Below are 72,089 nucleotides of genomic sequence, written 5' to 3' on the forward strand. Positions count from 1 at the left end.
GTTGTTGTTATAAGTGTAACTTGAAACAACAGTATATTATATGAAAAGAAATAAAGATAAAGTTGCTTCAGGTATATTGGTTATTATTTGTAAAACTGAGAATTGTCAACTTGAAGTAAATTTAAGACACAATCAAAATTTTCAGAATATTTCAAGCCATACTGAGAAAAAAAAATAATGTCGAAAAACTGTCAATAAATTCCAAGACAGAATTTAAATGTCAAGAATTTGTCAAGAAGTTTTAAGACCATATTCAGAATGTCAAGAACACCGACCGTTGGTTTTTCCGTTTGAATGGTTTTACACTAGTTATTTTGGGGCCCTTGATAGCCTGTTGTTCGGTGTGAGCGAAGGCTCCGTGTTGAAGGCCGTACATTGACCTATAATAGTTTACTTTTATAAATTTTTATTTTGAGGGAGAATGTTTCATTGGCACTCACGTCACATCTTCCTATATCTAATTATTATCTATATCAAGTTTCAATGTGTACTATACGATCTGTAAAAGTATCGTTATAGGTTTAAAAAAAAAGTCGGTGAATTCTAAGCTAGGTAAACTTCTCACTTGTATGACAGTTATTTGAAATGTTATATTGACAATATTTGGAAGAGCAACCTAAACAGACACTATAGGTTGATTTGCAAATATATAATTATCATTCATTCATCAACTAAACCTCATTAAACATACATCACAGATATATATCACAATTGCCCACAAAATCAATTTATGAATCGATTGAGAGAAAAAAACAATTCCGGGTCACAAACAAAAACTGAGGGAAACACATCAAATGTTAGACTGAGGTGAACTTACACAACATTAAAATGTTACACACACAGAAACGTACTATAATATAACAATGGCTATTTCCTAACTTGGTACACTTCGTTCTAAGAAAAAAATGGTCTGTTGAACCTGGTTTTGTGGCATGACAAACCTCCCGCTTTTATGGAAATGATAAATATAACATTAACAACATCACATGACAGGACTAAAATACACATAAATAGGAGAACATTTAGGATAGAGAAACACACGAATAATAGCTAACAAAAGGTGGCAGGTTTAAAATTTAATACGCCAGACGCGCGTATCGTCCACACCAGACTTACCAATGACGCTCAGATGAAAACATTTCGAAAGCCAAATCAAGTACAAAGTTAAAGAGCATTGAGGTCCAAAAGTTCAAAGAGTTGTGCCTAATACGGCTAGGGTTTTCTGCCTGGGATAAGAACATTCTAATTATTTAGAATAATTCATACATTTTCAAACAGTAAATGTTATAAAATGACTATATAATAGATAAACATGATAAAACCGAAGTGGTTTACAGATTAAACATACAGATACATTTCATGTGTTTAAAAAAAACCAGTTTTTTTATCAATTTGATGTACACAAAATTGGGAACAGGACAGCATATAAAAAAGAAGGTATATTTGAAACTGGTTTCAATGTTCCATTAAATAACAAAAAAAAAAGTCACAAAGTTTCAACTTCCGTGTTATATTTCCTGTCAAACAATGGCTTAGAGGCCGTTAGGAAAGTGTGTTAATGAATCACGTTTCAGCATTTGCTTTTTTGGAAATCATATGTATATTGACAGGAAATTTATCTGTTCATTACCATGATTTAACTATCCAGTTTATGTATTGTTTCACGGTTCAAGGACACGTCATTACTCACTTTCAAGTTGTATTTCAAATAACAACTGATGTATTTGCGAATCCTTAAATCTGTGATATTCTGAAGTTCAACTTGAAATTGTCAATAGTACAGATACCATTAAAATGCATTCAATTTTCATTCAACCTATGTATCTTCAAACAAAACTGGGGTTTGTGTTTATGTTTTGTTCTTTCACTTAGATCTTCATCATTTTTTGTAAACTCATCTATCTCACTGTACCTGCGGACAACATATATGTTTGAGAGTTGATATTGCTTTTTTAATTAATGAAGAAAAAATCCTGATAGACCAGGGAACTTACACAGTGTACTCTTCCTACATTACAAAGTAGGTGGCTTCAATGACGAATGTTTAATGTTGTTGTTTTTTTTGATTTAGTGAATTACAAAAAAAAAAAAACATTTACTGTCATGCACTTACATCTGGTGATCTGGTCATATAACCCTTAAGCATCAATTCGAAGCATAATGTTAAAACAGTTTTAGATTCTATTGAGGACAATGCCAGACCATTAGCAAAATGAAGAATTTTAACTTGTCAGAATAGGTTAAAACAATCAGGTCTCTGATTAAACGTATTTAAAAGAAAGTTCAATTGTGTGAACCAATGCATTATTTATTATTTATTGGTTCATTGCTCACCTGACCCAATGAACCAAGTGATCTATTGTCATCACTTTGCGTCCGTTGTCCGTCGTCCGTGAACTTTTTCAAAAAAATTCTCCTCTAAATTTAATTAGCCAAATGTAATGAACCTTAGCCACAATCATTACAAGGGTATGTAGTTTTAAAAAACTGTGTCTGATGTCCCCGTTAACTAACCAAAATGGTCGCCTTGGCTATAAATAGAAAATAGGGGTAAAATGTTTTTTGTTTGGTTTATATCTCTGAAACAAAAGCATAATGGGAAATTCTGACGGAAAAAAAAAATTTATCAGGTCAAGATAAATATGTCATGAAATTTTCAGAGGAATCTGAGAAGCTATTGTTTGGTTACTGCCCCTGAATTAATAATTTTAAGGAAATTTTGAAGTTTTCGGTTATTATCTTGAATATTATTATAGATAGAGATAAACTGTAAAAAGAGCAATAATATTTAGCAAAATAAGATATAAAAGTAAGTCATGATGACCAAAATGATCAATAAAGAGTTAATGCTCTTTAAAATCAAATTGAACAATTTGTCGTGAATGTTGCGCTATTTTACAAAAGTGCTGTCTTGAAACAGCTGAGACTAATTTAACCAAACTTTGCCACAATCATCAGAGTATTTAGTTTATAAATTGTGTTCGATTACCCTGTATGTAAATCAACATGGCGATATGGCTAAACATAGAACATAGGAGAAAATGCAGTTTTTGACTTATATTCCTGAAACTTAAGCAAAAGAATAACGATGCATTATTTCATGCATCAATTGTAATTTTAAACAAAACGGCGAGATATAAGGGCTCCTTGGAGTCTTTAGTAAGTGTTTCAACGTCATTTCGAGGCATAGATTGCCTTGGCTGTGTTTGGCAAAAGTTTTGGGAATTTTGGTCCTCAATGCTCTTCAACTTGGTACTTTGCTTGGCCTTTTTAACTTGTTTGGATTCGAGCGTCACTGATGAGTCTTTTGTAGACGTGCCGCGCGTCTGGCGTATATGTTAAAGTTAATCCTAGTATCTATGGTGAGTTTATTTACAACCACTGGGTCGATGCCCTGCTGGTGGAGATTTATTTACCCGAGGGTATCACAAACCCATTAGTCAACACTATTTGTGCTGACATGAATTGTCATTGATATGGTTATGTTTATAAATTTACTGTTCACAAAATATTGATTTTTTTTTTTAAATACTAAGGCTTTAATACCTTAGGCATAGATTGCATTGGCTTTGTTTGGCAAAACTTTTTGGAATGTTGGTACTCAATGCTCTTCAACTTCGTACTTTGTTTGGCCTTTTTCACTTTTTTGGATTCGACCGTCAATGATGAGTCTTTTGTAGACGAGGCACGCGTCTGGCGTATATGTTAAATTTAGTCCTGGTATCTATGGTGAGTTTATTTGAAACTACGCTTTTTGACTATTTTTTAGTGGTAAGTTTTTATTGGTGGAGGAAGGTGCATTGCCCAAAGAAAACCACCGACTTTTTTTCGATAGAACAAACTGACAATTCTCTTCAATTTAGATTGAAGCCGAGTGCACTCGCTCGAGCGGGGTTCAAACTCACAACCTCAGTATTGACTGTCTACTGATTATAGTAGTACCTAATTAGAGCACTCGTCCAACCGAGGCCCCTTGAAACAATGAATACTCAAGCCAATACGAGTATACGTTTGAAACAAACTGACAATGCCACGGCAAAATAATAACAAAAAATGAAAGTCACAACAGCATCAACACAACACAAAATAAAAGAAATGAGGACGGAGCAACACGGAAACCAATTATAGGGGATATCAAAATATTCTAAAGGGTAAACACAGTTTCATATATAAGATTTTTTACATTGAATTTTAGATGCACCTGAAATAACTATTCGACACACCAATGATACAATTGTATGTGATTACAATGGAGTTCCAGCAGTTTATCTGAAACGTATAAATCATAAATCACAGTACGGGACACTGTTACGTTCAATGCATATGAATAATGAAGCATTAAATTTACAAACGGAAATTCCCTATCAGGAAAATGGCAAATATGAGTGTGTTGTCAGTCATGGAATACGAGATAATAGCGGAAATTTAATGCAAACTGTGTCAACAAATGTAAAATATGAAGGTATATTAACATAGAAAGTAATGTATATACTTCTACAAATGCGCATACTAATGTGTATTTGCTATTTTGGGTTCTATGAATATAGCTAAACGCCATGAACATGTATCATATATATTTGTGACATCTATAAAACCTAATATATTTGTTACATCTATAAAACCTAATGAATTAATGTACACCTATTGGTGTTTTGCTACTAGCAATCAGACTTGCTTATCTCTTTTTATTAACTCATAGGAGTTACCATGTTAATAATTTGGTACTATTTCGTCTTCATCTGAACTAGTCATTTGACCTGGAATTGAGACATTCTTAACATGTTTTCTTAATACCTTGTAATTGTAATGACTGTTATATTGGATTTTGTAAGTTTGTATGTTGTGTAACATCGTATTGATACAACTTATAGCTATAATTTAAGTAAAAAAACGTAGTTTCTTCTCATTAAAAGTTCTGTTTTGCAGGTCCGCCTGTTTTTTCACCTGAAAACAGAAATGTACAAACTGGAGAAGTCGGAAAGTTTATGAAACTCTCGTTTCATATCTACAGCTACCCTCCTATAGAAGAAATATTCATGCAACAAATAGGACGGAAACAATCAAAAAGGAACAAAATAATTAACGTCAACATTTTGACATCAATATTAGCATACACAGAGTTTGCTAACACCGAAGGAATTGAAGGTTATGAAATTTCAGTTGAATATAGAATAATCGACAAAGATGATTTTCAATCGTATTGTATTACAGCAACGAATCGCCTGGGTGAAACCAATCATTACTTTGTTATAATAGATGCTGGTAAGCAGAAAAGCATATGGGAAAAAAACGAATATGTTACTGAGGTTTCGTGTAATTGCTTGTACTGAAGTTGCTTGTTAATACGTTGAAAGCTTCAATGCTGCTTCAATTTTTGCGACTGTTTCCATATATATCTTTTTAAAAACAACCCTCTTTAAATGTAATGCGTACACATCGCTGTTCTGGAAAAACCTTCACCAGGAACGCTTAAAGCCGAATATTTAAAATCCAATAATATCCAAAACAGAAAACGACTTATATAACATTAGCAAAAAATAATAGCTAAATATAGTTAATGTCAAGTTTGCCTGGTAAGCTGAAACATTAGTTGATGCAAATCAGTGCATATTATAAAATGTGGTGGTTACTTTTGTAACACAGATTATGTTAAGGAAAGATTTTAAGCAGCCAAATTATTTTCACTTCCATAATAAAAGATGCACACCTCAAAAACAGAAAAACAACTATACGTTCTTTTATTTTTTTCAATAGTTCTATAAAAAAATACAAATATACCGAAACAAAATATTTAGTTGTTTTTCTCCCAGACTTTGTTGTAGATGGTGTTTCCAAAAAAAATTTCTAACCTGTAATATTCAAAAGTTGTGAAAGGCAATCTATGCAAATTATATGTATATTTAATGATACTGTTATGTTACCTTAATAGTTTGTACAAACCATTTTCAGAGAGTCTTCCCTTAAGCAAAAGAAACAAGACGTATTTTGTGATACTTTGCAGTGTAGCTTCTTTCACATATGTTTCTGTGTAAAACATGACAAAACCATTGCTCAAGGACATAATCATATTTTGGAAGACCACAGTGATCAAATTGATGACGAACTAAGTTCTATCTCATTCCGTGCTAACAACAACGTAAATTTGTCAAACACCAATACAGATTATGACCAGAATTCCACACAAACCCGTCCATCTAATATATCAGTCGGTGTTAATCACCAATCTACCGATGAAAGTGAGAGCTTTGTAACATCTGAATTGCCATCAAACTTTCAAAGAACTAACGCACAAGAGCAAAGAGTGTCCAGCCCTTCGAGTTTATCGAAGGTTTTCAATACGGACGATTCGGGCATTCTCAGTATAGTAAATGCTGAAAATGGCAATAAGATCAATGCAATTATTATCAACAACGCACTAAGTAATAAAAACAGTGAAACAAGTATGGAATCAGATAGTGAATCATCTGATAATGTTATGGTAGGCAGTGATGGAGATGGGTATGAAAACCCCTACGAAACCATATCACAAGACCGTGAAGAGAGTCATCAATATATAATGATGTCAAAAGAAAGACATAACAGTTTCTCCTCTATCGAATATCACTGTAAAGACGATAGACCTGAACCTACTAATGCAAAGGAAGCGACTTACATTAATCTTCAATTTTGAGTATCATTGAAATGGAATTTCAACGCAGGTTCAGAAAGCATGGATAGTTGAAAATGTATATACATGTACATTCATTCGAAATTCTTAATACTTTTGGTTTGTCCAATAATCTCTTATACATGAATAGTAAAATAAATTATTATTTGCTTTGAACCTGAGCAAATTTGTTGTTTAATTTAACATTTTTAACAAAGTTGTATTTTTCAAAATAAAACATTATTTTTGTGTTATGATTTTTACAGATGACGACGAGTATATTCAAATTCCTTGAAAATAACGTACAAAATTACACATATCAACGTGCTTTACATACATGAGCAAGATGATGGGGTGTCACATGTACGACAGCATGTACTTATTTTCTAAGTACTCGATGTCGTGTTTGGGTTCTTGCTGCGGTGATTTTAGCATATTTTTTTGTCATTATGTTTGTTTTTCAGACATTCTTCTTTGTCATTGTCACGGTATTTTATTGTATTACCTTTACATATTCCTTTGCAATCTTTCTCCTTTTATTTACATGCATTTTTTTAAGGACTTTTTTCTCTCCACTGAATGATTATTTTGATAATGAAAAGATGTAAAGATAAATATATATAAAAACGAAACGAAATTTTGTTTATATTGGAAAAAACGTTTTTTTGGAAAATGTGCAGTATATAAAAGCAATCTGAACTGCAATTGAACATTAATTTCGTAAAATTTCTTGTGAAAAAATTAGGCTATATGTTTGAATTGTGAATATGGTTATCAGTTAAAGATAATAATTTGATTATATCATAACTCATTTAAGTATTCAAGCATCGATAGAAAACAACATTCTCACTCAAACTTGTGAGTAACCTTAGGACCCACATCGTCTTTTAGTTGGAGTATAGTTTTACTTTAATTTTATAATGTTGTTTCCTTTGTTGTGTATACACGTATGACACAAACAAAATATACAAACGACTTGTGCGTACATGCATACAAAATGTACTTCGGTCATGCTTTTAACCCCTAATGAATTTACAAAAATAAGCATTCAATTCTTAAATAAATATCAAATTTCTTTATAAAGATGTTTCTTATTTATATTTAAGGTCACTATTTGTTTGATTAACACGTGCTCTTTATCAGAAACACGATCATCAGTATGATATGTATGGGAAATACTAAAATTAAAAGATAGTAAAAATCCAAAATGAGTTCTTTATAACTGGACATAGTATTACAACATAATATAAAGATAGTTGACTCAAGTGTGAAATATTACAACTATCGCCTTACTTTTTTGTTTTAATATTTAATTTTGTATGTGTTAATAGACACAAGCAATACTCATTAAAATAGAACTACAAAGTGCATTTAATTTTCATTTTTAACTAACTAATTGAAATTTAAAATCTAAACCGCAGTTTCCGTTTCCTTAATGTATTGACCCCAAACTATTTAACAGAGGAAGTTTACAATCGAAATGTTTATTGTTTGTTATTTAAAATATAATTATGTCCGCAAGAACGATAGAATATTAGGTTTTGTTACAATTGTGAATGGGTCATTGTGTTTGAACAATTGTGAATGAGTGTTGGATCAATTGTTTATTTTCTAAATGATAATTTTGGCGTTGATTCAACATTCGTGATAAGTTAAAATATTAACATTTCTCTTTTATTATCTGATATGTTGAAAATTGTTTAGTGTTTTGCCTTCTAACCAAATACACCCTTTTAAAGAATGCTCACAATTACTCGATGCATACCCAACACACTGACACATGATATTTAGTTGAAAACAGCTTGGCACTATACCATAGAACATAACGCTTTGCAACCTCCAAGAGAGTTGTGTCAATAGAAGTTCTAGTTTAAATAGAGTCATTGTATTTAATGTTCCCATTCCGAATACAGAGGCCTAGTTTTTACGCAAACTCAGCCTTTACGTTTAATATATCATGGAAATACCAATTATAAGAATTGTCAGAAAGACAAATTAAGTTGAAGGCCGTACGATGACCTATTGTAGTTATTTCTATGTCATTAAATATTTGGTTGAAAGTTATTGAATTATCATTTTAGCTATCTGTTTATTTATTGCATGTGCATAACAATAATTTAACAATATAGATATATGATCTTGTATGTTTACCTGTGAAACTGCTTCTAATGAGGTGGTTATATATTTTCTGACTGAGGATAGATATTTTAATTCTAAAAATAAAGGCATAAGTGGTATACCTAGCTTAAAATGTCATGAATCGATTAAGAGAATTACATCCAGGTCACTAACTGAAACCAAAGAAAACAGTGAAGTGCAAAACACCAATCCAACATACATAGAAACGAAAAATTTGATAACAAATGCCATATTCAAGAATAAGTACAGGAAATTTCAAGAATTTTTTTTATCCGAACCTGGTTTTGTGGTTAGCCGAATATCGCGCCTAATGGCAAAGGTAAAATAAAACGCTAACATGATATCATAATAAAAAAAAGGTTCATTTAAAACAAGGATAAATATATTGACATTTCAACAAACAACTGATTTATATCTTGTTATCTGTATTAGTTTTTATATCCTGCATCGTTTCTTCTAAAGTATGGTATTGACATGATTTTTTAATTTTCAGCGCTAATGTTCACGAAATATTAGCTTCTTGATAAAGGCAGTCTCAAAGTATTTGTTTTGTTAGAAATATAATGTTTAATCACAAAGTAAGAATTGTCATTTCTTTAAAAAAAACTCTATGTGTGCCTATGTTACTCTCCCTAAACCAAGTGCATGTATGAAGCTTCAAAAAGTCAGATTGACCAACGACATGAAAGGATAATCTTAGAGTGATTAAACTATTGGTTTATGTGCCTTTTCTGGTTATATAGTTTTTGAAATATTTCGTTTCTCATACAAATTTGGCTTTCAAGTACTCGGTTTTGAGCAATTCTGTTGAAGGTCGATCTAGAAAAGCGCTTCGACGCATTAGATTTATAATCTCATGTATTCCTTATAAGCAGTTAAAACTCTTCGTTTAGCTTTAAATTTTTTATTTGAAGAAAATGTAAGATCAATATATCAGAATTTTGGTAAAAATAAGCGCCCCTGTAACTTTGCCACTCCTTGTTTACTAAGTACATGTACAACATAATGTAAGTTTCGAAATGTTCAGCTTAGGTTTGTACCTTTTTGAAACTTCCTCTTAGCACAATTTTGTTATTCCTTCGACAATATGTAAATGGACTTAATTGAATCTAAAATTGGCAACGTCGTCTACATCTAAATTAAATAAATAACTGAAAACATTATAGTGGAGTGAGAAATCAAGAAAAAAAGGCTTATTTTTCGAAATTAATGAACCGCAGGCTGCAAATTATTTGTTTGCAAGCTGAAAAAAGCCGTGTATTGAACAACAGATTTGAATTAGTAAAAAGTTAATTCCCATCTAGATGTAACTGTGAAAGAGGAACACTTGATAATAATGTGAAAAGCTAAATCACGAAAATACTGAACTCCGAGGAAAATTCAATCGGAAAGTCTCTAATCAAATGGCACAATAAAATGAAAAAAACACATCTGACGAATGGACAACAACTGTCATATTCCTGACTTGGTACAGGCATTTTCAAATTTAGAAAATGTTGGATTCAACATAGTTTTATAGCGCTAAACATCTCACTTGTATGACAGAGGCATCGAATTCCGTTATATTTAAAACAATGGATGAAAAAAAAACAGACATAAAAAATAATTTAGTCAAATATGGGTACAGAAGTCCTCACTGTGTTATAATCTCAAACCAAACAATCATTTACAAAAATGCACATTAGCATCTATCAAATTAAAAAACACATTCATTGCTTCGCGTGTCTGACGTCAGAAAATGTAAACGTCACATAGAAAGACATTTTGTCGTTCAATGTTTATTCAAAACAATTTCACATGGGGAATGTTGGTATACAGGGTTGAAAAATCAAATGTTATGTTAGAATTATTTACAGAAAAAGACCGAGATTTAAAATTTACAAGAAAGTACTAGGTTGGCACAGTGTATTATCGATTCAATCATGTTCGACTTGTTAACTTGATGTTTTTGATATATAAACTTTAAGGAATCACAAATCATACACTAGTACATAAATGGACAAACTTAAAGAAAGTTTAACAAATAACAAAATCAAAAGCTCAATCAGTTTAGAGTAAATCATAATTTTTTGAAAATAATTTGTTGTTTGGTGATGTCTCACATGTATACAAGGGTGACATTTCAAACCTGATTTTTCTGTGTCTTAAACAATATCTTTATAAATCATGATATTTCCAAAAAATCTTACCAATTCTGTGAAGAAAGTACTCTTTTTAATCTATAAACGTGTATAACAGTAAGAAACAATAAACTTGAGAGATTCTACAAATTGTGGATTCAATCTACTCATTTTTTTTTCGATTACAATTAAAGTCCTATTATAATTCATATGTGGATGAGATAATGGAATGTTGACCTGTCAAATAAAATTTAAAAAAAATATCAAAACATTAGATTTTTTTTCTTTCTTAAGGTTATTGTGTTTCTTTCTTTTTTAAATTCACTTGTTTTTCCCTCAAAATTTCCATTCTTAAAAAAATCTTTAAAACGTTATAAATAATATAATCGCGAACATATTACAGCATACATGTTGATGTCGAGTATAAATTAACTATTCCTACTCGTATGAATATATGCATGTAGAAAATCAGAAAACAAATATAACGGAAATATGAAACTTTTTTTGTATAGTGTGTTGTTTGAATTAAAAACAAGGAAATGTGACTCAGTACATATAAAATAGATATTCAGAATGGTAAGTTTTGTAGATTTTCATCATAGCACTTTTTACACACTTCCGAATGTTGCTACATTTTTAAAAACTAAAATGCAAATACCCTTTCGTTTGATTGTCTGTGGTTAAAAACGTATATATGATTCACTTGTTTCATATGAAGTATTGTAAGGGTCTTTTTTACATGTTTTACGATAAGTTGACTCATAGTTTGAAATGTCTAAGTCATATGGTAAACCTACAATGTCACAGCATTTCGTAGGTTTGAAAGACTCAGATCGCCGATCGGTCTCTTATCTATGCATGCTCTTCTAATATGACGTCATATTAAAAATAAATATCCAAATAAATCGGTCATTTATATATCTAATCGACGTCTTTTTGTCTTTCAAGCGATGTCCATTTTGCTTATTTCTCTAATATAGACGTCCTGATTACGGACTTGCAACCATGACATCACAAAACAATGACATATTGGTTTGAAACAATAAGCCGAAACATCGTTGAAAATATTAAAGTATACAAAAATAAGTCCTACTTATTATGCTCTTCAACAATTTGCTGTAGTTTTTTTATTTTGTCTTTTTAGTTTGAGATTGAATATTGCCTCCCTTTATGTTAACTGTGTCGTTGGTTTGTTGTCTTTAAGTCGTTATCTGTTACGAATATGAACGAAATATGATAACGTAGTCCGAGAGGATGATCTTCTTTAACCAGAGTATTCATTTTTTCTATGTTCTTGTACTATGCCCTCGTTGATTGTTTTGTTGTCATATTGTCATTTTTGATGATGGTCTGTTGTTTGATAAAGATAGAAACTAACAAACAGTTTATTTTAGCAGGCTTCCACACAAACACAACGACAAATAATACAAACACAGAGATCATACTAATAAAGTTGATATAAACATATTGTACATTCTTTAGAGGACACTTTGATCAATAGGACGTACATATGTGGGACAACATAATTAACACTGATTCGAGAACGTGATGTTACAGTAAATGTCGATTTTAGGACTGAACGACAATTATAGACCGAACTTCAATTTGAGTCTCACATAATGTATTCAGAGTGCTATTGAAATTTCAATACTGCCTTCTTATACATGTACTGTGTGAACGACACGTCTGTCTTTACAACACAATCGGCATTCTGTTTTCTGTGCCGAGTTCATTTAATCCTTTAAATTATTATCCATTTTTAATAGATAGTTTATATCGAAAATTTATAATGTTTTAGATGTTCGAGAAGATTTGTCTTATTGGTCTATTTCTACAAGGTAAGATCAATATAATGACAAATGCTATCAAGTATTATACATATCGACGTAGTTATTATTCTCAAATACAAACCTTTATTTGGATACCAAGCACTTTTACTTTGGCATGAAATTGCGGGATATTTAAAAAAAAATCATTTAGTAGTATGTCGTGATAAGTGTTCAAATTTAATGAAAGTAGACAATTTGTTAAAGTTTTCCAATGACGAAGATTCGGTTCATTATTGATACTTTTTGCAACTTTGGCAATATCATTTAATATTACCCATAGAGAAAATGTACTTCTTCACGCCAAGTATCAAATATGAAATGCATATTCAAGAGAAACAAAAGCACACATGAATGCACTTTGATGACAATTGGCTCTGTCCTAGACCGACATATGTTTGCATTGTTTTTTAAACGCTCTCGAATAACAACGCAGTCTACAGAAGGCCACGTTTTACTTCAACAGTTTTGATTTTACCCCAGTTAGACCGTTCTTGCTATGATGAAATATTTTCAAAAAGATGTATTCATTCTGGCTTTGAATAAAACTCCAGAAAAGCCTTACACAAAGTTCACAAGGAGAGGACAACGTTACGCATGCACAGATGATGATATAAATATTGAAGGACTTGTAACAACAAATATAATGAAACTAAGAAATTATTTTCATTCTGAAATATGATAGATATGTTTTTTTTAATTATTTCAGAACAATCCATTCTAAGTGATTCAACAAGTTCAAGCCTTACATTATACGCTACGGAAGGGTCAACCATTAATCTGACATTTCGCAATGAAATGGATGAATTATATACTAGAAAAAAAGGTGAAAGAATCCATAGTAGTGTTAACGCAAGCAAATACGATATAAAAGTACATCCACCTGAATCAGAATTTCAGATAATTAATGTAACAGCAAGTGACAAAGGATTTTACTGGTACAGCTGGTATAAATATTATGAAATAGAGCTTAACATAACAAGTATGTTTATCGTTATTGTTTTTATTTTGTTCTAGAGGTGTTAATTTAATAATCCTCAGAAGAACATGCTACAAACTAATAATAGTTTAATTCTAAAGGCAATACAGTTCATAGGATACTAAAATATCTTCTTAAGAAAACAAATTAAACTAGAAGAAATATAGAAACCAATTATTATGAAAAGTAAAAATAAATGTTTTAAAATACTATGTTTTCCCGTGACAAATAAATGTTCAGTAACAGAATAAAAATAGACGCCCGCTTTATATAGCTCACATATCTTATTATTATAAATGACATTTATTTTTAATACATCTTACCAATTAATTTGCTTTTTGCTTCATGTCATCTCTGTAACATTGAGATGGTAAATGGACAGGCATTTCCGACATTTACTTCTGGATTAATATGTGAGTTTAGTTTCAAATTAAAATTAACCTTAGTACATGTTTATCTAGATACTCCACAGGGTTGTCGGTAAAAATAGCTCACAATTCTTTGGCAAAAAGTGTACTTCATTTGATATATTAGTCAGATTATGCGTATTTCAACTTTTCTGGTCATATAAAATAAACGTTACTAGGTGTTAGAGTTTTCCTTAAAATACCTCCCTACTTTCGGTCTCTCGTCAGATTAATCCTGACACACCTTGGTGCGTTGTATGAAAAACAAATTAAAAAAAGACCTGTTAGTGATCTTCTGCTGTTGTTTTTTCTATGGTCGGGTTGTTGTCTCTTTGACACATTCCCCATTTCCAATCTCAATTTTATTGTATCTATAAATGCGTTACATTTTTTGATAAAATCAATTCTTTTCTCTAAAATCTTATATCAAATAATTATATATATTGGGTATAAAAACAGTAATCAATGTTAAGAAGTTATCGACATGAATTAGTTTGAAATTAAACTGATGCAGTCACTGAACTAAATTATACAAATGCCTAACTGGTTAACTTAAAAACGTTAATGAATGTATTACACATAGTTTTTATAATCTATAGGCTTATGTAATATTTCGATATAAGAATGTTTATACACCAGTCCAGTAATCAGCACATCGATGTTGACATAAACATGATAAATATCAATTAAATGTTTTTTTTAATAAATTTTCTGTTACAAAACTTTGAATTTTTCGAAAAACTAAGGATTTTCTTCACCCAAAAATAGATTACCATAGCCGTATTTGGCACAATTCTTTCGAATTTTGGGGTTCTCAATGCTCTTCAACTTTTTATTTGTTTGACTTTATAACTTTTTTTATGTGAGTGTCACTGATGAGTTTTACGTATGGAACGCCATGACTGCCTTATATTGATGATCAGCATTATATGCAGTGCTCACAACATTATATGAAGTGCTCACAACATTATATGCAGTGCTCATACCATCATATGCAGTGATAACACCTTGATATGCAGTGCTCACAACATTATATGCAGTGCTCACAGCATTATATGCAGTGCTCACAGCATTATATGCAGTGCTAACAACATAATATGCAGTACTCACAACATTATATGAAGAGTTAAAAACATTATACGCAGTGGTCCCAATATTATTTGAGTTGTCGGGACATTATATGCAGTGGTCATAACATTATATGCAGTGGTCACAACAGTATACTTTTTTTGTTGATGAAGGCAATAATCAGTCATTGTAATGATGATGTTTAATGTATGTGATGGTGCTGATGATGTTTAATGTATTTAATGGTGCTGATGATGTTTAATGTATGTGATGGTTCAGATTCGGTAAAACAAATTGAAACAGTTATTAAAGTCTTACGACGAACAGAACTAGTTCTTAATATGTCTGTCCAATTGCAGACAATAGCAAGCGTTATTTTCGTTTCTGGTACAGTTTTCAATCGAATTGCCTTAATATCTTTACTTCAACAACTGTTTAAATTTGTTTGCGGGGCATTATCAATGATGACTGTATTTGGGAATTTCTGCTAAAAAAAATCCGAAGTTTACCAAAACAAAACACCGCCATCACATACATCAATCATCATCATCACCATCACTGATCATCACCTTCATTAACAAAAAACGTATAATGTTGTGACCACTTCATATAATGTTGTGACCACTTCATATAATGTTGTAACCACTGTCTATAATGTCCCGACAACTGCATATAATGTTTGGACCACTTTGTGTATTGTTGTGATCACTTCATATAATGTTGTGAGCACTGCATATAAAGTTGTGAGCACTGCATATAATGCTGTGAGCACAGCATATAATGTTGTAAGAACTGCATATAATGTTGTGAACACTGTTCATAATGTTGTGGACTGCATATAATGGTGTGACAACCGCATAAGATGGTGTGAGAACTGCATATAATGTTGTGACCACTGCATATAATGCTGGTCATCAAAATAAGGCAGTTTAAATTTAAATTATGCCATGCGTATTTCTCAGGACGAACAGAACTAGTTCTCAAATTCACCTCTTAGCTTCATCTTTTCCACAGAATGACCTTCCAATAAAGTTAAAAAAAAATATGTCTGTCCTATTACAGACAAAAGCAGGCGTTATTTTCGTTTCTGGTATAGTTTTCAATCGAATTGCCTTGATAACTTGACTTCAACAACTGTTGCAATTTGTTTGCGGGACACTATCAATTATGACTGTATTCGGGAATTTCCGCTAAAAAAATTCGTAAGTTTTCCAAAAAAAAACCGCTGCCATCACATACATCAATCATCATCATCACCATCACTGATCATCACCTTCATAAAAAAAACGTATAATGTTGTGACCACTTCATAGAATGTTGTAACCCCTGTGTATAATGTCCCGACAACTGCATATAATGTTTGGACCACTGCGTGTATTGTTGTGAGCACTTCATATAATGTTGTGAGCACTGCATATAATGCTGTGAGCACAGCATATAATGTTGTGAGAACTGCATATAATATTGTGAGCACTACATATAATGGTGTAACGACTGCATATTATTGTGTGAGAACCGCATATAATGTTGTGACCACTGCATATAATGCTGGTCATCAAAGTAAGGCAGTCATGACGTTCCATACATTTGCCTATATTCACTTGAATATGAGACGAAAGATGATTCTATGAGGACAAATACCACAAATGCACCTTTTTGTCGTCATTATAAGGCCCCTTGTGGTCAATTTATACATCTCATTTTCTCACAATTTCAACGTTATAGGACAATTTTTTTAACACATATTTGTGAAAAAATAAAAGTGATAATAATTGATTGACTGAAGCAATCAAGCTGCATGAACTATTCATGTACAAGTTTACTGACTCCCTGAAGGTTGAATGCGTCTTTACGTAACACTTAGATTTACACCGCGTCATAGAGAGGGACAGACATATTTTACTTATGTGACGTACTATCGACAAGTGGTATTACACCTAATCTATGTAAATTTCCGCACTCGCTCATTTTTTTATGGTTGGTCACTGCGACCAAGCATGAAAAAAAGATAGTGCGGAGATTTTAACTTTTAGTAGATTGTATACCCTAACCGATTGCTTATTAATTGATTATGCGATACTGACTAAAGAACCGGCTGTTTACTTTGGATGGAATAATTTTTAGCTGCAACAAAGCATGTAAAACTCAGCGAGTGCGGATATTTAGTTTTCATAAGATTGTATTGCACCCTAACCAGTTGCTTATTAATTGAATATACGATACGAAACCGGCTGTTTATTTAAAATGAATATTTTTCCGGCTACTCAGTTAAGTATAGAACAAAATTATGTACAATCGGTAATAATTGTATTCCTATTAATTTTAACTTTTGTGGTTTGTTGTCTAATTGGGATTTATACCACAATTCATTCTTTGTATGTGTACCTATGACATTTTATGAGACGGATAATTATGCAACGTTTGTATCGAACAACTCGAGGATGCGAAGTAGACTTGACGAAAGGTTGGACACATGAAACATATATTGATCTGAAAAAAGTCAAGTATGTTTTGTTTTTTAACATTAATCTTTAATCACCAACTGTATATCACGAGCTATAAACATATTTGCACAAAGACGAAAAATATAAAACAAAAGATGTGGTATGATTGCCAATGAAACAACTATTCACAAGGAACCAAATGATATAGAAATAAACAACTAGAGTTCACCATACGGTCTTCAACAATGAGCTGTATGTCTATTTTAATCCACATTCAGGTATTAGTATTGAGTATCAAGTAAAAAAATAAAAAAGAGTCAGTAAATTGAAAGTGTATTAAACATACTATTTGTTCTAAATGTTATAGTCAGCGTATAGAGGGATAGATATGGATTCCATAACGTACTTAAACATCAAAGTACTCAAATTCTAAATAAAGTATAAGCAATGTATCTTAAATAATTTCAATTTGTTAATAAATTTTCAAGACCATAGTAATTGGATCTTGGATAACAGTGTCCTGAATAAAGAATAAGATAAATAATAAATACACAAAATTGTAAGGTTTTTAAGAATAAAGAAATGAAAAAGCGCAGTACCAATCCCAAATTTTGAATTTATTTAGCAGTTTTACTTTACTAGATGATATCAGGATAATTAGCCGTTGATGTGTGCACAGCTTCTAACTTTGTGCTTTACAGGCACATATAATCTTGTTTCCTATTTTAGATATATCATGTCCACCGCCTTCAAATAAACGTATCTGTGCCATTGCGGGATCATCACCAAAGCTTAAGTTTCATATCGATTTGGATGTTTATCATAGCACATCTGACAGGAAAATTAAACTGCAAAGAGTCGGTAAGACAACGAGACATGCAGTAATTCAAATTTACAATGTAACCCATGAAGACGAAGGTGTTTATTTCTTAGCTTTGTTTGGTTCTAGTGAACTAACGAGACTGCAACTCGTGAGTAAGTATTGCCTAAATAAGGGAGGAGGGTATATATATATTAGTAGGTATCTATAGATAAACTAGTTTGTTTCAGAACAAAGTAAAACTTAAAATAACAAAATAACCGAACTCCAAAGAAAATTAAATCTAATATCAAAATAACAAGATCATACTCATCAAACGAATGAATAGTTACTGTAATATTCCTGGTTTGGTACAGGCATTTTCAGATGAACTAAATGATGGATTAAACAAGAATGTAACGCTAGCATAACTATCGATCCACGAGTTTTGATCTCCCTCTGGTATTTTTGCCCACCTCTCCTCATACGTATTTTTCAGACTCATAAACTTCAATGATATTAACAACAAGTTTGTGTAATTCAGACTACCACTGTACAGTATGCAACAGACCATATGATTTTGTATGATGTTTTTGTGTGTTCAAATATAGATGTACGTAATGACTGTTTGTATCTGTGAAGTTAGGAGCTGCTGTTGGTCAACTACTTTACCCATTTGTATTTTAAGATATATGGGGACAAATAATATATGATAACAGCATGAACATTAAGAGACTATTATTGAATACACGAGTTAGTAAAATATCAACTGGTATTTTAAAGATAATTAAAACGACACGCTACGTAGAGAACCGATTCCATTATTAGTTCATCTTGAATCAATTAACGTTTATCTTTTGTAAGCACATGTACTTAAATCATTAAGAAATAAATCAAGTAAAGAAATGAACACTGAAGGGTATGAACTCATGTGGCATCACTTGACGTGCTCATATCCGCACTCAATTAAAAAATTTCGCAGCCAGGCAGACGACACAGATGGTGAAAGTAAGGATCATACATGTCTACCTATATTTGAAACTCTGACAAAAATTATTTAGTTTGTTAAAATGAAAAGACAAGTAGCGATTAGACAAAAATCAGCAAAGACCCATCGAAAAAACATCTGATACACAAATTTAATAATACTTTTAGATATTTGGATGATATTTTGGCTCTCAATAATGAAGACTTCAGTATGTATACTACAGAAATTTATCCTGTTGAACTTACTTTAAATAAAGCTAATACTAACAATGACCACTGCCCTTTCCTCGATCTTGATATATATATATATATATCATTAACGGACAGCTTAATACTAAAATTTATGATAAAAGAGATGATTTCTCATTTCCTATCGTTAATTATCCATTTTAGATGGTGACTTTCCCTTGTCACCATCTTACGGTGTTTATATATCTCAAATTGTACGATTCGCTAGTGTATGTAACAATGCTTTAGATTTTAACGAGAGAAAATTATATATTACTGAAAAAGTATTACACCAGGGTTTTTGATATCACAAACTAGTCAAAACATTTACTAAATTTTATCATCGGTATAAGGACATCATTCGGAAATATAGCTCAACATGCAGACTGCTTATACGTTCAGGTATTTCACATCCAATACTTTATGGAAATATTCTTTATAAAGCACAAAAATGTCAGTATTCACCTCAGAAGCTAACACAACCGTTAAATAGACCTATTAGGAAGGGATATAGTTACAAAACTGTTGTCAGGTCATTAAAGATTGCATATTTTGGCGTTAATTTTGATTCACTTATAGGGTCTTTGCATCGGAACTAAACACATTTATTATTATTAATTGTTATCAAAGGTACCATGATTATAATTAAGTACGCCAGACGCGCGTTTCGTCTACATAAGACTCATCAGTGACGCTCATATCAAAATATTGATAATGCCAAACAATTACAAAGTTGAAGAGCATTGAGGATCCAAAATTCCAGAAAGTTGTGCCAAATACGGCTAGGGATATCTATGCCTGGAATAAAAATTAAACCAGTTGTTGGCATGACACGAGTTATGTTCTTCTCATATATGTTATGATGGTATGATACTAAACTCCTCACAGGGAGGATTGTGCCTGATATTCATATGATGTAAACATAATTTTTCAATCAGTTTAATTGAAGTCTGGAGCTAGCATGTCAGTTAACTGCTAGTAGTCTGATGTTATTTATGTATTATTGTCATTTTGTTTATTTTCTTTGGTTACATCTTCTGACATCAGACTAGGACTTCTCTTGAACTGAATTTTAATGTGCGTATTGTTATGCGTTTACTTTTCTGCATTGGCTAGAGGTATAGGGGGAGGGTTGAGATCTCACAAACATGGTTAATCCCGCCGCAATTTTGCGCCTGTCCCAAGTCAGGAGCCCCTGGCCTTTGTTAGTCTTGTATTATTTTAACTTTTAGTTTCTTGTGTACAATATGGAGTTGAGTATGGCGTTCATTATCACTGAACTAGTATATATTTGTTTAGGGGCCAGCTGAAGGACGCCTACGGGTGCATTTAAGACCTGTTGGTGACCTTCTGCTGTTGTCTGCTCTATGGGCGGGTTGTTGTCTCTTTGGCACATTCCCCATTTCAATTCTCAATTTTATTAGGAAAATGGTTTTTGGACCGTCATTGAAAAGCGGTGTTTTCAATAGTTAACTTAAATATGGCAATGTTTTTCGCATTTACAAATTAGGTAAAAGAGTGGTAAAATTATGATTTTGCAAGGTACATTAATCCTGTTTTCGTTTTCGTTAAAAAAGCTAATCTACCAGTGTTGTTTCAAAATCGATATATGCATACATATATTCATATTAGTATAAACATACCGTTCATCAGGTAAATGACCCCAAAAGAGTTGGATCTTTATCCGTTAGATCATCAGTCGATATAGCACTCCTGACCAGTGTTTTAAAATACACCGTGACGTAAACTATGTGTATCTGTATTTGTTCTTCTATCATTATGTTATTGTCCATAAATACAACTGAATGTTATTAGTCTTGTCTTGTTTTTATTATTTTCGTTCAACTATATATTTCTGAGCTTAGTGTGACGTCCATTTCTCGAACTGAACCAGTACTTATTTTTTTATGTAAGGGACCAGCTGAGGCCAACCTACTGGTTCGAGATTTGTGCGCTGCATTGAAGAACCAAATAAACTCGTCATAATTACAAGGACTAAATTTTGAATAAACACCAGACGCGCGTTTCGTGATTTGGCTTATGATTGTTTACTTGTTACACATTGTGATTTGGATAACCATAAAAACTGTGTCTGCATAAATTTAGGGTGCCAGTATGTCCTCTTTTTATTCAAAATATTGATACGTTACACAATTTCAGTAGTTTTGATACCTTATGCCGACTTGTACAACAAAATTATTTAACCGTTTCAACCAAAACTGACCATATGTGCACTTTAATATGTAATCTATATACCCGTATAGTAAATCAGCCATATTTTTTATGTCAGGATTTAATGTATAACACAATGGACAGCAATATTGAAATACAATAAAAACAATTCTTTGTTTTCCTAAATTAAGGGTGCCAGCATGTTCTCCTTTTATTAAAATATTGATGCTTAACAAAATTACAGTAGTTTTGATACCTTATGCTGACTTGTACAACAAATTTATTATGACACAATAAATATCATGAACATAGAAAGTATATGTGAGGACATGATAGCCGAAAAGAGTACAACTACTTCTGATTGGATATTATACAATAATATATACATAGGAATTACTGCTATGTTTGATATCTTAGGACAACATAAAGACAGTAAATAGAACATGTAGAAGTATATTTAGGATATTCTATTGGTTTTTTTTTATTTACAGAACTATGGTTCATTAATCAAACCGATCTGAAAACAATAGTAGGACAAGAAGGTGAAACATTAGACATCATTTGTTCCTCTGACCCTGACCAGTACATAACTGAGTTAAAGTTAGAATCAAATGGAACAGTTAAAGTAATTGGTGATAATCAAACTGTGAGCTATTCGTTTATACCAGACAGAACAGACCATCGGAGAAAATTTCAATGTGTGGACAGTAACCACTCGTCGATCATGGTTGACGTGGAATTATCTATAAAACGTAAGTATGTAGGAGCATGATTAGATAATAACACTTAGTGATCTGACAACAATGTTAAGGAATATTGTAAGTGATAAATTCATCACCAGTGCTTATCTATTCGAGAAAAAAAAACTAATTGAGCATAAATGATAGTATGGACGTGTTGCAATGGTATTAGACGTATTAAACAACTAAACATTTGTATGGCACCTCTTTTTTTATTATAACAGATTGATTTTTTTCAGAAATGTAAAATGAGGTTTATTCAGCCATACGTCATTTACGTTTAGATTTTGATTCCTCAACATTGTACGGATCTACTAAAAAAAATGTCGAATTTCAATCTTAACAATTTGCAAAATAACAATACTGATCGTTCTACTCTTCCCCTTATTCGTCTTTTACTCAATCACGTCGATCGAAGAATAAGTGGTATACGTCGTTTCTTAAATGAAACTTTTTCTACCTTAATTGAAAACGTGAAAACACATACCATACTCTTTGTTTCATAGTGTGGTGTATCTAAATATCAATCATGTTTGCACTTTAAGGAATTCATTAGCAGTTGCTTTCTCTGTACACATATTAAGCTGGTCTAAAATAATATGAGGTAGAACAACTAAAATTGATTCTGAAAAAGTATGTACACTCTCATTGGTTAACCGATACGATATAACATTATTTGTAAACTTGAATATCAGATGACCTACTCGGAAATTAAATATAAAAAACGGCAAAACATTTCAGTAGAGAATTTCGTCACAGACACATTTGATCGTTCGACCTGTTCTCAATGATAACCGCAATAGTTGTGTGGTCAATATCAGACATTTCAGCTGTCAAGGAAATGGTTGTCATTTTTTATATGTGTTTTATCCCGTTAAAAACTTGTAATCGTCTCTGTTTTATGTGAGTCCTCTTTAATGATTAACCTATAACGTAAGACAATTGTGTGTGCTTAAAAAAATGATAATTCATAAATTTACACCAAAACAAAAATTGCTATTGTTTTGCTTCGATAAAGGCAAGATGTCTGATATATATTACAACTACACCTTCTCAAACTTTAAATTTATATCACTAGAATCCCTATTGGATGTTTTAAATGTAATTTGGTAAGCGAAGAAATTAAATTTTCTAACATTTCAATTGTATGTGCTGACAAATCCTCTAATGTAACTCAAAACAAAAATAATTGCTATTATTTTGCCGACTTCGGAAAAAGTATGATGTCTGATACATATATTACAACACTTCCTTATCAAACCGTAATGCTCTAACACTAGTATTAGTCCGTATTTGATGTTTTGTATGCAATTTGTTAAAATATTTCCAACATTTCTTACTTTAAATTGCAGATGCTCCCGAAGTTAAACTTCGATATGCCAATGGAACAATTGAATGCGATTGCGATGGAGTTCCATCGATTTATAATGTGTATCGGTTGGATCGAATATTAAAGTATGGGGAACTTGTCCGTTCTGTAAATTTGGATAATGGAACATTATTTTTCAAGACAGATCATTTTCCGTACCAACGAAATGGAAGATACATGTGCGTTGTGAGTAATGGTATACCAGACACTAATGGGAAGGAAGAACAGAATAGTTCCATACATGTAAATTATGAAGGTACAAAATGGAAATGTTGGATGAAAATATCTCTTATAACATTTTACGCGTCCAATTATTGTTTTTAATTTAACTTCGTCAGAAGCGCTCTTACCTAAACATTTAAAAGCCAGGGATATACATTTTTTTCTAATATTTGACATATTTCGAGCTAATTATGATCAAATAGGCTAAACAGGAATACAAATCAAAATGCTGTACGGACAAATTTCAATTAGGGAGGTTGAACCTCAATTTCATTTTAATTTCTTAATTCGGTTTGACCTTGAAGTACTAACACACTTTAATTACCTGTTGATGACAGTGCCAAATAAAATCATAAGATAGAAGCGGACTTTATATTGAGGTGAGCCAGTGTTCTATGTAGGAACACATTTCGGAGCAAATCTCAGAAATAAACATATTAAAACAATCGTTAGCGTTAACCGGTAATTTACTCTATAAACAAAGCTCACTATTCGCAACAGTTTATAGAAAATACGTTTTTTTATTATGTAAATAGGTTAGTATATAACATATGTACTGCATCAATTATCATTTGTTTTGAAAGAAATAACATTGTTTCTAAATTATTAGACAATGTATTTTATTTGCGACCAATATTACTTTTAATGATGCAGAAATACTCTGTTAGGAGTGTTGTGTGCGTCTCGTGTACACACTTTTTATATCAGTCAGAACTATAAACTACCTGTTCACAATACGTTCAAATTTTCGAAATGCTTAGGATATGTTTACCCCAGGAATAGATGAACTTAACTGAAGTTAGCAAAAGCCTGCGGAATCATTGGGCCTAAGAGTTCCTTAACTGCGTACTTTATATGATTTTTTTTTTATTACAGCCTCACTGAGTTTTTTGTTGACGAATCGTGTGCACACAATTGTAATCATGTTTACTTTATTGGGTTTATATTCGTTTGTAGTTTGTAAGACTTGAATAATTTTAAAATTCTATATACTCATGATAACAATGAAAAAACATCAATCTATTTTTTTTAAATGTGTTATATATTTTGTCAATTAACAATTACTCAATAATTCGTTCTTTGTATGTCACTATATTTAGTCCTACATAAACATTAATATAATGTTAATGTAATGGTATTATATATATATATATATATAACAAATATTGCTTATGAATTGTCTCAAGACGTTAACGGGCTAAAGATATTCGTATTAAAAAAATTTCAAAAATATTATAACATACAGTTTTCAAATCTAAAGGTTGCACAAAACTCTACAATTATCAATTTAAACATATTTCATTTTTTTTTATTATTATAAGGGCCACCTGTATTTGCAAAAGAAAACAGATATGTCAATCATGGAAAAGTAGAACAATCATCAATTAGGATGTCATTTTTAGTCTACAGCTGCCCTGATGTTGAAGAAATATTCCTACAAAAGTTAGGACGCATGCGTGGTAAAAAGCGAAAATTGCATAAATATATTTTGAAATCAACATTGTTATACAACGAATTGGACAACGAAACTGGAGTTCCTGGTTATGATATTTTAATTGAAAGTGACGAATTAGACATAGAGGACTTTCAAGCCTATATTATTACAGTAACAAATCGTTTGGGTGCCAGCGATTATCATTTTGAAATTATAAAGAAAGGTAAGTGAATACTAAATTACAGTATTATTAAACTATTTGAACTAGTGATAATGTGCTTCTAGTTCGTATTCCGTTTACAAAATGCAAAATAGTGTTTACTCATACACTTTCTAATGCTGACCACTTGTGATATTTTAACTGCAGCCATCCGGACCTTGTTTTCCTCTGCAGAATAAAAAAACCTAGTATTCCACTTCATCAATAGCGTATGTTGCATTTGTCGAAAATTGCTGATTCAGTTATTATCCTGGATACCATGTTTATTTTAGGATTAACGAAACATGATTTTCGTCGATAGTTGAAAGTGAGTCATCAGTAAGCTATACAAGCATAGAAAACATCTGTGCTTCGTTGAATTTCACAAAATAACAACAAAACCAACTGAAATTGATCTCCCATGAAAACACACGAATCCACAGAACGATTTTTCATTGATTATTTGGAAATAACGGATGTTCTTGGAAAATCAGATATTGTTTTTTTTTTTTTTTTCTTAAATCCTTTCTACAATTTGTGTATTGTTATACCACTGATAAACAAAAAGGTAAAATCCATAGACATTTGATCACGTTAGATGTAAACTATATACTGTAAATTGAGCCATCATTTGATGAGATTCATACATTTCTTACTGACGATCATGTCATTGTCTTATAATACGACAAAAAATGCATTAATCGGAAAAACTTTTTCATGTGACATAAATACGCTCAATTTTGATACCATATCAATGTTAGTATTTTATCAATTTTAGAGGACCGTGATATAGATCAAAGAGAGAAGAAATACGTTTTCACAATTTGCATTGTAGTTGCGGTTCTATTTGGTTCTATTGTTATTAATATCGGATTCTGTTTAAAACGTGCAAGGCCTAAAGTTCCAATACAGTCCAATATGAATGAGGACCGCACGTATCATACATATGATGAAATTGGGACAATCTTGCACGGGTCTGTCAGTAACGTACGTCCTTCAGAAACACACGACAATCAAGGTCAGAACCAGACCCAGCAACACGCAGCGACTTCTTCAAATGCAGCTAATGTGCAAACAACCGACAATGATTCAAATGTATTGCATGCTGACTTTTCCAATGATGATTTACAACAACGTGGGGTAACTGGCGTGCAAGAGCAACACATGTCTTTATCTACGGATGAAACGATCATTATAGATGATATAGAACAATCAAGTGACCAAAAGAGTCAAACTAGCGGTGACTCTGATAGTGAATCATCACTGACTGTTATGGTAGGCAATGTTGGTGATGGATATGAAAACCCTTATCAGTCAGTATTACTAGATCGTCCAGAGGGTCATCAGTACACTCAGATCACAATAGAAAGAAACACAAGCATCTCATCTGCGGAGTCAAATTGTGAAATGCAAATACCTGAAAAGATTTTGAAAAAAGAAGGAGGTTACATCAATCTGCAATTCTAATTTTCATTGAAATTGCATCCGATGGCAAATATCGGGTTTAGGATGTACACAATACGAATATGTGTTCACACAATCAGAAGGTTTTAAACTTTACCTTTACTATAATTAAATACAAAATTCGTTCATTTGCTATTGTTCAGTAGTGTGTACTTGGACCTGTATTGTGTGTGCTTTAACCCTGTAGTGTGTGTACTTTTACCCTGTATTGTGTGTACTTTGAACCTGTACTATGTGTACTTTGAACTTGTATTATGTGTATTTTGAACCTGTATTATGTGTACTTTGCACCTGTTTTATGTGTACTTTGAATCTGTTTTATATATGTTTATCTTACTAATATTATTTGTCTTAATCTATTTTGATGTTTAGATTTTTTCTTAAACCTCATGATCTCATGATCTGGGTTAAACCCTAAATTATTTGATATATGTTATATATTATGTTATACTATGTTCAGATTTTGATAAATATGTGTTTGATCTATTTATTATTTTGCAAAACATACCTAAAGTAGACGATTGGATTTCAGTAAAGTGGTGAAACGTGCCTACAGATCATTGTTTGTCCAGTTTTGCACTCAAAAGTCAATCAGTCAGTTTTCTAAGTAATTGAAATAGATATATATCATTAAGTATTCTGTAAATTTGATACGTTCTGAAATTATTTCGATGTTCTTATCCATTCGAAAATTGCGAAAGTAACAAGTTTGCAAGAGTAAACATATAGCATTTATGATACTTTTACTGCTTTATTCAATAGGTGTCATAAAAAGTTTTCTAAACATCTTCATATTTGCCATCTCTGTTTTTTACACATATCATTTAATAAAGTAGTTCCTTTCTGTGTAGAGACATGTAAGACACGGCGAGATATGTCCTTCTAATAAAAAGGCTGAGAATTTAAATTGTTTTCATTCATTTTTTAATCTTAACAGATAAAAACCAATACTTTTTTGATAGACACAAACAAAACTTTACACCAGACTTGATATTAATAATATTTATTTTATTCGAATGAAACAAAATTTAAAATGTAATGTCACAATTGCCGTTTGCTATACGTAGTTTTTCCAACTCTTTAATAGAGGAAGTTTACATTCGACATTTATATTGTTTTTTTTCAAATACGAGCTAATCCGCAATAAAGATAAAATTTAAGGTTATTGTTACAAATTTGAAGGGGCCATTGTATTCAAACAATTGTGAATCGGATATTGTATTTAAACAATTGTATATGGGTTATTATGTTTTTACAATTGTGAACTTGACATTGTGTTTAAACAATTGTTTGTTTTCTGAATTTTAGCTATAATTCAACAATTATGTTTGGTTGAAAATCAAAACCAAACATTTCTCTTTTATTATCTGGTGTATCAAATAATTTTGTGGTGTTTGTCTTTATCAACTAATCATATTAAGCAGGGCTAGACATCATACCATGGATCAGACAACTTAGCAAAGAGTTGTTTCAATGATATTTAACGTGCAGAGACAAGATTTAACGTTCTCATTCCGAATGGGTGAGGCATTCTGTTAAGAACAATTCAGCCTTCGAATTTCAAAGATCTTGGTCCTACCTTTTAACATGCTATTTCAGAATTTTTAACCATATGAGATAAAATAAAAATGACTTATAAACGAAGTAGGTTGAAGGTAAAACAGCACATATATAGGTTATCGATTTCTATACCCTTTGAGGTCTATTAATTTCGTGTTAAACCTAAGATTTAAATAGTAAGGGTTATTGACTCAACTGAAATATCAAATTGTATTGTATACTTGTCAAATCAGATTTCATAAATTCCTGATGCATAATTAAGACGATACGAACTCTTTATCAGAATTGAAATACTTTGACATTGCTCTCAATTACTGCCAGTATCACGTGAAAACAACTGCCCACAAGAGATCAAAATGACACAGACATTTACAAATAATGCATTTGTCTACCAGTTAATGGCGGTTTCAGTGATGTTAAAGATGATTCATATACTTCAGTAAAATATCCATCTTTAAGAAATGCAGTAAACATGATAAAAATTAGGTGTTAAAGCGAAAATTGCCCAAAATGGATATACATTCAGACTTCAGATTATTGCCAATGTTTCCTGTCGAGTTTGATATATTGAGTTTGAAAATTGAGGACTGAAATTTCATAAAAGAAACATTTATCATGGTGTTAATGGTGTCCTGCAGTCATTTTGATAAATTTTGTTCATTTTTTCACTGGACTGATAAAAGAAAATCGGGACTTGGTGTAATTGAACACTATCTAAAGGATTGGGTTTTTTTTGCTGGAGCGGAAAATACCGACAACTGTCGGAAATTAAAGAAAACATTTTCAATGTATGTGTTGAATTAGTGTTTTCGTTAGCATAGGACAAGACCGAAGATCGATCACGAGAATAGCATATTTATGTAGATCAATTCACACAGACACATGCAAATTAAAATACCAAAGGTTTCTTTTTTGAAACAGACGAAATCAAATAATAAAAAAAAAACATTGCACAGAAAGGCTCACATTAATCCTTGTACTTCATGTTAAAAATATACCAAGCATATCAACTTCCAGGTTGTAACTTACAATTAACGCTTCCGATTTTCAACAAATTCAACTTTAAATATATAAACTACAAATACTCCTGAATGAAGGTGTTTATAATGACTGGTATGCATATACAGTACGTTTTGCCTGCCAGCAATATTGGCGTCCTCAAAATTGAGTATCTATGACGGAAATCGGTAAATGGTTTGAAGAAAGGTGCATACTTTACTTGTCAAGAAAATTCTCGGTTATATGCATCATCATGATTAATAACTATAGATATTTACAGTGTTGGTCTCTCTAAAAATGGTAAGAGTGTAAAATTTATTTATAACAAATTGATGCTATCTAGAAATTTTAGGTGGTGAAATTTCTTTTAAACAAAGACACAACACAAAAGGATGTGAACAAATTCGATTAATGAATCACTTGCTTATAAACGCACACCTGTCTTTTCAGCATAAAATTAATGGTTATACCAGAGAAGAAGGAAAAACATGTAAACTGCCGGTTTATATCTACAGCTACCCTGATGTTGACGAAATAGTCATTAAAAAAGGCCGGAAGCAATAATAAAATTAAAAAAAATTAAAAACTTCAGCATTTTAATATATACATTACTTTACACAGAATTTGACAACTTTATGGAAATTGAAGGTTATGATATTTTGATTGAACGAAAAGTGGTAGAAATAGATGATTTTCACACACATCGTATTACAGCAAAGAATCAGTTGGGTAAAAGCAATTATAATTTTGAAATAATAGATATTGGTTAGTATAATACCAAAAAAAAAGCAAAAAGAACAAAAGGGACGACCAAGTGTAATAAATAGCATTCTACACAATGTCATAAGACGGTAAGACTATCATGAGTCAGCGAATGAATACTTAAGAAACTAAATGCCCTAACACAAACACTTAAGATAATCACAGCTGATGTAAAAATGTAGACAAATCATACCCAAACGCAAGGCATATATCTTGTTTATCACGATACATGCAAATTTGATTTTACATCCCATTCAATGTTGTCATAATAGGGAGTTAGTTAAAGTTATTTGTTAATAAGCATAATGACGACACATACAATTCATTATGAGTAGACAATTTGGAGACATCGAAGTGTGTGAGAGTGTCTTTGACATTAAAATGTTGTTTCTATTTATGATGACTGATTCAGAACAGAGACCTGTGCATATGACAACATGACCTTACTGGTTATAATATATATACAATACATGGATTACAATTGAAACATATAATCTAAGGTACACATAATTTGTTCCTTTCTTTATCACTGATGACCTTTCGTCAAATATGCGTTTTATAAAATGGTAACATTAAACTTTAAGCAAATAGCAATCAGTCTTAAACTAATTTTACTGGTCGCAAGTGTATATCGAAAGAATGAAAGGAAAACGACAAAAGAACATTTCCAAACCATGGTGACATCATAAGAACTAGCAACCCCTGATCCTTCCCGAAAAATATAATTTCATAACATACAACATGGAAATATGTCATTGTTACTGAACCAGCGATTAAGTAGGTATTGAAAAGCGCTTCTATCGAATAAAGCATGCCGCTATAAAATATCTACTAGAATATAACAAGGATTTACGTAAACACCTGCGGCTGGTTGTACATGAGTACCATCCAATTTTTGTTCAAAGTTTTTTTTTGACGCCTCTGCTTAAACTCAGATAGAAATTGAATGGTACTCCAAAACTTGGTGACATCCCGGTAGTGGAGGCATTTTATATAATAATTTTGTTCAGAGATTGAATCATTCTTAAAGGGTTAAATGTATTATGTATATTGCCTGAGTCTTATCTCATACTATAATAAAATTGAGAAGGAAATGGGGAATGTGTCAAAGCGACAGCAACCTGACCATAGAGCAGACAACAGCCAAAGGCCACCAAAGGGTTAATAAACATATAAAATTCCACACAGTATGCTTTCTGAGGAGAGGAACAAGGTATCAAACTCAAAAGTTAAAACTGAATTAATGGCTAAAAAGGAAAAGGACAAACAGACAAACAGACAAACAACAATACACAAAACACAACAAAGAAAACTAAATAACTAAAAAACACACGCCCTACCAAAAACTAGGATGATATCAAGTGTTCCAAAAAGGTATTGAGATCATTATCCAAATGTTGCACCCAACGTCTAGCTCAAACCTGACAGTATGTCCCATTCAGTAGGTCACATTTGAGAAAAAGTACATGTATAAGGAACAGATGAATATAATTTTTGCACGTAGTTCATTTGTCTTTGATTTATAACGGGGGTGTCATAATGGGGTTTTTTTCTGTTTGTAACGAAACAAAAAAAAAATAGATGAAAAAAAACCAATAGCACTTGACTAAAAAGATAAGGTAAACACATTTGTTTTAATTTACTGATATTTCAGGGTATATTATGCTGACCATAGGAATCAGAAGGTATTTTGTGATATTTACCAGCATAGCTACAGTTTTATTTGTTTATTTTATCATCATTCACGTCTAAGTATGCGTAAGACATATACAGACTCTGGATCAAATAAATCCTAACGTGCTTGAATACCACAATTATAATGTGTATGATGAAATTGGCACAATGTCTTATCTTTCTTTCAGCAACTTACGTTCGGCAGACATGTTCGGAAACCAAGGCCAAAACCTGACAAACCAAACTGATATATTAACTAGTATTTACAATCAATCGATGATGATACTACGACAGAACTGAACCTGAACTTGTCTGCATATGGTTTACATCAGCGGGAGATGACGGAACTGCAAGATCATCATAGGTCAATTTCTTCAAATGAATCGATCCAGAGGCGGATTTAGGGGGGGGGGCAGGGGGCTTATAAAACTTATAAAAGTAAATATACAGAAACTTCCAAGAGTCAACTCATTTATGAGTCTGATAGTGAAACATCAAGTAATGGTATGATAGGTGATGTTAGAAATGAATATACAAACCCTTACCATATTGTTTAACAAGATCGTCCGAAAACACATCCAAACATTGTGATCAAAGAGAAAGGACATCCAAACATTGTGATCAAAGAGAAAAGACATCCAAACATTGTGATCAAAGAGAAAAGACATCCAAACATTGTGATCAAAGAGAAAAGACCTAAAAGTCTCTTATCTACTAAATTTCAAGCTAATGAAAAGCAGCGACATGAAACATGCGGGAAAAATGAGTCGAGTTACGTCAATCTTCTGTTATAATTCACACGCAACAAGTTCAGATAGTTCAAGCTCGTGAATTTTTCTGTTTGCAGAGAGTAAAAAATAGAAATGAATACATGATAATAGAAATGTGAAAAGAGCTATAAGTATATTATCAACTACCTTCAAATAATACTTCAACTTTGAATTTATGTTCACGATCCGTCATCATTGTTTAAAGGATAAATCCAGTAAAAGAGGTACTCGTGTACATTGATATTGTCTATTTAACCAGAATCATGACTATTTCATTGTATATGTCAAGTTTAATCTTTTTTCTTGAGTTTGTTAGTTAGCTCATAGAAATTTGGTATATTTGAAGTTCAACACATATCTAAAATATTAGTATGAATAATTAAAATGTTAGTTGTTCTTGAACAATTGAGAGAGCTTTCCTTTTGTAATATAAAATACATGTTCCAATAGACGTAGACTGTATTGAATAGTTCTTAAACACACAAAATACCTTGTCAAGGTCATTAGTCCCCAATGTCATTGATAAAGACCCCATGGGTTCTATGACCTTAAGTTATATAGTAAAAGCTGATTTTGTCTTTTCAGAAACCAAAAAAGGGGTTATGCCCCTCACAGAAAGGTCAAATCTCTTCGGTCAATATGAAACAAAGTTGTGCATTAATGACCTAAACAGTTTCCACTATTCAACACTTCTGAAAGTAATTAATTTTTAAAGGTTGCTGAGATAGTCCAATAAGGTCAAAGGTCAAGATCAAAATACACATTTGACCTCGAGGAATTTTTCAAAGTCACATGATGATGAATGGTGAAGATCCTAGTTGTCTATGACTTACCGTTTCTGAGTTTTGGTGGCCAACCGACACCGGTTATTTTCATAGGGCATATAACCCTACCAATGATTCGTTGAATCTTTTCGATCCAAATATAACGAAGATCAACCGTCTGGTTCTGAACAAATTTCACCCTTCGTTTTTATTTACCGGATAGGTATTCATGACACCGATGCAAAGTGTGAACATGCAAGCGAGACGTCTTACGGTTAAGGCTGCTAAAACGCAAAGACCTTAGCAAGTATCTCATCAATTTCAATTTTCCAGTTTATACATTTCCAGGGCTTACTGAATGTTTAACAACATCCAGTGCTTGTTATTTGGTGGTTGTCGTTTTTGTGTATATCACATTTGTTTTTTGTTCATTGTTTTGTTTGTAAATCACTCTCGGGACATTGTATAGATGACTTTGAAGTATTGGATACTGTAATCTATAGTTGTAATATTATAGGTATTTTTTTTAGTGTTTTCCCATTGGCAGTTGTACAGCAGCTCTTATTTTATATCTTTAAATTAGAAGAAACATGAAAAAAATTAAGTTGGAAACTAATTTATTTGATGACTGTTTATTTATTCATTTACATTCTTTCAAGTCTATGTGTGGATTTGAAATCTGTTAAATGTTTATTCAATGCGTATTTTATGTTCTGAATTTGAAGATATGTAGGCTGTATATATACATATATATCTACATCGTTCGATACATATTAATATCAGATGTATTTGTTAGCAGCAGTATTAATCAAATAATCAGTATAGTTACATACATCAAGAAGGTTGACTAGTTTGTAACAATATGGTCCCCTGGGCTTCACAAATCCAACTAGTAACCCCGATTCTAAACTATACTCTTATGTTAAACAAATAGTCAACAACACCTCGTAGGAATGAAGGGACTATTATGCTCAGTACAGATGTGTAATTTTTTTTTTTACTTAACGTTGAAAATAACCGTTCAACAGCTTTTACAGTTGGTTAGAAGAACAGAGAATAGACCACCATGATCAGACATTCATTCTTCTTATAATAGTTTTAATATCCCACCTTTGATCGTAGTAAACAATCATTGAACAAACAATTTATACATTTCCGGTCTTGCACATATATGTTGTGTTTAACATTGACTAAGAGAAAATACAAGACAGGATGAGAAACAAAAGTGTACCACCCGAAATGGAGTGCACTATTGTCTTTTTCCCTGGCTACTATTTGCCATAGTCAATGTTAAACACAACATTAATATCATTGTAATACTAACTGTTTACTATCTTAAATAGTGCTAATTGTGTATTTCTATGTAAAAATGCTTTTTTAGTATAAAAACAAGCCCTTTATGAAACTCTGCAAATTTAAACATTGTCTTCAGGAAAGTTGGTTTTGTCTACTTGACTGTTAAAAGAGTTACAGATATAATAGATTCACAATTATGTGTTTTAAGGTGAAATGATTGATTTTAACTCTTTTTAAATATACATCATAATTTACTAGTTAAACGAGTAGAATTCTGCTTGAGATGGTGCTAGAGGTTGTCTTCATTTTGCTGTGAAGTACCTATAGTTTGCTCATTTTTTAAGGTATGAACTCATCTTGACTTCAAGATGTAAAAGTGCCAAAAAGGCATTGTGTCAAAGTTTTGATTGCCCGGTATAATTTTGGATTTTGTCTAAACGAGGTTAACTCCATTCCTCTTCCATTTTATTCTTATTAACATTTTCCATAGTTCTCAATAACTTACAAGAAAAAATTGATGTGATCATAGCTATTTATCTGTAACAAATGACTTCTAAAGTATTCAAACAATTTTGACCTTAACGGCAGTAAGCAAAAGTAAACAAAGCACCTTTCAACTTGAAATAAAAAACGATTGACGTGAAAATCAATAGTCTGTTGCAACAGCAAGACATACTGTTTTTGCATAGTGCAGTTAACATTATACATTTCTTTTAAAAACTATCCAAAAATAGAGCAATGTTACTATAGAAGGACATTCTTACAGGTAGTATGATAATAAGGTGTTACTAAGATGTACCATATTCAATAGTATGACAAATATCGGAAAGTATGAGTCATCTTCCCATAATTATAAATACATATCATATTGGAAATAGTGTAAAGGTTAATATCGTAGTACTGAAACAATCTTAAAAATTGGACAAAACAAAGTTTTCGTTTCCTGGCCATATTTCCCGTGTGAAAAGTTACAATATAATTGTTCTTTTATTTTCATTTTATATATTGTTGTGTCTGCAATTAGGAATGAATACGACGTAATTAATACTGTAGTGAATTTTAAATCAAAAGTGTTTGTGATTGATCAATAAAGTAAATCTGTATTAATAACTGAAGATGGCTTAATAAATATTCAATATAAAATTGCATATCTAATAATATTCTGTTGTTTGTAATTCTTTATTAGATTTTGCATATCTCATAAATCATAAATTGAAACTAATCAAATTTTAAAATGAACAATAATAATTAATGCATCGTTTCAATACAAAGAGTTACAACTTAAAGCAACCACACCGCAAAACAATAAAAAAAAGTATGGAGATGTGCAATGATTGGCAATGAGAAAACTGTTCACCATAGTTCATTCGAATTGGAAATATGCATGTAAACTCAGTGCATATTCATCAATACTAAAAAAAAATGTATAGACAGCGACAACTACTATACATGCAAGTCGTTGTTTCAGTGTAGAAGCATTCAATTGTGAGGGACGTGTCAAGTTATGAGACAAGAATCCTACGTTAACCTCTACAAAGGATTTAGAGACAATTCAACTTAAGAAAAAGGAGAGGCTATACAGAAGTTAGAAACAAATACACAAACAATTTTATGTGAGAAAACAAAAACATTGGATTTTCCATTCCAACCAAAAAAAGGGGAGATAATTGGTTTAACGTAACTATTTATTACCATACTATAGAGAAATAAAGTTAACCAAGGTTTGAAACAATTTGTGTTCGAATCGGTACAATAAATTGTTAGCTGAACTATTAAATCATTATTACTTTATTTATCTTATGATAATAATCTACGTAAAATTGTAGTACCGTGTATTAAATGATTCCTGGTTTGTTCCTTCTAAAAATTTCGTCATAATGAGTTCAAGATTCACAAACAATATAACACTTTAGTTGACAATCGAAAGTTAAACTTATCGACATGCTAGCACTTTTTCATATTATGTAACGTTCGTAATTAAAATAAATAATCTCATGCTTCAAAATCCAGATTGCTCAAGAAAAATTACATTGAATGCATTATTCATCTTTAATGTAGTTGTGTCTGTGACATTTGAAATAGCCCATATCTGAACATATAATGTTTAGCCGTAATACAATTCAACCTTGAATAGATAAGGATGTCTTGGTAAAATAGCTTTGTAACTGACTAATCGTGTCTTTCCAACTGTTTGTTTCTTAAAAAACAACATGCTTAATAACCCATAAAAAACTATAAATATATTGTTTTGTACATGTTGTAACAGAAAAAAATAACAGACTCAAGAACTAAAAAAAAAATATATATGATTTGACATTTTTTTTTATCAAATACGTTTTATCAAATACGTTTTTTGTTTGTCCTGTTTTTATTATGCATGCTTATACAATGGAACTTAAATAAAGCATTACGGGAACAGGAGACGGTGATGACTGTTTTGACATTAAACAGAACATAGAACTTCTACATTATTGATAGCGCGCACATAATACCTCTATGAGACAGTATGCTTTTGTATGGTACAATTTTCGTTGGATAGTTTAATATTTTTGGCTAAGTGTGTACTAAACAAAACTGACTTTTCAGCGCGTTAATGAAAAAGATAAAATGACGATTTGGTTAAAGACAGTTTATCCGTTCAGTTACATGTCACTATAACCACTCCCATATTTCATATATAAGATAAATCTATAATTTCTTTTTTTATTTGCGGTTAACATTTATATTGTTGATTTATGTACACGAGATATGGGTAAGCGTTTAAACCATCGCAAAACAACCACATAATGTTGATGGTTAACATTCAGTCTTTCAGTGATTACAAATAGTACTGATAAATCAGTAATGCGAGTGTTATCATTTTCTTGATGTACAAAAAATGAATTTTTCATTTAATATGTACCTTTTTGGACTGCTTTGTAATTAATGAGTCATTTTGTTTCAACAGTTTATAACCTAAAAGACAAAGCGTTTGATATACACACGCATGTGCGAATCAACATCGCAAATCGTTATAAAACAACTTGTAAAAAATGACTCAAGTGTCGTATATTAAGAAACAGTTGCTTTGCCCGTCCCCTCGTAACAACATTGTATTTTTTTTCAAATAGTGGACATTTTTTGAAGTCGAATTGGTGTATTTGTTTGTACTGTAATTATAAACGATGAGACTTTGGAACTTAAATATGAAATAACGGAAACATTAGACAATTTTGACTTGTTTTTGCATTAAAAACAGGAAATATTATCTAGTATATACCAAACAACTTTTAAAATGGTAAGTTTCAATTTTTATGTATAGTTTTTATGTTTTTTTTGAAAATTCAAAACATATCCAAATTATCTAGAGCGCCTTACTAATATCTCTATCACATAAGTTACTGTTTTCTTTATCAATATCCTTTGGATAGTTTAATATTCTTTGGATAGTTCAATATTCTTGAATAAGTGTGAACATCCAACGACAGTCAACGCATTCATTGGTTTTGATATAAATGTTTATTTGGTTAATAACTCTAGCTAAACGAGTACAATAAACTTGTCAGGAAAACCACTCCAATACTCCATATATAAAATACACTAAGGACTTTGTACATTGTAGGTTATTATCCTTGTTGTTAGTATAAGTTTGAATTGTACACGAGATGTTGGTCAGAGTTTTATCCATCGAAAATACTTGAGATGAATAATATATAGTCCTTTACAATGTATATTAAATCTCAAGCTCTGATTGATAAAACCCGGAGAGGGTAGCATATTATTTCAGTCAACATTCGTATGGGAAACAATAACCCGATTAAGAAAATGCAAACAAGCTGTTATATATCTACGCTATATGACGTTCATATTCGTTACCAAACATTTTATAAACACCTCAGACCAACAGCGGTGAATTTCCAACTCTAAATTGTTTTTATATTTTTTTATTTTTTTTTTAATTATTTGACAAATAATTTAACTTTCATAACACATTTTGTTTAAATGTTTTAAACACATATTAAATGCAGTACATTAGTTTACCTTTACCTTTTTTCATTTACAATGATTTATTTATGAAACAACAAATCAGGACTTTATTATTGAAACAATAATTTAATAATGCTTTTACTTAAAAAAAACGCGTGTGCATTTTCTGTTCATAAAATTTTAAAATGTTGTGGATAATACACACAGCTTACAGATTATACAGATAATATTGTTTTGTTTTCAGGAAACTTTGACTGCCAAAATTATTAAGCCTTTAAACTTGTGTTTGTATAAGAGCTCTACTGATTAGTCCTAGTTATACGAACTATCCGTATGCTATACTTTTTAAGAAGCCTATTAAATGTTAAGACTTTTTTGTATGTTTACAATCTACAATGATCTAGCAAACATTAAATTTGTTTAATGCAATGCATTCCGTTTTAGATGTTCGAGAAACTTTGTTTGGTGTGGTTCTTTTTACAAGGTAAGGACGAACTTTTTAACGATTTTGCCAATTGTAGGTTTAAATAAAGAATTGACAGATTCAGAGGGGTACTTCTACAACGGTTTATGTTAAAAAAAGAGGGACGAAAGATACCAAAGGGACAGTCAAACTCATAAATCCAAAACAAACTGACAACGCCATGGCTAAAAATGAAAAAGACAAACAGAAAAACAATAGTACACACGACACAACATAGAAAACTAAAGAATAAACAACACGAACCCCACCAAAAACTAGGGGTGATCTCAGGTGCTCCGGAAGGGTAAGCAGATCCTGCTCCACATGTGGCACCCGTCGTGTTGCTTATGTGATTACAAATCCGGTAAATTGTCTAATTCGGTAGGTCATATTCATGAAAGGGAAGGGGATTGTAGTTACGACGTAAGGAACATATCCGATATCATTTGTGAAACGGTTATTCCATAAGGTTTGAATAAATACAAAAATAATTAACAATTGATATTTTAGTATGCCCGAAAATAAAACATGCTGCATCGAAAATCAAGAGATCCGAATGCTCGGAGCTCTTTTTGTCCATAGATATTTTTATGTGGCGGTTTAAATTTCAAAACAGTCTTTTACATTCCGATTAGTACCAATTTTGTTCCTCTGCTCTCCGGCCTTTTTTAAAATTAATGACAAATAACATGATCAAAGAAGCTAGATCGTTTAACTTCACATATTGGAAATGTTTTTTTCCTTTACCAATTTAACCCAAATCTGATTGTCTCCGATCATTTTATTCTCTTGAACTAGAGAAATTTCTCTGCCTAATTTCTAAACAACTACATCGAATTTTATAACGGTGGTTATCTTTTAACAAGTATATCTAACAAACTAGACGATTTTAGCAATATTGAAATTGTAAATTGTCCTTTTCTTAGCAACAATACACACATGCACTTCATCGAAAAGTTCGTATTTCTCAACTAATACAATATTCAGGAGCTTGTAGCTACATCTCAGACTTTGTGAAATGTCATCGGTGCAAAACATAAGTAAATAAGGCTTTTTTCAAAGAATGTGTCAACCTATTTATTAGAATAAAATCCTCGCAAAGTACCGAGATCCATTAAAAAATGTTCAGTGTCTTCTTCTTAAATACTACAAGACAGTATTGTGTCTTTAATTGAAGTCCTGAAGTTGTATATTTTGGTCCCAAACGATTTTATTGTTGGTACGAAATCTTCCCTGATTGCAACTAGGTTTACGCCCGTTTTTTACCAAAACTTAAAGAAACTATATAAAAAAGTTGATATAGTCGGTTCTTGGTATATTACCAATTCCTATGATATTATGTTAAAAACCGAGAGGATAAACTGTCTTTATTCTTTTAATCCAATTATTTAAATAATTCATTAATGTACTTATTTATTAGGTTGAACTGTTAAATACTTAATGGGATGATTGTGCTTATAAAGCTATTTGTAGATAATACTGTACAATTTATAGGGTCTCCTAACACGAGAAAGCTCCTCTTCTGTGCGTTTAGAAAGGAAAATTAATCACTGTGGTGTTAATCATTCTATGAACAAACGTTCATTTGTCAAACAAACACATACTAGCAAACCTGACATTCATTCCTATATTAATAAGAAATATCTGATCTTTTTTGTGCATATGCATGTTGATGTAATCGATCCTCCATATGTACTTTGTATGAAATATATTCAGTTAGCACGTCATTTGATTTCTTGCTGAAACGTATGTCATTGACACCTATACTACAGGTTCGTATTTTTTAACTTGTGAAACTATGATACAAATCGAACTTTATTTGTTCCAGACCAACAATTGATTTTATTGAATTTTTAATTTGTGCAAGCATGAAACAATATGGTACACATAAAGGTACGTCCTTCTCATCGGACACAGATTTCCTTATCTGAACAGCACTGTCCTAGGTTCTTATTGCAAAATAATTAGGAAAAATGACAGTTTTACTTTGGCTTGGAATACAGCCCTAAAACACCCTACTTACAGGCTACATGAATAATACAGTAAATATATGTTTTAATTACTGTCATAGTTTTTTTATGACAACAATAACGTTCCCAATCATGATTTTTATTCATAAGAAATTAATAACAGTTTTGAAATTATTTCAAATAAAGGAATGCATCTCCCTATTCAAAGCTTTGATTCCTTGACCAGCTGCTGCTAAATATTTTTGTCGTTTTTTGTCCTTCTGCTCTTCATGATTTTCTCAAGATTTCGGTTTTCAAATATTGTCACCGCGATACATTGATTGTCGAAAGTGCATTTGAAGAAAAAACACATCCCAGTATTTTGAAAATTAATCTCACATACAGCATGATAAACCTTTTGATTTTAAACTTATACATGTTGACACAGTAAACAAACTTGTGAAAAAGATTAATATAAAAAGGCTACTAGCGTAGATCAGATATCATTTAAACTACTACGAGCTGGTGCACCAGTACTCACCAAACACATAACAACATTAATAAATAATAGAATAGGATCCAGTGTGTTTACAAACAGACTCAATGAAACTCACGTTGTACCTTACACAAAAAGAATGGCCCACTGGATATATAGAACTATAGACCTGTGAGCATTTTACCAACAATTTCAAAAGTATATGAAATGGTTACGTCTGACCAGTTGACTGATTTTTTTTAAGAATATATTTCATGCTTTTTTATGTGCATTCAGAAAAGGTCATGAATGTCAGACAACTTTGATGAGACTCCTTGAAAACTGGAAAACAGCTTTGGATAATAATATGTATGTGGCAGCTATTCTTATGGATCTTTCGAAAGCTTTTGACTATTTACCACATGATATTACTACAGAAGTAACCTATCTGCCTACGGTCTTTTTTCTAAATCAGTGCAATTACTTCAAATTTATCTTACCGATCGTAGGCAACACATCAAACTTCAGGGAGTACTCAGCAGTTAGGCTGACATCCAGAAAGAGGTACTCCAAGGCTCAATCCTGGGGCCCCTTTTATTTAAATTTTTATAAAAGACATATTCTATTTTTTTTAACATGGTACCCTGTATTATGCCGATGATAATACTCATATGCTGACAACAATTTTGAAAATTTATTATGTACACTTGAAAGAGAAAGTGCTGTTTTAATTGACTGGTTTAGATTTAATTGTATGCAGGCAAATCCTGACAAATTCCAAAGCCATTGCAGTTGGAAATAAAACATTTGCAAAAAAGCCTGTTTTTGATATACAGTCAGCAGAAATATCCTGTGATGAGATTGTCAAACTTTTAGGTATTGGTATTGACTATCAACTTAAATTTAATCACCACATTAAAAATATTTGTCGTAAAGCATCCCAACAACTGAATGTTTTAAAGCGCATTGGCTGCTACCTTACTAAATTGAATAAATTGACCATTTTCCACACATTTATTTTATCTTATTTTAATTTTTGTCCTTTGGCATGGCATTTTTGCAACAAAAAATAACCCCACCAAATTGGAAAAAAATCAGAAAAGGACTTTACGAATTATATATGAAGACTATGTTAGTTCATATGATGAACTTCTTTTACGAGCAAAGGTTCCATCACTGAAAATAAGACGTATGCGTAAAATGGCTATTGAGTGTTTTAAAATTTTGTAAAATTGTCACCACCATGCTAACATGATTAAGTTGTATTGAAAGATTGTAAATAAAATTTTAGATATTCTAATATTGTAGATATACCTAGGGTCAGAACATCAACCTATGGTAAGAACTCGTTTAAATACACAGCTTCTGTTAAATGGATGATGATTTTAGACAAATTGCTAATTTTCAAAAATATTTTAAAGTCTTGGAATGGAAATGACTGTAAGTGCACAGTTTGTGCAGACTTTTAGTTTATATATTATGCCAATTTATTTACCATCTAGATCATACCCCATTTTTCAATTTTTTTATGCTATGCATTTTGCCAGCTTTTATGCATAGTTTACACTTATGTGCTTTTTGCTTTAATACCTAGCTTATGTAAGCAAATTCATGTATTTGGTTTTCATGTTACATTTGTTATTCTCGTGGTGTTTTGTTTGATGATTGGTCTGTTTCGGTGTTGTGTCGTTGTTCTCCTCTTATATTTAATGCGTTTCGCTCGGTTTTGGTTTGTTACCCCGATTTTGTTTTTTGTCCATGGATTTATGAGTTTTGAACAGCGGTATACTACTGTTGCCTTTATTTATGCTTATATTCTGCTTGTAGTGCTTCATTTTTGTGCTGTGAAATTTATTGCATGTGTATTATATTATGTTGTATTGTTAAAAATGTCTCATATGTCGGTTAAAAGCTCATTATAGCTTATGTTTGTCTATGTTTGTATACCTTGCCGACCTTAAATAAAGCTTATTTATTATTATTTATTATTATTATTGTCTGGTGCAGAAGAATTAATACCGTTTATGTAATTAATGTAAATGTGTTGTTTTTATTAATTTCAGACCCATCAATACTTATAGATTCAAAAATCACCGTATACACTGTGGAAGGCTCAACGATGAATCTGACATTTACAATTGATCCAGTGATGGAATTCTATTCATACAGATATGGATTTACTTATATTGACTCTGAGGCAAACCAATACGACATTATATCACGTCCAAATATTATAGAATTACAGATAACAAATGTGACAGCAAATGACACAGGACTATATTGGGTAGATTATTCGGACGACCTATATTCTTCAGTTCAGCTAAGTATTCAAAGTATGTGAATCATAACGTGTTAAATGTTTCAGTTTGGTTCATTGTGTGTCAGATAACTGTCTGTGGTAAATAGTAGATGCTGAACAAATACATGAAAAATCAAATAGATAATTTGTAAGCAGAATGATAGACATTCCTGTTTGTCTAATGTCAAGTAAGGTTTGTGGGATATTATCACAAAGTTAAAGGTATAATTTAGCTGGTCCTATCAATCCTATTATATAACATAATTCGTATGTTCATTCAGGTAAATATCAGCATCTACAGTTTTTAATTTCGGCTAACATGTTTGCTCTTGGGCATCACTAGTCCTACATATATTATAAAACAAGTGGAAAATAACCTCATTTCATTGTTACCATTATTTCGATATGAGCAAAGGTTTTACACCAAATGATATGTTGTGATATGATGAAACATGTTTAAGCTATGTATACCAAAACTTATATTGTCTTGAAAATTCTATCTATTATTTGTGAACATATTCAATATACAGTCTTACTCAATTACAGATATGTTACCGATTGATTTTTTAACTGACATACAATTGTTTGAAGTTATATAATTTCCAGGTAAATTGTTATGGTTAAAGTAGTTAAGCAGGTGTCACAGGTACTTCAAATATAGTTGTGATATAATGCATGATGCCTTTTTTTTAGAATTTAAATACCTCAACAACTAAGGCTGAAAGGAATTTTACTTATAGTATTTGTGTATCTTGTAATTAATTTGCAGCACTATATCTGAATGTTTTTTTATATGAAAGTTATTATTTAAAACACTTGTAAATTCTTAATTTGATTGTAGATATGTCCTGTCCATATGCCTCTACTAGATTTGTCTGTGCCAATAAGGGATCATCGACAGTACTTACATTTAAAATCGTGGTGTCCGTTGTGTATAGTCCATTCGAAGAGGGGCGCTTGAGAAGGGAGAAGCGACCTTTAAGAAATTTAACAATAACTGTAGACCTTTACATTCACAATGTTACCTTTGAAGATAGAGGATTTTATGACATTTATGATTTTAATGAAAGGATTGCACTGCAAGTATTCAGTAAGTGGTTGTCTTTCAGAAGAGTATTTCACACACATACAGTAGCAACTGTTATCCAAGTATTGCCTTTGTATAATGTCGATACGAGCATATAACGACATGAAAGAAGTACGATGGCTAAAATTGTTAATTATATATTATTGAAAAGCCATACTTATATATAAGTGAAGCATCGATACGTGTCATTGATTGTTTCGATAGTGTCAGAAAGTCCTTGAATAACCGATCAATATCCTCTTTCTATCTGCTGTTTTAGTCTGCGTTTGAAAATTGAGTTGACCATATACCTCTTTCTGAAACGATCATATTTAGTAGCACATACAATATCATGTACCAAGTCAGGAAAATTGCAGTTGTTATCAACTATTTCGTTTCTTTGTATGTCGGCGTTTGTTTTAGTAGCATTTCAGTGCTTCTGTTGTTCCTTAATTTTTCTTTAATGTAATACCTTAGTTTTTGGATTGTGACTCGAATTAGCAATACAAATAGTGTGTCAATTATTGAAAAAAACATGAGTTTCCTTTCCCCCGCCTCATGCTCTGTCTTCGCGCCTGAAAGTATGATTATATTTGGAAATCAAACCCATCATTAAAAGATGCAAATATAATATTAACATAGGAAGTAAGTAATTAGACATTGCAGACACAGCAATGTACATGTTAAAACAATAAAAACGAAGTTTACAGATTGATGTTAATGCATCATGAACATAGACAGTTGTTGTTATGACAACATACGCATATTAAATAGATGGTAGGACATCTTAGTATGTAGAATTGAGGACAGCATTAGCCTAGGACGTACATGTAAGGACAGCATACACATAGTACGCATATTTAAGGACAACAGGAATACAGTACCTATATATTAGGCCAACACAAACATAGATGGTAGTATTAAGGACAGCGTCCTTACAGCGTAACTATTTAGTTGATGTTAAGACTCTGTTAAAATATTAAACAGATTTGAGGTACACAAACACACACATACAACGTAGATTTGAGAACAACATAAGCACAATGAATGGATGTTAAGACATCATAGACATATGAGGGCAATATATACAAAGAAGGTACTTTTATGTTTGAAAATATGCTATGAACACATAATGACACGTAGTAGAAGTAAACTTCTGAAAAAAAATCGTTTTCTTTTTGCAGGGTTATATTTTATTAATCAAACATATCTGGAAACAATAGTCGGACAGGAAGGTGAATCAGTAGAAATCACATGTTTCTCTGACACTGGACAGTACATAACTTCGTTAACTTTAGAATCAAATGGAACAATTAAAGCCATTGGTGATAAACAATCTGTGAGCTTTTCGTTTATACCAGACAGAATAGACCCCCTGATAAAATATAAATGTGTGGACAGTATCCACTCGTCGATAATGATTGAAGTGGAATTACGTATAAGATGTAAGTATGTTGTAGCATGAAGAGATGATACCATTTAGTAATCTAACGACACTGTTAAGGAATATTGTTATTGTAAAATTCACCACCAGTGCTTATCTATTCGAAAATAAAACAACGATTGTATGGACGTGTCGGCATGGTTTTAAACTAAACATTTTTATATCACCTCTTTTTTTAATAATAACAGATTTCTTTCAGAAATATTTAATGAGGTATATTCAGCCATACGTGTTATTCAATAAAATTAACGGAACCAATTTTCTTGCACCAGATGCGCATTTCGACAATACATGTCTCTTCAGTGATGGTCGTCGCCAAAATATTTGAAATCCAAAGCTTATATAAAAGATGAAGAGCTATAATCCAAAAGCTCCAAAAAGTATAGCTAATTCCGTAAAAGGAATCAGAGCTTTGCATGAGGGAGATACATTCCTTAATTTATAATAATTTCTATCATTTTATTAATTTATAATAATTTCTATCATTTTGTAACAGCAAATTTTAATAACACAAAAAATCCGTATTTTCATGCCAGTACCGAAGTACTGGCTACTGGGCTGGTGATACCCTCGGAGACTAATAGTCCACCAGCAGAAGCATCGACCCAGTGGTAGTAATAAAATTAACGGTACCAATTTTCTTGCACCAGATGCGCATTTTGACAATACATGTCGCTTCAGTGATGCTCGTGGCCAAAATATTTGAAATCCAAAGCTTATATAAAAGATGAAGAGCTATAATCCAAAAGGTCCAAAAAGTATAGCCAAATCCGTGAAATTATGATTCCTTAACAATGTAAAATTTACTGAAAAATGTCAAATTACAATAAATGTGCATTAATAACAATACTGATTGTTTTACTCTTTCCCTTATTCATCTTATACTCAATCATGTCAATCGATAATTAATGTTATCCCCGGCTTAGTATATTTCTATGATTTTAATTGGTTAACGCACGTCGTTATAAAAGCTAGCCCGGACGTTGCTACCCATTACATCGGGGAAATTCACGCGTGTTTTCCTTAGTTCCATGGTTGTCCCCTATGAAATATCGAATGCTGTAGATTATCAATGATGTCTGTATAATTATATACTTTATCCATTAACGCTTTTATCTTATTATGTCGATTATTTGCACTCATTATAGTAAATGCATCACTATTCTGTCACATTGTCAATGAATGGGACTACTGACCTAGCTATGTAAATGACCCACGTTGCATCACACCGTCTATGATGTAACTCTCACAACTTAGAGCGCCAAATTCGAACCATTTCACTTTCTCTAGTCTTTAGATTAAAAACTTCTTATATATGTCTACCTGTAGGGTTCTACCAAAGGTTGTACCCTACATCCCGTTCAAAATATGTAAAATTCCAAATTTCAATAAAAGAAAAACACGTTATATGTGGACATATTAACACACTTCCGTACCCTGTACACCCTTTGGCTGCACCTCAGAGTGTACTTGGATACTTTAGGATGTTAAAATATCCATATCTACGCATATGAACGTAGATAACTTATTGTATACGTCATTTCTTACAGTTCTGTTTTTTGTCAGTTAGAAACGTAGAAAAAAATACTATACTCTTTTTTTGATAGTGTGATGTATAACAATCGCAATCATGATTTCACTATATGGATTTTTTTAGCAGTTGCTTTTTCCGTACGATATCAAGCTGGTCTAAAATATTATAATAAAAATCGATGTTTCAAATATGTGTACACTCAAAATCGCAAATTAGTTGACATATACGATAGCACACTATCGGTAAATTTAAAGATCAGACGATCTATCCCGGAAATTAAATTTCAAAAACTGCAAATCATTTAAATACTGACTTCCGTCACATTGGATCATATTTAGTGAACGTTTTTTATCATTTTAAAAGCTTGTACTCGTCTCTGTTTTAAATGACTCCCATTTGATGAGTAATCTATAGTACGTATGACGCAAGACCATTGTGGTTCCTGAAAAAACTAATAAGTCATAAATGTACATTGTATGCCAAATAGAAATTGCTATTTTTGGCAACTGCAATACAAGCAAGATGTCTGATATGTATTACAACAAAACCTTAACTCTTAAACACTTGAATACGTCTCTATTGGATGTTTAGTATGCCATTTGGTTAGGTAAGTAACTAAATTTCTAACATATCTTATTTTGAATTACAGATGCTCCAGCAGTTACAATTCGTTATACGAATGCCACAGTTTTATGTGATTGTGATGGAGTTCCACCAATTTATAGTATGTATCGGTTAGATCGAATATCAAAGTATGGGGAACTTGTCTATTCAGTAAATTTGACAAATGAAACATTCATTTTCAAGACAGACCAGTTTCCGTACCAAAGAAATGGAAGATATATGTGCGTTGTGAGTAATGGTATACCAGGAACCAATGGAAAGGAAGAACAGAATAGTTCCATACATGTAAATTATGAAGGTACAAAATGGACATGTTGGATGAAAATATTTCTTATAACACTTTCTGCGTCCAATTATTCTTTTGAATTTAACTTCGTCAGGCAAGGAAGGGATATACAATATTTGACAATATTTGAAAAATTTCAAACTAACGATAATCAAATAGGCATAACAGGAATACAAATACAAATGCAATAACGATCATATTTAATTAAGGGAGGTTGAACCTCAATGTCCTTTTAATTTCTTACTTTTGTTTTGACCTTCAAGTACCCAAAAACACTTTAATTACCTGTTGATGGACAGCGCCAAATAAAATCAAAAGATAGAAGCGGACTTTATATTAAAGTTAGCTGGTGTTCTCTGTCAGAACAAATGTAGGAGTAAATCTAAAAAAATGACATATTAAAATAATCCTTAGTTAACTGGCAATTTACTCTATAAAACAAACTCAATATTCGAAACAGTTTATACAAATTACGATTTATAATTATGTACATAGGTCAATATATACATCAACTACCATTTGTTCTGAAAGAAACAACAGGGTTTGCTAAATTGTTAGACAATGAATTTTATTTGCGACCAATATTACATTTAATGGTACACAACTACTCTGTTATGGGCGGGACGTGCGTCTTGTGTACACACTTTTTATTTATCAGTCAGAACTTTAAACTACCTGTTCACACTACGTTTAAATTTTCGACATGCTAATGATTTCCCGATGAATAGATGAACTTAACTGTAGTTAGCGAAAGCCTGTGGAATCATTGGTCCTAAATATTCGTACTTTATTTGAACTTTTTTGTATGACAGCCTCTCTGCTGAGTCTTTTGTAGACGAATCGTGTGCACAAAAATTTAACCATGTTTACGTTATTGGGTTAATATTTGTTTGCAGTTTGAAAGACTAACATAATTCTAAATTTTTATAATAATTATAACAGTGACAAAACATCAATCCAATTTTTTTAAATATGTTTTATATTTCATCAATTAACAATTACTCAATAATTCATCCTTTGTATGTAACTATATATATTCCTACATAAACATTAATGATGCATATAATGGTATAATATATATGTAAAAAAAACAATTGATAATGAATTATCTCAGAATGTGAACTGGCAAAACATATTCGTGTTAACAGATTTTCAAAAGTATTATAAAATAAAGTTTTTTGAATTTAAAGATTTGCATATTACATAAAAAAAAATATAAAATCATAAATTTTAACATATTTGATTTTTTTTATCATAAGGTCCACCTGTATTTGCAAAAGAAAACATATATGTTAACCATGGGAAAGTAGGAAAATCAACCATTTGGATGTCATTTTTAGTCTACAGCTGTCCGGATGTTAAAGAAATATTCCTTCAAAAGTTAGGACGCATGCGTGGTAAAAAAAGAAAATTGCATAAATATGTTTTGAAATCAACATTGTTATACAATGAATTGGACAACAAAACTGGAGTTCCTGGTTATTATATTTTGATTGAAAGTGACGACTTAGACATAGAGGACTTTCAAGCTTATATTATTACAGTAACAAATCGGTTGGGTGCCAGCGAATATCATTTTGAAATTATAAAGAAAGGTAAGTGAATACTAAATTACAGTATTTTGGAACTATTCGAACTAGTGATACTGTGCTTCTGGTTCGAATTCCGTTTACAAAATGCAAAACATTGTTTACTTATACTCTTTCTATATTTTACCACTTTTGACATTTTAACTGCAGCCATCCGGATCTTGTTTTCGTTTGCAGAATAAAGACCAATTATATCACTTCATCTATAGCGTATGTTGCGTTTGTAGATAAATGCTGATTTATTTATTATCCTGGATACCTTTTCATGCTTTTATTTTTTAGGATTAACGAAAAATTGCATTTTCGTAGATAGTTGAAATTGAGGCTTCAGTAAGCTATACAAGCATATAGAACTTATTTTGTTCATTGAATTTCACAAAATAACAATAAAATCAATAGAAATTGAACTCCCATGAAAACACACTAATCCACAGTACGATTATCCATTGCATATTTGGAACATAACGGATGTTTTTGGAAAATCTGAATTTTTTTTTTTTTTTTTATCTTAAATCCTTTTTATAATTTGAATATTGTTATACCACTGATAAACAAAAAACTAAAAGCAATAGACATTTGTTCACGTTAAAAGTAAACGATATACTGTTAATTGAGCCATCATTTAATGAGAATCATACTTTTTTGACTGAAGATCATGTCATTGTCTTATAATATGACAAAAATGCATTAATCGGAAAAACTTTTATATATGACATAAATACGCTAAATTTTAATATCATATCAATGTTAGAATTTTATCAATTTTAGAACAACGTGAAATAGATCAAAGAGAGAAGAAGTACGCTTTCACAATTTGCATTGTAGCTGCGGTTCTATTCGTTTCGATTATTATTCATATCGTAGTATGTGTAAATTGTGCAAGGCCTATGGTTCCAATACATCCCAATATGAATGAGGACCGCATTTATCATACATATGATGAAATTGGGACAATCTCGCACGGGTCTGTCAGTAACGTACGTCCGTCAGAAACACACGAAAATCTAGGTCAGAACATGACGCCGCAACACGAAGCGACTTTTTCAAACACAGCTAATGTGCAAACAACCGACAACGATTCAAATGCATTGCGTGCTGACATTCCCAATGACAATTTACAGCAACATATGTCTTTATCTACGGATCAAACACACATTATAATTGAAAGAGAACAATCAAGTGACCAAAAGAGTGAAACTAGCAGCGACTCTGATAGTGAATCATCACTGACTGTTATGGTAGGCCATGTTGGTGATGGATATGCAAACCCTTATCAGACTGTATTACTAGATCGTCCACAGAGTCATCAGTACACTCAGATCACAATATAAAGAAACGCAAGCATCTCATCTGCGGAGTCAAATTGTGAAATGCAAATACTTGATAAGAGTTCGACAAAAGAAGAAGGTTACATTAATCTGCAATTCTAATTTTCAATGAAATTGCATCCGATGGCAAATTTAGGGTTTAGGGTGTAAACAATAAGAATATGTGTTCACACAATCAGAAGGTTACAAAACTTTACCTTAACTTTAATTAAATACACGATTACTTCATTTGCTATTGTTCAGAAGTGTGTACTTTGAACCTGTATTGTGTGTACTTTGAACCTGTATTATGTGTATATATTATTTAATAAAAACAATATTTCCTTCTGTCGCGAGACATGTTAGAAACGGCAAGATCTCTGTCCTAAAACCAGAGAATTGAAATTGTTTTCATTTTACTCTAAGCAGAAAAAAATATCTATACTTTTTTTGATAGACCACCAAAAAATGTACAACAGACTTGATATTAATAATTTCATGTTTGTTTTATTCTAACTAAAAGATCATTAAAATCCAATATCACAGTGTCCGTTTCCTATACGTATGTATACATGATTAATTACTATGGAAAATTTGAGTTTTTGTCTATCTAAAAATGGTAAGAGTGTAATATTTATTGATAACCAATGTATGCTATTTAGAAATTTTCGATGGTAAATGTTCTTTTAAACAATGACAAAAAAGGATGTGAACAAACTAGATTAACGAATCATGTGCTTATACTCGTTTCTGAAAAGTCATAATACCGATGCGAGGAAACATTTCAGATACATATCGTACTTCGAGTTTTTCTAAAATATATTTTTTTCTTTCTGACCTAGATCTATATCCGATACACAAGAATCATTATAATCCCACCTTATTATAATGGGAATATTGAAGATTGCATTTAAAGTGTATTTTTATCTGTCATTTTAAATAGAAAATAGTAAAGGAAATTGGATTCTAAAAATATATAAACTGACAATTATTAGGTTCATACAAAAAAAGCAAACTAAAAATTAGTAACCGTGCTCGTAAACAGCATAGATATAGGTAGATGTGGTGTGAGTGCCAATGAGACAACTCTCCATCCAACTAACAGTTTGTAAAAGTAAACCATTATAGGTCAATGTACGGCCTTCAACATGGAGCCTTGGCTCACACCGAACAAAAAGCTATAAAGGGCCCCAAATACTTATATCTTTTGTATCAGCGGTAAACAAAAAAATGTCGTAAATATGAATCAATTGCTTTAAAAAAGCAATTGTAGGGGGTCTTTCCCCCTGTAAAATTAATTGAATTGGGGGGTGTTTGTTTGTTTGTTTGTTTGTTTGTTTCTGTATGGGGTCTATATTATTGTTACCGGAGAAGTTTCATGTTTAGTTTGGAAAGTTTTTCTTTTATTTTAGGTACAGCGCGCGCGCCACATCACGTGACACGGGTTTATAATAACGCAAAGATAGTCTTTTTATTTCTTTTTAGGTGGGGACGTTAAACAGACAACATCTATAGAGATGGAATGTACACAATGTAATTTCTTTTGTCATTGTAGGAAATTGACATTTTGATGACAGTTCACAAGTAGTGCATGTTTTGGATTTAATTGATCCGGTGTAACTTTAAAACACATTTATTGATTATTTTCTGATAATGTACATTTTTCAGCACCTGTTTGTAACACAGATTAGTATTTCAAACTCGGAGCGGACATTTTATTGTAGGTTTTTACTGAGATTTACGGACCTAGCAAGCTATTTTTACGGCATTGCCATTTCTTTTCTCTAGGAAAAGCTTTGAGAGATATCTGCACCAAGTTTTTTTATAAACGTTTAGTACATGTATACCCTGCTGACTGCAAATTTTGAGGTCGATTGTACTTGTAGTTTCAGAGAACATGTGGATTTTTTTTCAGAAGTGACGTAAGAACAATATTAAATTTCAATTTTTCTTGAATAATTGAGAGTTTGTTCCTTCAATAAACTGTCATGATTAAACAGTCATACAGATTGATTGATTGATTGATGGATTGATTGATTGATTGATAAGTTGGTTAGTTGGTTGGTTGGTTGATTGGTTGGTTGGTTAAACACGTTGGATAGGGTCAATTGAAACACGGAAAAAGAAACAAAGAAGATCTTGGACCCTATATTAAACACATGAGACGGAAATATGATTGATTGATCATGATCATGATTGATTGATTAGTTGATTGATTGATTAATTGATTAGTTGGTTGGTTGGTTGGTTAAACACGTTGGATAGGGTCAATTGAAACACGGAAAAAGAAACAAAGAAGATCTTGGACCCTATATTAAACACATGAGACGGAAACATGATTGATTGATCATGATCATGATTGATTGATTGGTTGATTGATTGATTGATTAATTGATTAGTTGGTTGGTTGGTTGGTTGGTTGGTTGGTTGGTTAAACACGTTGGATAGGGTCAATTGAAACACGGAAAAAGACACAAAGAAGATCTTGGACCCTATATTAAACACATGAGACGGAAACATGATTGGTTGATCATGATCATGATTGATTGATTGATTGATTGGTTGATTGGTTGGTTGGTTGGTTGGTTGAACCCTATAAGAAACACATGAGACGGAAACATGATTGATTGATTGATCATGATCATTATTGGTTGAATGATCATGATCATGATTGATTGATTGATTGATTGATTGATTGGTTGGTTGGTTGGTTGGTTGGTTGAAATTCAAACACACATAAAACTGTTTAAATAGTGCCAAAACCACATAATTTGATGACCTTGACCTTTGACCTTGTAACCTTCGTCAAGGTCATTGCTCCACAAGGTCATTGCAACAGACCCTATGGGTCAAGGACCTTTTGTTTAAGAGTTTTGCCTAAAAATGGCCTTTTAAAAACCATCGATGGGAGTTATGTCCCTTACATGATGGTAAAATCAATATAGTCATAATGTAAATAGGGAAATCAAGGACATATGAAAATCTAAAATATGACCTTGACCTTTGACCTTGACCTAATTTTCTAAGTTAGGAATCAGGGGACTCAAATAAAAACATTCCAGGGTTATACGGTTAACGGTTTATGAGTTAAAAAAACATACCGACAAATTTATTCCGAAAAGATAGATAACTCCTATAAAATTTCTTCGAATCGCTTCGATCCAAATACGCCAAAAATTACTGAGGATGTAACGAACAATTTTGTAAAATAAATTTGTCATAATCTTTAACGGTTGCGAAGGAGATGCCATAACAAGGAAAACAGTGTTTGGGGAGATAACTCCTACAAAGAAAAGTATTCGTTTACGCAGGGTAAATTTCAAAAGCGCATAAACTGTTCGATATCATATACAAAATATCTAAGCGACATATTGCGAAACAAATGTTTATCGCAAGAACAAAATTAGGCGGAAGAAAAAAAAAATAATCAGTAGAAAAACAATAGGTCTTTCCACAGAAAAGTGGAAAGACCTAATAATAAATTATGTTTTTGCGATTTTACTATATTTTTTTTTTTTTACCAAAAGATTTTACGGAGACTATAGTGTGATGCGACTGTCATACAAGTGAGAGGATTAGCACAATAAAACCAGGTTCAATCCACCATTTTCAACATTTGAAAGTGCCTGTACCAAGTCAGGAATATAACAATTGTTTGGTGTGTTTTATCATTTGATTTTGCCATTTGAATATGGACGTCCCGTTTTGAGTTTTCCTCGGAGTTCAATATTTTCGTGATTTTTCTTTTTGGTTCTCTGGGTCTTAAGGATCTGCATTACGGCCCTGTTAAACACTTCAGATTGTATTGACGTAATGACTAACATTCCCAGTTTTGTTGATCGTTGTTCTATCTACAATGTATAACCATATAAAACTGAATCTCATTTTACTGCTGAGTTGTATTTGTATCAAACAATTCTCGTCTGTATCCAATTTACATGAAGAGTTGAAAGCCCGGTGAAGCTAGATTGTTTAGGAAAATAGTGTGTCTGTTATTCAGAACCATATTGGTTATATATATTTGATAAAGATATAAAAAAGTGGTTTGAGTGCCAATGAGATAACTCTCCAAGTCACAATTTGTGAAAGTAAACCACTATAGGTCAAAGTACTGTGCGAAGCACCTCCCCCCACCAAAAAAAAAAAAGGAAAAACAAAAACAAAAGTTTAAAACCAACGACCAATGATGAATGCAATATTCTTCGGCAATCTTGACTTAAGATTCCGGTTGCAGTATTATTTTTTTTTAGAGTATGGTGGTCATGACATTTAATGTCTATGGCTTATTGGTCTATCAACGTAACCGATGCAGGTCTATTGGTGAAGCTAAATGCTCGTTATGTTGCTGTCTCATAAATACATGCCTACAAATATCTTTGTCGTTATAAATATAAAAGGAATTAGATAACGTAGAGGCTCAACATCTTAAAAAACAACAACATATAACATGTATTCTCTGTTGTCATTCATACAGCTTTTATTTGGTTGAAGTTGATTCTTTTCATATAGCTTAGTTCTTTCTTGTTATAAGTCAACTAACACATTATGTTTGTAATGTATACAATCATTGAGTGGTTGGTTAGTGTTTTTCTCTACTTTTATCACCTACAGTTTGTTCACCTATATTGTGTTACATGTATAAAACCACCATTGAAGACATAATTAAGTGCTACAAACCAGATACTCTAGCCACATTTGTTTGGCGCATGTCCTACATAACTTGTCAGTTATTAAGTATCCGTCATTTGTTGCTTTCTGCATAACCTGTTTCCAGTTCCTTGTCTATAGCATACGTTTGTGTAAATCATAGTGTATATTTTTATGTTCTAGAATTGGGTATATGGTGTTTTTTTTTTTATAATCCTGTTAAATGTGTTTACCTCAACATGTTATATTTTATTATTATATTTGCCTTTGGTTGCTGTCTCAATGATGTACATACTGCATCCCCTTTTTTATTTATTAAGACATTGCAATTTAAAGGTTTGCACCTTATTCTGGGGAAAGGATGTGGATAGAGGATGAACATTGGCCCTTCATTTGGTTGATATTTTTTCTTGAAATAATATTAACACGATGAAATAAAACTGGGAGAGCATACCAAATCTTTATTTATCTTTATAAAGGTTTATTTCGCCTCAAGAAATTTTGACTTCTCTGAAAAAAACTTACTGAAGCATGAGGCCGCAGTGGTCAGCATCTACTCATCCAATCGCATCAGTTTCAGAGTTGCCGGAGAACCTGAATATAAAACCTACTTCCCCGAAATAAATCATATATAAATATATATATATATATTCAAAAAAACAACCGGTTTTGTGTATTTTTCAAAATTCTAATTTATTTAAATGGATGTATAGATAAGCGGAAGCTTATTGTCCAGCTGCAAATATTAAATGTAAGACACCTCCGATGCTACGGGATTTATAAGAAATTTAAATTTACTGCCTCCCAAAAAAAAGGCGTGCCATTAAGTCTGCGAATCTTCACGAAGTTACATTGATAATCATTAAAGGTACCGGTTGATTAGCTAGCCTGTTTAAAATCAGGCTGTACAAAGCAGACTTTTTAAACATGTTTGAATCACATCTTCATGGTTACGTCGCTATATACGTGTAATATGTTTAATATTTGCCACTGGGTGTAAAACATGAATATGGTGTCCTCGTTCCTTTAAAAAAGATAATATTCTAAGCACGTCTAGCACATTCAGCATCGAAGTGTGAAATATTCTATTACATATGCAGCTAGCTAGACATAAAGTTTTGCAAATTCTATAGTATACTTTTCGCTCATACATGAGGGCACAAGTGACGGATATACGAAACCTATTACAATTTGAATCAGCGGCCAGCAACTATTTTCCGAACACTAAATAGTATATAGTGTCCAGGTTTATCCATATACCCACTCGGAGAACATTTGTCTACTAGTGTTTGAAATGATCATATCTTTTAACGGCAATTACCCCTGTAACTTATAACATAGCCAATGTAACTCTTGAAAACCGATACACTTAGCACCATTACAATCCATATATGCCAGTTGTATTTTAAAAGAAGTCAAGATAGAATATAGTGTGGACCAATAAATAATCAAATATGTATCTCATCTGCTTACAAACAGTTGAATATGATACACACGATGATTTTAAGAATATAAATATCCCTAATGGACCTCTATATCTTCTTTTTAAGGACGCCCTTGGTCAATGTATGCCTTTCATTTACTCAAAAACTCGTCAGGCCAACAAATACAAAATAAGAAAGTAACTTTCACTCATTAATTTTATGATAGAAATGTTATAAGAAATGAGTAATTGAAGTATTCAAGCAGAATGAACAATCGTTATAAAATGTGTGGCCGATCGAATTATAAGTCAACATTATTTGTATTTTTTGGCTGTTTTACTATTTCATGACTGTCCCATGTTCAGGCAGATGGCATTTTCAAATATGGGTTAACCCGCCCTATTATGTATGTGGCTGTCCAAAGTCAAGAGCCGTACATGTAGTCTAGTTATTGTCGTTGTTTCAATTTGGTAATGTTTTTTTTTTCGATAACTATAATTATTAGGCCGTTTGATTTTTCAATTTATTTATTGTTTAATATTTCTCATATAAGAACCTTCTATGTTTGACTGTATGGTATGGGATTTTATAGTTGTTGACGGTCGCACGTTTACCCTTAATTGCTTACATCCACTTCTGAATCACTTGAACTTTTGTTTATAGTTGTCGCATTGTATTTTTATATCATTAACACTATTTTAGAATATCATTTTAAATTGAAGTCATCCTTATATAATTTCAAATATAATGTAATCCTCACAATATGTCAAGTTGAAATTGGTCTGAAAAGTTTTGTCAAGTGCTTAGCTTTAATTTCCCATCACACAAAATATTGCACATACACATTAATTGACAAATGAAACGATTGTGACGTATGATGTTGCCATAATAATATAAACAATGAAAAACGAACCAATATACATTAATAATGGCATAATTATTTGTAAGCTGTATTGTTTTCTAGCCTTTGTTCTTCATAAATAACAATTATTAAAAAAAGAGCTACCTTTTAACACAAATCTATATCGTACCGTTTGGTTTTCTGTTTTTACATGTTTTCACATTTCAAAGTCTAACATTGCAAAATAATGAAATTTTAAAAATGTTAAAAACCAATATCATAGTTTTCTTTTCCTTTAAACTATTCATAAAGAAAGTTTGTAATGTAAATCTATATCATGTATGTGTTCATAATCATGTATGTCCTCTATATCGAATTATAATGGGTCTTGTAACTATTAGATTTTTTTTAAATTGTAAATGGTGTTTGATAAAGTTCATGTATTTTGAATATACCATTTGTCATTGACATGAATGAAACCACATTAAGTGAAATAACCCGAGAATTGGTAATTCAATCGTTTAAGTTTTGAGTTTATCATTTATACTATATACAAATATAAAATAAAAAACGTAATCAGGAAGCTACGACCGACGTCCACTATAATAAAAACATGCATGCACATTGTACAATTTATAAACAAACTATTATTATTTTTTTCTCGTGGGAAAAAGGAAGCGTGTTTAATGAACAGATATATCATGTTAAGGAGGGGTATTTGCGAAAAATACCAGTCGAGAGAATGTTAAATTTCACGAGCCGTAAGGCGAGGGAAATTCATTCTCAAGACTGGTATTTTTCGCAAATACCCCTCAATAACATGATATATCTGTTTAATTACACCGAATGTTAATGTACTAAAACGCATTGATGATCGTGACGTTACAAGCGTCCAGTCGGATGGAGTATTTTTTGGCAAATACCACGGCAGAGAGGGTAAAAAAGGCATATCCTTTTAGCAAATACCCCGGCGGCGTTAAAAATGAACGATATTCATTTGATAACAGTAAATTGGTGAAAATACACTGGCTATTAACCAATCAAAACCCCGGATTCTTGCATAAGGTGTAATTATGAAAACAAATGACTTGAAATCACGATTCGTTAATCACCCAATACTAAATAACAATACATTGGTATTTGGATTGGAAATCTCCCAACAAATAGGCATAATTGAAATTCGATTTGTTCTTATTTATTTCCTTATACGGATATAAAAGTGATTAAAGTGGTATCAAATATGTTAAAAGGCATTGTTTTTAAGGCAATGAAACTAAAACGGTTTTGATTAGTAAGTGAATGTTCACAAGGAAGCAACTTAACTAAGAGTTCAAAGTGGCGAAGTTTGAATCATTTTTTTAAAAAGTTTTTACGGCCGCAATAACGAGTTGATAATATCGTACGTGACATTAGAAAAAAAACCCACCAAAGTTACTACTTAAAATAATTAATAAAAAAGTTTTCTGAACATGCGTTGCCTCTAAAATAACAAATTAATGATAGACAATGTAAACCCTTATAAAGGATGTCAAAGTGGAGGTTGCTGGAATGTTGCAGCACAAAAAAAGAAAAATCACAAGCTTTGTTAACACAATGATATTTAATGTGTGACTGTACTATCGTGAAATTGCAGTTTAGCAAATATTTCAACAGATGTTATAGTATGTATGCTGAATCTTTCTATTGATTAAATAAATTGTTTTAGATTTGCATTTGAGCAAGATTTATTTAGAAAAATTGATTTAGCAAAAGAGTTTCATTATAAACTTTTTGTTTATAGAATGGTTATGTCAGTTATCTTTGTGAATACATTTCACATTCATCTGTCTTAAAAAATTTGTCTTGATTGACATACGAAAATCATTTAAAACACAGTCATACAGTATGCTATGGACGGGTAGACCAGTAATCAAAAGATAGTGAACATGTAAGAGATTTATATAACTGGATGTAGTATTACAACTTATTATTTACATGTGTTCCGATTTTCATTCAGTCATTAGATTAAAAAGTCTGTTATTAGTCTTGCTGTAACTACTGTGTCAAAAATGTTGTTAATAAACTCTGATCTTAAAAAGAATAACTATTGCTTTACGGGGTTTTTTTTATAGAAGGACAATCCTTATAATAATCTTTCAGCCATAGATGCATGAATTCTCATTAGTTGTAAATATCTTTAAACTAACTGTCAGTAATTGCAATTACTCTTAGATCTGTACTTTGTGTCTTTCTGTGGAGTTGATATATAGCAATCTACATCAATTCTGTGTTTTTGTTACATATATTTCTATTTGTATCCACCTGATGAGTTAAGCCTTTCTAAACTGTAATTCATAGTTTGTTCTTATGTTGTACTGTTACATCACTTTATCAGGTGATGAGAGATGGTATGCGCCTTGCAACGAGTTTCACACCACCATAATCTGTATGTTGATATAAAAAGATGTTGTATGAATGCAAATGAGACAACTCTGCCTCCACGTAACGCTTTATTAAAGTGAATTATTTTAGATCAAAATACGATCTTCAACACGGGGTTTGGCTCAAACCGAACAGCAAGTTATAAAGGGCCCAACAAAATGACTAGTGTTAAATTATTCAAACGGGAAAACCAACGTATAATCTTAAATCAATTTTTGGTCTTCAATGCTCTTGAACTGTATACTTGTTTCGTTTTCTAAATGTCTGAAACAGTTTAGAGATAAAACAGAAATATCGACAATGGAAATAACAGTGGGAGTCATCTATTATACGAGGTTCAAAACACCATATTTCTCGGCAGCCCAAAGTTAGGAATTTGAACGGTTTTAAATCCTTTTCAATGCTCGATATGGTCTAAAAGAGGGGCAAAAGATACCAGAGGGACGGTCAAACTCATAGATCGAAACTATACTGACAACGCCATGGCTAAAAAATTAATTAAAACATACAAACATTAGAAAACAATAAACAGCACAGAAAACTAATGACTAAGCAACATGTATCCTAACGTTTGATTTAAGCAGATTTGATGGACATACATGTTCAACTTTCAGAAGTAACTTATTGGTTCACTATTTGTTTATATCTTTAAGGTGGTACCTAATACTACAGGGAGATAACTCTGTAAAATCAGATGAACGTTTTGATTACGTTGTGTTGTTTAGAGAATATTAATAAAATTAACGGTACCAATTTTCTTGCACCAGATGCGCATTTCGACAATACATGTCTCTTCAGTGATGCTCGTGGCTAAAATATTTGAAATCCAAAGCTTAAATAAAAGATGAAGCGCTATAATCCAAAAGGTCCAAAAAGTATAGCCAAATCCGTCAAAGGAATCAAGAGCTTTGCACGAGGGAGATACATTCCTCAATTTATAATAATTCATAATATTTTGTAACAGCAAATTTGAATAACACAAAAAATCCGTTTTTTCATGCCAGTACCGAAGTACTGGCTACTGGGCGGGTGATACCCTCGGGGACTTATAGTTCACCAGCAGAGGCATCGACCTAGTGGTAGTAATAAAATTAACGGTACCAATTTTCTTGCACCAGATGCGCATTTCGACAATACATGTCTCTTCTGTGATGCTCGTGGCTAAAATATTTGAAATCCAAAGCTTATATAAAAGATGAAGAGCTATAATCCAAAAGGTCCAAAAAGTATAGCCAAATCCGTCAAAGGAATCAATGCTTCTCAATGCTCAGAATTAGTCAAACTGTTTGATGACCAGTGTAATTTTTCTGATAAAACGGTTGATTCATTTTCTTTTTTAATTTCCAAATTTTTAGAGTTTAGACTTTGTCAAGATGTTATGAAAATTAAACGAGCCAAATTTATTTTAGTAAAAGTGTTGGGTACCACCTTAATCTGCCATCTGTGTCAAATTTCTCAAAGGAGTTGGTTCCGTAAGACCCCTTTTTGGCCCCAAAATATAGCAGTTTCAGAAAATTGTGAAAATTAAATCTTTAAGCTATATTTTGGAAAGTAAAATGCTTCTGCTACATAAATATGAGCTGTTTTTTACGATACAATGCACAAATATCGCGTTCTACCATCATTCAGTCATGCTAAATTACTGAAATCTTGAAAGTTTTAACATTTTGGTTAATTTTTGAACGGTTTCCGTCTGAAATATAAGTGGCCGCATTTGTATTCATTCATATTATTGAAAGGTAAGTTGTATTTGATGATAATACAAAACATATATAAAGGTTGAGGATGAACACGGATGTAGCCACTTTCATTTTTGACAAAAAAAACATCGGAAAAGTGACGTTTTTTTTAAATTTTTGATAGATTTTACATACTCCTTTGAAAACCCAATTCGGATACTCGTGTTAAATGATGTTCAATTTCTATTTTATGTCATTAGCTTTGATTAAATTAACTATTAGTTGTCGGAAGGAAGCAATCGGACATTTGTTTACGTTTCGATTAAAGGTTGAAAATGGAACTGAAAATATTGATCAATTGTTTTTGAACTTTAGCTATACACAATTTGTTGTGACAAGTAGTTCATTTTATTTGTATTTCTTTCTTTTAAACTAAAACATTAACAATGTTAACAGAATATGTTGAATAATCATATTCTTGTTTTTATTATTGTTTAAAGTTGATGGAAACTGATAAAGACGTATTACAGTTATTTTTCCCGTGGTTAAAATATTACGTATATAAACGCATTACTATAATTGTACTTTTTTGTAGAATACATAACAGTTACTGTGTTTTCAATTCATATATATAATACCTATAACAAAACGGAAATATGACGCGAATTTTACTGTTTATGTTGATTGAATGTATAGCAAGGAAATGTGACGTACAAAAATGACAATAAAAATGGTAGGCTTATTTTTTTTTCGATCCTGTTACCTCTGATAACTATTTGATCTGTTCATTTTCCACACATTTTCTTATTACAAACAACTCTTTATACAGATTGCTGTATTTATGGTAATAGGGAGAAAACAAATATTGTATATAAATTAAAACAGAGGGAAACACATCAACTACAAGATGATAATAGAGGAAACAGAAATACTGAAGTGCGACAAAAACAAACGCCAACATAGATAGAAACGAACTATTTCATAACAAATGCCCCTTAACATGACATTTCAAGATAAAAACATGATTAGTTGAACCTGGTTTGTGGTTAGCCAAAACTCCTGCTTTATGACAATGTTAAACAAAAATATAGCTGAAATAACAAGACTAAGTGAAACAAAACACAGCACAAACATTTTTCACAGAAAAGCGTTTAAACAAATATCATAATAGTTTACAACATGCAAACGACAAACAACACAGGATATTACAGACAGTGACGCGCCAACGTAACTAACAAGCAATCTCGATCTTTATAGAATTATTCGCTCAATAGTCGTCCAAACAATTAGTATGACAACGTGTAAGTGGGAATAATTCCAATGCAGATTTGTCTGAAAGGAACAATATACATGTCTAGGATAAAATGGGTGCAGATAAAATCACGTTTGTTTTTCATAATATTATATAAAAAGTACTCCTCCATTTAAAAAACAAGGAATATGACATTTGAGTTTTCTTGAGCTTAGCAAATGATAGATGATATTAGTTTATATTTCAAACGTATGTCAGAGATTGTTGGTTGTCAACACATAATTCTTTCGAATTTGTATTAAAAATTTGATTTCTAATTGTTACCGGCATCAAGAAGTAATGTATGATATAAAAATCGAACATGTGGTATGATTGCCAATGAGACAACTTTCCACAAGAGACCAAAATGAAACGGCAATTACCAATTATTGGTCACATTACGACCTCCAACAGTGAACAAATGCCCATACCGCATATTCAGTTATAAGATGCCTCGTAATGACAATATAAAACAATTCAAGCTAGAAAACTAACGGCCTTATTTATGTACAAAAAATGAACGATAACAAATATGTAACACCTAAAACAAACGACAAACATACATATGATAATCAATCCGCACACATTTAACATTCAATGGATTTACTGTAACGATGTCATAAACAGTCAGAGAAAAACATGACATTGTGCAATGCCAAGATACAGGAATCGTCAGATAGTAGATCCATGAATGTATATATGTATAAACATATAAGTATTATTTTTAGTTTGCTTTTAATTTACTGATAACAAAATCAATGTTTATACCAGCTAACAATTTTTTTTTCATGAACCAAGTTCGAAAAAAAATAGTTTAAACAAATGTTTTATCGCATTCTTAGTAAAATGTACATTAGTTTAAAGACTGACTGTCCAATTAAACATAATACATTACTGAGATTTAACTACTTTTGTAGGTCTCCTTTTTTTATTGGGGGGGGGGGGGGGGGGGGGGGGTCCTAGAAATTAAATGAATTAACTCAAGTAAAACCGTTTTAGCTTGTGTTGCTATATAGTAAACTAAACATTGCACTAATGAACAAATCATGCTTGTGTTATAATTGAATTAATTATTTATTAACATACATTATTGTTTATACAACATTGAAATCAATTAAAACACTATACATTTAGATATTGAACCAAATAGGTAAAGAAATCTAGTTTATGTTATATAGTTTCTTCCTTTCATTCATTTTTTAAAATTTGTTTTAACTTTATGTTTTTACTTTACTGCATTTCATTTTAGGGCTTTGTGAACCTTAGTCTGATTTGGTTATTTTTACAAGGTGAGCTCACGTGAAGGATATTGACAAGTTATAAATATGTGTACATTAAAGAGAAAAAAGTAAAATCACAAAAATACTGAACTACATGTAAGAGGAAAATCAGAAGACATTCAAACGCATGAGAGGAGATAACGCCATGACAAGAAACAATAGACGACAAAATAAAATAAAATTCACAAACACTATTATATAAAATCTGACGACTAAGCAGTAAAAAACACAAACCATTTCATATTAATTTCATTAATTTCCGAAAGATAAGCAGATGCTGATTAAAGATACTTGCAATTTTCCATCTGTCAGTATGCCGGGTTAAGGAATTGACGTACATGTATGCTGTGTGTTTGTTACCTTTCATGTGTATAAGGATTTATAACTGTAATGCATAATCTCAAGAATGATGCGTATGATTGTCATTAAATGAAAAGTCCAACATAGTTGCCTCCACGTTGATTCATTCAACTTTATGACAAAGTACGACCAAGTACAAAAATTAAATTGAATTCATATTATATGGAATAATGCCCTTTTATATCCAATAAAAAAATATGAAATGCATATGCTGAGCAAATACTTGTAAATGTACTGTCACAAAAGCCAGATTTTATCTAGACTATACATAGCTAAAAGTGTTATCAAATAACTCGTAAGGTATAACCTACAAGATAAACAAGATTAACTGAAAGTTGCTTTAATCAGACTATAACGTGCAAAAATACAACTGATATAGTTCACAGGAGGTCAAGATTTTTAATCATCCAACGTATTTTTAATAAAGGATCTAACTTCATTTCAAGAAAGGAAGATTTATTTTTGCCATTATTATAAAACTAGAGTACACTGACTCAAAGTTATATTCGCACATCGTAACGATTAGTTAACAAATGTTGAAAGTACTGCAATACTTTTTTTTATAACAACTATAATCATGATAGTCATTAGAAAGTTAATTCTATTCAAAATTATTTCAGACCAATCCGTACTTACAGACTCAAGTAATACAGTTTTCACGACGGAAATGTTATCAATAAATTTGACATTCAAAGGCTATTATCCAGAGCTTCGTTTCAAACCCTACGGACAAAAAGACAAAACATATTCCTATATCTCCCCAAATGGAAAATATAACATGGTATTACGTCCAGATATTTTAAAGTTCCCGATAATAAATGTAACAGCAAGGGACAGAGGATATTACAGGATAAACAGTTGGATTGAAACATATTCAATAATGCTTAACATCACTGGTAAGTTGATCGTCATGATTATTACGTGCATACAGGTGATTGGTTTTTAATAGTGTCATCTGAAAAATCATATTGGCAACTTGTAAGTTTAATGTTTAGACTATGGTTATTACCAATGTTATTTCAACTGATCGGGCGGAGCTTACGTTTTAATTTGCATAGAGAGAGTCTATTTGAAGATGTGTGTGATAAGGATGATTGCCGTTATAATTATTATTGATTTTTAATCACCTATCAGTGTCATCAGAGAAATTTACAAAACAATGACTGGACACTTCATTGATGAGTTTATCCTAAAACACCTATCTATAGATGGACTGGTTTATTATGAGCGATCTGGTTAAACTCCGCCCAGTCAAGTCAAATAAACCGAGTAATACATGTATCCCTCCTATTTGGTGTTTGTTAAATATGGAGTCTACCACTGCATCGAGTGTGATACGACATTTATCCACTCGAGATAGTTAAGTTTTAAATCGAGGTTTGCCGAGCGTTTTAAAATTTTAAAAGTGTTGAGAGTGGATAAATATCGTGTTAATTGAGATGTGGTGGTAGAATATGTTTCTCGGATGATTTTTAAACAGTATGAAGGCAAACTCATTCCGTATATTGTTTGTGCTTTGAAAAACACAAAAACTCACAATTTTTTGCAATTATTTTATTTGTTTATTTATTTAAATCCCTTGATTTTAACATGACAACTTATTTGAACAGTAAATACAAATTGACATGGCTGGTTTAGTTACACATATACACTTTGAAATCGATGATTGTCGTCGTAGAAACATTCATGTTTGTCCGTTATTAGAAAATAGGTTGAATTCTCATTGCTTTAAAGGAATATTTGAAAACAAACATAGCGTATAAATGTAGTCGTTAGTTCTCATAAGATCAAACAATACGTCATTGGAATGCGACTAGGATACACATGTTGATGTCATGCAGGTTCACATAACACTCGTCAACAGCAATACACAAAAGTAGTCCCGCAGAGAGCGGAGCTTGAAAGCGATATCTGTATAGTATTTAGATGTATTTAGGGTTGTACCTGTAAAGTAAGACACCCAATTGTACATGTTGTAGGATAACATTGCATATTTCACACTGTTTGATTCATATGTTACAAGACACTTGATGCTATTATCTTATAAAGGTCAGCTTATGATCTGGTATCTTGAAATTGAACGTTACAATGTATTGTATACCTTTTAAAGTATTTTTCTGCATTTTCTCTCACATGTAAAATATTATTCAGGAAATTATTCAATCTGATTATTTTACATATTTATGACATATGGAAACCTAACTAATATGTCTTCTCTTGTCTGTAAAATGACTCTGTTCTGTTAGAAGTACCAGACATTGATAGACTTGAATAATCACACTAATTTTGTAATTTTTTTGTTTTTACATAGAAACAGATTCTAGTCAAATTATCGTCACGCCCGGAGAATAAATGATAAAATCTATCAAATAAAACAATCTAGTTGGTAATGTCTCAAAGCAGATTTATTTTTATATACCTTGTATGGGTATTATTTCAAAGTGATATTGCATACCGTTTGATGTATATATTATATAAGACGCTTAACACTATTATCTTATAGAAGTTCATATGTTCAGACACAGTGAGTCGATTATTTTAACAACTAATAAAACGGTACTTATTAAAACGTTCTTAATATTGTGCGTAATTCTTCGAAATACAAGTTTTTCTTGTATTCAACTACATTTTGTTTCATTTATATTTTTCATTAAAGTTTTAAGATGTCAAGTATACCGTTTATATTTTTTTATGTAGTTCTTTTCATAACAACAAAAACCGGACATTGTCCGCATATTAGAATGATTTAACAATTTGCAGCGAAAATAATTCTATCATTTAAGCAATAATGTGTTATATTACTTTAAGACATCACTTGGGTATTGAATGTGTAAAACTGTGGTTTTGAATTAAAAACATATTATTGACGAACACACGTCCTTTTTTATCCATCTAAGAGTATGTTTATACCTAGAGACACTTGCTAAAGAAGCAGAGACAGCAGCTTCTAAAGGAGAACTTAGCACTGTTTATAAAATCACTAAAGAACTAAGTGGTAAGCACACGAGCTCCAGTGTTCCATGCAAGTCCAAGGATGGTAAAATACTAGCCTCAGAAAGTCAAGAACTGGAGAGGTGGACTGAACACTTCAAAGAAACATTGAATGCAGAAAACCAGGCAGATGTTCCAGTTATAGAACAGTTTGGAATAGAACTAGACATCGATATTGGGGAAGTATCAAGGGATGAGATCAGGAAGGCAATACTTCGACTCAAGAACGGGAAGTCACCTGGCTTAGATGCAATAACAGCTGAAATGATTAAAGCAGACATAGAAACAAGCACAACCATGTTTCATGAACTGTTTAGACATATCTGGACACATGACACTATTCCAAATGATTGGGCAAAGGGTCTTATAATCAAACTACTCAAGAAAGGAGACCAAAGTGACTGCAACAATTGGCGTGGTATAACTTTGCTGTCAGTACCAAGCAAGATACTACTGAGAGTACTTTTAAACAGAATAGATGATGCTATAGATGAAATTCTGAGGAAAGAGCAGGCAGGGTTTAGATCAGGTAGAGGATGTATCGACCATATTTTTACACTCAGAAATATAATAGAGCAAAGTATAGAGTGGCAAAACAAACTAGTCCTAAATTTCATTGACTTTCGTAGAGCCTTTGACAGTATTAAAAGAAGTTGCTTATGGGCCATCCTTAGGGCATATGGTGTACCTTTTAAAATACTCACCTTAATACAAGCTTTCTACAACAACTATGAATGCTGTGTATTACATAACGGTCAACAGTCAGAATGGTTCCAAGTAACATCTGGAGTACGACAAGGGTGTGTAATTTCTCCTATCTTATGCATTACAGCAATAGATTGGTGTATGATAACAACATTGGGTAATGAAGTCACAGGCATCAGATGGACCATGAATTCTTTTCTTGAGGATTTAGATTTTGCAGATGATATCTGTCTACTTTCCAGCAACAGAAACAACCTGCAGAACAAAACCACCAGACTGAATGAAACAGCACAAAGTATAGGCCTGACTAATAATGAGAAGAAGACCAAGCTCATGAACATCAGCAGTAATACAATTCAACCAGTGTACCTGGGACATAACATCATAGAAGAGGTTGAGGACTTTACATATCTTGGAAGCATGCTAAGTAACACCAATGGAACAGCAAAAGATATAAGAGCCAGAATAAGCAAAGCCATATATGCATTCTGCCAACTACAGCCTATATGGAAGAGAAGGTCAATCAGTCTGAAGACAAAGATCAGAATATACACCAGCAATGTGAAGTCAGTCCTTCTATATGGGGCAGAATGCTGGAGAATTATCCAATCAGACATGCAAAAGCTTTCCTCATTCCATAACACCTGCTTGAGGAAGATCTGTAAGATATTCTGGCCCAATACTATTTCCAACAAAGACCTGTACCACAAAACCAATCAGTGTTGTATTGAAACAGATATTAAAAGGAAGAGATGGCGTTGGATTGGCCACGTATTGAGGAAAGGAAATGAGGATATCACCAAGATTGCTTTGAGATGGACACCTGATGGTAGACGAAAAAGAGGGAGGCCAAAAGAGACCTGGCGCAGAATGATAGAATCAGAGATGAAAGACCTTGGGAAAACCTGGAAGGAGATCGAGAAGAAGGCAAAAGACAGGCAAATGTGGCGAGTACTGGTTGAGGCCTTATGTGCTGACAGGCACGAAGAGGATGAGTGAGTGAGTGAGTAAGAGTATGTTATATATTTTATTGTTACAAAGATGAAGATTAGGTCACATAGTAACGTTTCCTACCCCGCAGTTTCGAGAACTTTAACTGCAATCACCGTGTGTTTATCGAATTAAAAACATAACACATTTGTAATCCATAACATATCTTTATAAATTGTCATAAATAGATGTGAGCGATGTAAACATTATACATGTTATACTAATGTGCAACCATTATAAATAATGTTGACACCATATCAATACAAACGATGTAAACACGATAATGATAAAACATTTTTTACATCGCAATGTTTACGTTGTCAACAATGTTTAAAATATACACGAGTTGTTACAATATATCTCTCTAACGTTTGAGATTTCGCGAAGTAAGATGGTAAACACGATATGATTACACATTGTTTACATCGCAATGTTAACTATGACAACGATGTTAACGATACATAAAAGTTAGTACATTGATGTAAAAGATGATATTTATGAAAAAAAAAAAAATTCCTACTTAAGTGCAAAATATTCACAGTAAATTGTTATGCACTATCTTGAAAAGGTTGCATTTCGTCTGGACATGTGTAAAGTACATGTATTTAAATGTGTGTTTTTCTTATTTTTCTAAAAACAAATATTTGTTTTATTATGTTTTTGTTCTTTCTTATTTAACTGTATTTTCATTCATTTTATTTTATAATGTTTCCTCGTTTCTTTTTTTTTATATATATTTACTGGTATATTTTTGTTCAATATTATTGTGACATAGCATGCTATATTTATTTAATCGTTGATTGGAGTTTGTATTTCAAGTAAACGAATTAAAATAAGCTATATACAGCTTTTTTTCCGAATCTCTCTATTATAATCACGTATTTTGTATGATGATATATTTGTATTGATGACGAATAAGTATCTTTAAACTAAACGAAGTTGACACGCTATCGTGTTAAATTGTAAATATTACAATGCCAGCAATATTGTTTTAACATTGTGAACTGCACATGGATGTGTACCTTAGACATATGTATAGTGTACATAATGAAATATAAAATGGAAATAGAGAACACGTCAAAGAGACAACAACTCGATGATAATGCAGAAAAGGCAACACATGGGTGTTCAAAACAGCGAAAAAATCCCACATCTGGAGATGGGCTACAGTTGTTCTCTTAATACAAGTGAAGACCTAACATGTATGTTTTTTTTATTATTTTCTTATAGATAAGTTCTGTCCATCTTCAAAAATGAAACAAGTATGTGCCATTGCAGGATCGTCTCCAATACTTACATTTGTACACACTGGGCAGGGTTTTTATTGTAAAAAACCTTCTTCTTCAAGATTAAATGGTCAAAAAGAATACGAAGTGTCAGCAACTTTAC

At 31.7% G+C, this 72,089-nt stretch overlaps 1 protein-coding gene across 1 annotated transcript; it reads left to right on the forward strand.

Moving 5' to 3' along the window:
• The first annotated feature begins 23,913 nt into the window (after positions 1–23,913).
• LOC139494869 (uncharacterized) lies at positions 23,914–27,529 on the forward strand. The gene is made up of 3 exons (XM_071283027.1): positions 23,914–24,180; positions 25,469–25,804; positions 26,559–27,529. The coding sequence occupies exons 1-3, from the start codon at positions 24,102–24,104 to the stop codon at positions 27,245–27,247; spliced, it is 1,104 nt and encodes a 367-aa protein (XP_071139128.1). The 5' UTR covers positions 23,914–24,101; the 3' UTR covers positions 27,248–27,529.
• Positions 27,530–72,089: the final 44,560 nt, after the last annotated feature.

Source organism: Mytilus edulis, chromosome 11, assembly GCF_963676685.1.
Source record: "Mytilus edulis chromosome 11, xbMytEdul2.2, whole genome shotgun sequence".
NCBI classification, from domain to species: domain Eukaryota; kingdom Metazoa; phylum Mollusca; class Bivalvia; order Mytilida; family Mytilidae; genus Mytilus; species Mytilus edulis.

Excerpts from the sequence above, each read along its gene's own strand:
- LOC139494869 (XM_071283027.1), top strand. The coding sequence starts at position 24,102 with ATGTGCGTTGTGAGTAATGGTATACCAGACACTAATGGGAAGGAAGAA. Across the intron at positions 24,181-25,468 it reads CATACATGTAAATTATGAAG|GGCCACCTGTATTTGCAAAA; the intron begins GTACAAAATGGA and ends TATTATTATAAG. Across the intron at positions 25,805-26,558 it reads TTTTGAAATTATAAAGAAAG|AGGACCGTGATATAGATCAA; the intron begins GTAAGTGAATAC and ends TATCAATTTTAG.